Here is a 61790-nt window from a genome sequence, read left to right as displayed (position 1 = left end):
TTGTAATCCTTAACTGCACCAACTCATGATATTTTTGACACTGAAGGTGATAGACACAAAGCGGGTGAAAATACGTTTGTTTTGGTCGGATTAAACGGTGTCAAGAGATTATAAAATCTCTTAGCGGTGACCCCTGAAAAGTGGTGTCGTAAAAAAAAACCCACCGAGGATGGCTCAGAGAGTCTCCAGCTGGGGTTCACCAGAGACTTCACGTCAGTGAATTGAGTATGCTAGATAGACGGACACCACTTGGGTGTGGTTGGTTAGTATGCCCCTCATCCACTTTGTCGATCTGCCTCGAACACCTGGAAAGTTCAGTTAGATTATAGGTAAGATAAAGTTAAAATCCTTGTTAACTCAATGAGGGAGCTAGGGCCACGCCTGCTTGGGTGTGACGATTGATGGTTTTTGCCCTGTCACCGATAGCTAAGGGAAAGTCAGGTTTGACAGGATAATTTTTGCTAAAGGCCGTGTTGAGGTTATACGCAGGGATAACGCTTCTGCAAAAAGTTTGGCTTGACTGAATGACGCAGCGTTACACGTTCTATAAGCTTGCTGCACACGCAGATAGTAAGGAGAAATTGGACGACAGTTAGTAGGATCCAATTTAGCATTCAGTCTTTTTTCATGAATGACAATCCGTGTTGCCTTCGACTATTTTGGTACTGTGCCTGTTTCATATGACAAAAGGTGCGATATTCAACGCTAGTTTTACAATCATATATCTATGATAAATCGAAATCACTTGCTAAGTATGTTTAAATACCCTTTGGAAAGAGACTCTGGGGTTAGAAATGGAGTTTTGGAAGTTACATAAGAGCTGAAATAGTGTGTGGGCGTAACTAAAGAAATCACTTCTTGAAACGCACCATTGTTCAACTTTCGGATCGTCTGGCACCGAGGGTCTTTTTAAAAAAAATTCGCACAGCAGGAGTACAAGTGCATTACCCAAATGAAGGAATCCTGCACTGTTATGACTTTGAAAATGAAATGAAATTTTCAAAAGAGAGCTAAAATTTAAGGAAACTAAACTAGCCCTGCTATAACATCCTCGTTTTTGCACCTACAGCATGATGCATGGGATGGATTCATTGACCGGCGTGTAGACGATAAGCCTATTCATCAAAGGAACCCTTGTTTCACTTGTTTGTGTAGAGGAGAAACATGAAGACCCCTTTCTAATCAGAAAAAAAAAATCCTATTGTTTACGTTAACCCACGAGATGCTTTGTCATTGGCTCGTCTCCTCACACAACTCAGACTTGGGACACCCATGAGGTAGGTCTCTACGTTTACAAGTAAGTAACGCGTGGCAGAAAGTTAGAAAAAGACTCATATTGATGAGTTGAAAAAATGATCCCTCCCTCCGCAGTTCTTTATGCAATACGTGACCAACAATAATCCTCCAAAACAATTATTTGTTACTGAGTGGTGAGTGTTACAAAATCACACTTCTAGTATGTTTCCGATCAACTGCACGGTTTTTTCTGGAACCGCTGATTACCATTACTAAATGCAGTCTACACACGTAAGACAGTGGAACATTGTTAACGGGGTATGTTTTGTAATCGATCCTGAAATGAAATATGCTGGCAAGAGATCATAATTGTTTGGAGAAACATTTTTTTTACGTGCATCAAACAACGTTCTCTTCTCGGTACATTGAGGTGTTGAAGTGCGTCGTTCTGTTGGGTTGTTTGTTATCGATGTCTGAAGTCACCCTTGATGTCCGACCAGTATTCTTGAGCTCGTCATAATGGAAGAAAATTAAGAAACAGGGCGAGAATCGCTTCACACGGCCATATGGTAAGTAAGTTGAATCAAGTTTATTCTCACCAGCTTTTATTTGGATAGAGTTTGTAGAAGGTCACGGAGTCTCGCTTCATAAAAGAGACACTTCCAAAATAATGCATTGCTTGTTCTCATAGTCTATGAAACTAGAATGATTGCTAATACACCCCTTTAGAACATCACCACCTTTTCTCGCACCGGATATGCATCGGCGGACTTCGACGAACGTTCTCGATGTGTGGCTCGACAGAACTAAGCAGAACTCTAATACAAAAAACACGATTTTCAAAAGCAGCATCGTTGTGCTTGCCAGATTTATCAAGCAAGGCAGCTTACAAATCAAAATACCCGAAACTTTTACGTTTGTTGTGCAGAGCGTCACTGATAAGATTGACATTTTTGCCGTTACTTATCAATACTAAGACTATGTTTTCCAGTCTCAATCAGTGTCATAAATGTTTATGAGAAAAAAAGCTACGCAGATCGAAACGTAAATCAAAGATACACTCAAATTGCATTTTCACTGACAAAATACATTGATACTAGCAAAACGGCACAGGACACCTTGTTCAGTATGCGACGGAAAGAAAAGCACGACTAATTTCAGTCATAAATCAGTTTTTGGCGTCAGGAAATCTAAATTGTTCCTTTTTAGCTCCATGATGCTGTTTGTATCACATGGAATAGAGAATTGAGGAGTTTAAATAGAGGCGGAATCGCTGGAATAAAACTTTCATCATTGCACTTTTTCAGCGAATCAGTGTTGTGATACCACCCCTCTTTATGCTGTGAGTTCCATTTTCTTTTACACGTTTCCACGAACAAAGACCTTTCATTATCTTCATCAGATAGGTAAGTATATGTTCAAATATGTTTTTAACCTTAAAGACAAATTATGCTGCATTTAATTGTTTTCTTATCAGAAGATGCCAATGTTTAGACTACTAAGCACTGTAACCCAGACTAGTGGCATGCACCAAAACGTGACCGAATGATTTTTTTCGTTTTACTAAATGTGCGAAGAGATGTTTCGCATCTTCAATAAAGTGATATCAGTCATCGTGAGCAAAAAAAACCACAGCAAACATGTGATGTTGTTTTAATCACCTTTGCTCAGAAAGATCATGCCCCTGGAGCTGAGGGTTACAAAACAGTTACAAAATAAGTACAATCTTCATAAAGGTTTAAAAAATCTCAATAATGCAGAAAAACAACTTAAAATTTATTCGTGTCTGTAAAGTCTTCATAATCTAACTAAGCCCAGATTACCTCAATAGCCATTTTCAATGCAACAACAAAGACAGGGCAGAGTTTGAGACGTTTGGTTTCGCATCCTAGCTGGTTAGTTAATTTTTAACGGATGTATTTTAGTGGACTCGGCAGCTATTCGGCGCGAGAAATCGAAAAACACCCTAAAGATTTTCCCAAATAAGGCGACAGTGCGTGGGAAGCGATTGATTAGGAATGTAGTTGCCTTGGTAACATTGTCTTTTCAAAGTACAATAAGGATTCTATTGATGCTTGGGCTAACAATGATTGCTTTCTTATATGGCATTTCAGTTATGTCAGTGATGTTATTATATACATTAAACGGCCAATCCACGTTTGTTTTGTAGCGGATAATTTCCGTTGTGGGAGGAATGACTTGACACCATTCGTTGTTCTTCTCCTGTTTAAAGTATTATTGACGAGTATGTCGACGGCTACGAACGTGCTTTTCGACAGCGAACCCAACCAACGAACGGGAAAATGAGCAAAGTAGCTCTAACGTAGCTTGACATGTCTGAACTCGGGCACGACAAGTATTGTTTGCTTTCACCTCCGTGCGAAATGTAATTGTACTGCAACGACTTTGAATGAGGTTTTGTCGACCAAAGCGGAACCCAATAACAACTAATACAAGGTACGTCAGGAAAACAGCTGTAAAATTCAAGGTTCTCAAGTCAATTTTGAGGTTCTTTGGTTAATGTAAGCTTCTAACTGAACAACAAATTGTTGAATAATGGATCCTCTGACCGGCGGGTTACAAACACCCATGTATTGTACACAGGTCTTATTTATTCTAGATTTTTCGCTACGGAAGCTTAGGAAATTACAATACAGTGTTTACTTTTTGACCACTCCAGCTTATTCAGGGTTTTAAGAAAAAATTTCTGAAATATCGAAACGTGTACAGCCACAAAAGGTGATGTTTGTCAGACTAATATTGTTCCATTGTTTTTGCTCTTTAAAAAAAATAACCATCAAATCGACTTGTTTCATTTTCCCTTCGTCGAATTCTACAATAACGTTGTGGTTAACATTGATTTTTTAAGACAAAACAACAGGAAAAGATAACGCCAGAAAATTTTCCTCGGGTAGCCTTAAAATCACAAGGTACGATGTTTTGCACTTTGCTATATTGGGAGAATCAGAAATCCACACAGTAGGATTTACACCTCGTGTAACATATATTTTCCGCAATCGAATGTGTTTGTAATAAATGGGTCGTCATTAAAAGATTTCCATTCACATTTTTGTCCACGATAAGATTTATCCACCGAAGTACTTCATTATGTTACACTGACGAAAGAATACGTGAGGATGTCAATGATATAAAGATCTTTCCAGATTTGTAGCAGACGAATCTAGTTTTCCTGTTTGTTGACGAAGTAGGAGACGAGAAAATGAAAATGTGGAAGAATTATTTGCTGGAAAGCGTGAAGTAATACTCAGAATAGAATAAACTCAGAATAGCTTGCATTGATTGCCTCCGCGTTAACCCAATATCAAATCTTTCCATAACAAAAAGAGTACGCCTTTGTATTAGGCGGAGCCATATATACTATTCAAAGGAATTCCACTCTTAAGTTGCAAACAAAGGCTTTCTAGGAAACTATTTGTTTCGAAAAAAAATTGCAAAAAAAGGCACTAATTAATGTCGATTTGCTTAAGGAAAACACCGCACATATAAATCCAACGATAAAATACCTATTTTTTCAGATGTTGGAAAGAATACATTATTTTAAAATATCAAACGCTTAGGTTGAGAGTTATCTGAAGTTTTTCAATCCATCGAAAGCAAAAGAATCCAGAAATTTCGTTCTTCCACGTGATAATCGAAAATAAATTTGCGAACAAGGAGAGGTTCAATTTTACCTGCAATTATAACATCGAGAAATTCGTTAGTAGCGGTATCTTCCGGATGTAAAACCAAATTCTCATTGGCTGCTGTAAATGGAAATAAGAGTCAATCACCAAAAAGAAAGCAAGTTTTTTGGAGATAAAAGCAATTTTTACGTAGGAGGTGTTGTTTCACATAGTGAACTTTGCAGATTATATGCAACCAAGTCTCGTTCGTTTCATTTTTTCGGCAGAATTTTGATGATTCTTGTTGTTTCGAAGCATCTCAAAATTAATCGATCCAAATCAGATTTGCATGGGGTCGAATCAGAGTTTTACTAAGGAAGACTATTAACATCGGATATTTTGCTCGTCTGACTTACGAGGAAAGTTTTGTCCCTGCCGAGGGACTCATCGTGGACTTTTGGCAAATTCATCAAATGACGTTTGTTGATCTCCGATAAAAAAATTCCTCGCAGCTTTAATTTTCTCAAGTGTTTTCCACATACGAGGTTTGACCAAAGTTAAACAACAGCTTCTTACGTGGAAATGGATGGAAAAGAGTCCTTTTTTTGTGTTTACGATTGTGTTACTGAATTGTGCTCTCTCGCGAGTTTTCAAAGCCATATCGTCTGCATCACTTAGTCCTCAAACCTCACGGGCATAAACTGATTAGCAGTCCTCGTTTGATCGAGATGAGAAATGGTTAGCACTCAAAAAAATAGGGGCGGCTTGGCTCGGCCAGAATTAGTCCCTCTGTCGGCTGTTAGAATTGACCCTCCAAGCAGATCAATCAGCCATGTTAAGGGTGTTGAACTGTACTTTGAAAGATCGCGGGTCTTGCCAACTCTTTATCCCATCTCGACATCTCGGTAGCCTTTCATTTCTGTCGCGAAGTCTTACACTCCTTCCCGATAATCAAAGTCAAAGTCTGAAATTTTTCCACATGCTCGAGTGTAAAGGTCAAATGGTAGCATTTGTATTGCACATACTGTTGTTTGAAAATATCCAGAGCGATATAGTGTCTTACATACCACAAAACAAACGCAAAAGATCCAATAGCGATATTTTAATGTGGTTAGTAGAGCGTTCCAAAAATCTAAGTAAAGTCGACGATAAAAATAAGGAGTTGTTTGGTTAAAAATCGATTAGTCATGGTCTCGGATTTTCAAACAAGGTGAATCGACGTCATGTGAGTCTCGCTTTTTCTTTTAACTCCCTACCCCTGTTTCTGAAGTAGAACGCGGCTCTTGAAAATGGCTAGACTAGATTAGGAGAGAGCACTTTGCTGACTACTTTTATCTTATCCTATTATGATCAACTACACACCCCATCTGGACTGCAGTTTCGGCAGTGAGATATTAGATATCCTTTGCTTGTCATTTGACATTGTTTTTCAGCAGTCTTGCTTACCTTGACCTTAAAACAAAGCTATCTGTTAACTCTGAGCAAAATCGTCTCATTACACAATTATGACGGCAATGGATGAACAAAAACAAAGCAAATGAAAAAACGAATTAAGCAACAACCGCAAAATGAGAATTCGCAATCTCCCGAACGGTGGTTCTTAATTTTAATCGAAACCGAACTTAATGCTAGCATCAAACTAGTATCCTTTTATTCGACAACCAAGCTCAACAGTCATTCTTGTTTTAGTCACATACGGTTCTCTCTACATTGTCAGACACGAGCCTTCTAACACCCTGATTTACCGTAGATTTTCCTGGAGCTCAGTGATAGAGCATCTAACTGCGAAATCCGAACGCCTCGATTTCAAATCTTCCCTAGGGGTACTTAAAATTTATTTTCATCCCAAGTTCGTGAAAGATGACAACTGTATTGTACTTAACTGTACAGCACTCTCTCGATTCGATAATCTTTCAACTGAAATTCAGCTTTGTGTTATTTCAGTTAAGAAACTGTTAAAAAATTTACTGCAATTCGTATAGTTAAAAATATATTCTACTCTCTCCGCCATGTAAACGTCTGTAAACATAAACAATGAAAGACTAGAGAGTAAGAAAGATGATAAATTTTGAGCTCACTTTTCAAATGGAGAAAGGTGTCATTCCTTTTTTGCACGAGCTTAGGATCAAGAAAAATCTAACTTCCCAACCTCCGAAGGTTCAATCCTTCGTTTGTGACAAAATGTATAATATTTTCTTTAATCTGAGGCTTTTCTTCGGCATTCTGGGTTTCAGTTCACTGCATTGAAGTTTTCTGTAGTCAATATTTAAGTCATATATATAGTCAATATTTAAAAAAACAAAAAACAAAAAAAAAGGAAAAGGAGGTTCGATGAAAATAATAAGACTGTGTGACCTTATTGCAGTTTGCTCACAACGCGACCTCACGTTGACTGTGAGCCCAATAAAGCAAGACTTTTGCAGCCGATCAGTAACAAAATTGCATAGTGTACATAGAAAAATTTTTTGTGCATGAACCGGGAAAGAAAACCAAACATTGCGTGACTTAGCCCGTTGAAGATCATCTTTCGTAGGACGGATAGCGTGACGCATCCGATCCAAAAGAAGCTTCTAATAAAACAGATTGATTAGATTCGAATGTCGTGTGGGCCGTGTGTGTGTATCTGTCGCAGATCTCATATTTATTTTTATTAGACAGGAAATGACCTTAATTGACGCAGAATTACCTCGGCGTGACCGGACCAACGTTAGATCACTTCGTCACAAAATCACCTGAAATGGCATGACCGTGCCCCCTTCAGGTCTATTATGTCACAGAATCACAGTAAGTGCATTGTGTGACTGAGCACGTGTTCCTAAATATGCGTAAACTAAGAGATATACATTCATTAAGAACTAACCCACGCTGAATCAACATAACCTAAAATGGCTTGATCTAAAGAATGTTTAGCCCAATATTATTTCGTTGCCGGATCGATGTGATTGGCGTGACTTGCTCTTTGTCTAACAGGATCCATTCAGGTTCTGTGACCTTGCAGCACTGAAATTAGCTGAGATGTTTAGGTCCAGGTAGCAAACGTTGACAATATTTCTTGACTGGATCGTCTGAAATAATTCAAAGAGTCCATCAAATTCGGACCAACATGTAATTAAATCGCACACTGACTGCAACGTTGGGTGACTTGACCAAGTTACTTTAACAAAAACGTCCCGTAACAAAACCAAATGCTTCGGCTGAATTGACAAAAAATAGGGCGATGTACGTCCGAATAACGAAATGTTTTTTGAGAAATTTGTTTGTTTCATATCTAGAGAACAATTGCGTCGCTAAAATTAAATCAGACGTGCTTGACTTGTTGATTCGATAGCGTGACTTGTTGATATGATAGCGTGACCTGTTATTACTATAGCGTGACTTGTTGATACGATAGCGTGACCTAGGGATTCACATGCGTGACGTGATTAAAAATAGCGTAACGTCGCCATTTGGGTTGAAAACTCAAGGAAAGATTTATTTTTAAAAACGAAATCAATCGAAAGTGTGACCAAGTAAATAGAATTGAATCCGTGGCCTTAAGATATTCAACATAAATCACCACATCAGGGACTCCATCGCTAAGTCACGGACTTCTTTGGCATCTTACCTCATGATAGAGGTGGTTACTTTAGCGATAAACACACAAATCGATCAATTCAGAGAGACAGTAACAAAACTAAGGCTATGTAATACCCCGTAAAGAAAACAAATTTCCAATGATTTGTTGGAAGAGAACCCTATGGATTGCTGAGGAGGAAAATTTCAATTTGCAGTTGAATTTGAATTTAATAATGTTGAGCTGCACTTCAGTGTCGCTCACCAGCTGGGTATTTTTTACTGTGCCCTTTTGTGCTCCTCTTCAAACTTTCATTAGTATCTATGAGAAATTTCGAACCGTTTACTTTTCCGATGATGAAAATTGTTCTAAGTTGAAATTTGTGGTGCAGAGTATTTAGTCCTTGGCGCTCAGCTAACTCAGCCAAGTGGTAAATTAATAAGTTTGCATACTGTTTGCAAGAAGAGTCACGAGGTTTTAGAACTGGATAAAAGAAATGCATGACAAGTTGTAAAGAGAGATAAACTCAATCACAATTCTCCATATCAGATAGCAAGCAAGGATGATGTGTAAGGTCCCGTCAGTACACTACATACGATCCACGCACAGTTCTGGCCTAGATTTTCATAGATGACTAGTTTCATATCGGTTTCAAGCACAGTCTGTCAAAACAGCTGATTGAAACACAGTTTATAGTATAGTAGAGTTGGGTAGTGCCGTACTTGTATAGTATTTACCCCATAATTGACTTACATTACTCATATGGTTAACTAAGTTGATTGATTTCTAATAACAAAAAGGAGATCGTTGTACTTACTCGTATTTATAGAGTATTGAAGTTCCGTGTAGCTTGTTCCTGTGAATATTGGTCGAGCGTTTTAGCATGTGTCAAAGTGCTTACTCAACAGGTTCTTAAAGAGATCCACTTTCATAGAACAATCTAGCTGCACACTTTGCAAAGAAGTGCTGGATTCTTTGCTAGCTTCTTGTCAAATATTCCGAAAAAAAAATTGAACTGACTTATGAGAATACAAATGAAGATTAAAATACTTTTCTGTCTGCGATCTAAGATAACTCGCATCTCAAAAGCAATATTCTCCTTACCGTCGCACAAAGTATGAATGGTTTGCCACTAAAGGAATTTTTTCATGATTAGACGATAATCGCTTAATTCGCCATCAAGAAAAAAAATTCAGCTCTTCTTATTTTAATAATTCGGTGAGGTACAGTTAAAAATTTCTAAAAGGAATTTCGTATTTTACAACTTACCATGCAGATGTCTCGACAGAGTTACTGAGTGAGAAAATTAGTGACTAAAAATATCTTAATTTCGTGATTCGATGGCGTGTCGTCTGCCACAATTGTGGCCGAACGTGATTAGGCTTAAAACATTTCACGAGATTGATAGCCCTAATTGATCATATGATAGATTACATTTAAAATTTCGAATTCAATTAAGCAGAGGTCTCGCGACCCGCCATCAAGCATCAAACTAATTTTTAATCACATACGAAAACCAACATGTTAAGGGAACAACTAAACTGATTAATTTAAAACTATTTTGATTGCCGAAGATCTATAAAAGATTTGATGGTGAACGCGCCAATCTAAATAGTGTAACAAAACTTCAGATTAATTTCAACATGGTGTTCAATATTGCGCCAATCACTTAAGCATCGATGAAATTTGGAAAGCAGCAGCCTTAATAAATTTGAAATATGTTGGGTCTCATCTGAAGAAAACCTCGTGATTTGCAAGTAATTGTATAAGGCCTGCATGCCGACCAGATTTTTTGATAACGTGAGTACGCAAGGGGTCTTAACAAACTGGCAGATCGTTTAAAACACTCCATTCAAACGCACTCAAGTGCAATATTTCAATGTCGTCTTTTATCTCGATTTTCCAAACGTATCTCATTTAGTTAACGAATGGCAAGATTTTCTATGGAGCTCCCGCAGTTAAGAGATCATAGCAGTCCGCCATTCAAATTGCCAGGTCAACTTACACCCAAGCATAGCTAGACATGGCCCGATCTGCACGAATCGTCCCACGATCTTTGCAGAAAGAATTTAAGACGGAGAAGTAAAGAATTCGACTCCAAAAACAAACTCATCCATGTTTACTCGACTGGTTATGTTTCTGCGTTGATCTGTTATTGTTTAACCTTTTCGCGTAAATCCCTGCTGTCTGAGGGACCAAATGTTTACTGATCTGACCCGCGGTGCAACCGATTTCAGTCCAGTCTCCAACTTCAACAGCGATATATCCGAATAATCCAGTGTCGGCCTTTAGGAGTCACTCAACAAAGCATGTTAGGTAAAGGGACATATTAATATAAGAAACGCCTCTTATTAACCCACATGCCAAAATGAGCTATTTGTCCGTGAAATCAGCTTTAGACAAAATCAGAGACAAAATATTGTTCTATAATCAACCCGCTTTTCGCCTGAGGCGAAATCAAAATTCTTGAATAAGAAAATCGCAATGCGGCGGTCTTTACACTTTACAGACCGCTCGGGTCTCAAATTTTATTTAAAAAATCTCTACAAACATGCCAAAACATCATGTCTCGAACGGATGCTAGAGAGAATTGTCTGAATCTCTCTTGGGGGTCGCACAATAAAATTCGTGACAACACACTGGATTCGTGATTTCGATACTAAAATCTGAGCGGTGATTTAAACAAGCACGATATACCAAGTAAATCGGTTCAACATTCATTTTCGTGACGCAGGATTTTCGAACTGTCGTGTTGACACACTTTTTCGAGTTCGTTCACAGGCCTCGAAATCTGTTACTTTGGTAATATAAGTCAAACTTAGACAGGACTAGACACATATGATCACCCACTACTTTATCGCAATGTGTTCAGAGTGGCTGTATAATGTTAAGGCATATCGGCTTGCGTGTCGCTTACGTCCCTCTAGTGTGTTTTCTGTTCTTAATTACCGGCTCTAGCAGATTCATATCTTCAAAAAATAGCTTTGATGTTAACTCTGGCAGGTATGTTTTTTTTTGTTGAGATTCGGTGTCAACTTCACGACTCGCAACGATAATTTTTTATGTCAAACACCGGTCATCGAAGCTTCCGGTTCGCTGCCCTTTTGATAAAAAAAAGAGAGAAAATTTCAAACCGCTTCACAATGGTGATGAGTTGCAGTCATTTGAAAAAAAACCTGACACCAATTTTTAACTCGACTCGTTAAAAGCAGTATGTTTGTTATTATTCCTTGTTGCGCTCTAATAATTTGCAAATAAAACGAGCGGCTATCTCTTTTGGAAAGTCACTCACAAGATTGACGATTAGACACTGTGTGATATCCGGTTGTGACGCCCATAACCTTTCGCCTCCATATCCGCTTTACGATATTTATTTTATATCAGCGTGGAATTAAAATGGTGAAATGCACTGCTCAAACCTTTGATTTAAAACGTTATTAGGGCATTGTTCTCCATTGAAAAACTTGTCACGGAGAATGCGCATTGAATGTTATGTGAATGCAAATTGGGGCACGTACATGATCAATGTTATGTGACAAATGCGGTTTTCTGCAGATCCATCTGGTTGCCAACTTATACTATTTCGTGGGTATTTCCGATCGATTTGAAGCTCGAAGTTTTAGCTTCATTCCCCCTAACTGCCGGTTAATGTTTGTTTGATCCTTGGGCGAAGTGAAACTGCTTTACAAATTCTTAAACACACATTTGCTTTGTAGGTTCATTGGCGAAGTGGAACGCATCCAAGTGTGACTGCTAAGTCGAAAGGGAAACCACAATAAAACAGATGCAGCACACCAACAAACCAAAGTTTCACCTTCAAAAAACTACTTTATTCTGCCAATAATAGATCTAACAAAAACGCGAGTTCTGCCTAAGGCAGACTTTAATGAACATAGATAATTCTACGGTTATTGCTTCAAGACGTTTACAAAAGCTATCATCCCTGTCGATCTAGTATTTACATGTGGATTGAATAGCAAATCAAGTTTCCTTTGGCAACCACTCGAGTGTAAGGGAATACGACAAATTAAAATCTAGGAAGCTTTGCTATAGCGGAGAACACTTGCGTCTGGCATTCTTTTTTCCTCGCTTGTCAGCTAATGTCTCGAATAAAACAGTAAAGCAATAAAAAATTTTTTAGCTTTCAGACGCAAAAACGATAACACTGTACAAAAGTTTATAAAGAGGAAAGCGAATTCGTTGAAATAAGATAAAATAAAATAAAATTGCCTTTAAGCGCACGAATTGCTTGGTTATTTTCAAAAGAAATATGTTCATTTTTCTAAAACCGTGTAATACCCGCGCGCGGTAGGGTGTAGAAAAAACCTTGATGCTTCTAAAATCAGAAGACATGCAATGAAATTCATTTTAAATTAAAATGCTCGCTCCACAGGAGCTATAAATTCGTAATGTTCGTGATCCTTCAAAACCTTCATTTCCAAACAAGCGTGTGCATACGGGAAGGAGATGACTGCGGGTTCTGCGCTGCAGAGGTTGTCGAAGCAGGAATAACAATTGAAGGGACATCGGAAATTGTGAACGGTCGAGAACTGTTTCCACTTACTTCGGTGTCGCCGAACGAGAATTGGAACGCGCCATTGTCAGGTTGGTTCCTCTGCTGCAGAGCCGAGGGAGCGACTTGATTCGGCGGGTACGAGGAAGGAAGCTTCTGCAATTGCTCCATAAATTCTGTGTAGCTGGACGAGACAGAATTGTTATTTGTCACGAACTTGGACGCTCCGTGCGTTTGAGTGAAGCCGTGAGAAGTGAAGGTTACCGATGAAGCTGAGGAAGGAGGGTTTGAGAGCAGTGGCTGAGTGTATGAGTGCAGGTATTGATCGAATTCTGTAGTGTCCACCATTAGATCTGTGGTTAGGTCACCCATTTCAACGTGAAAATCAAGCGCGTTATTGCTGTTGCTGTCACTGCTTCCGTTCGGCTCTGTTTTCTTCGGGCACGCGGCAAAGCTGGAAGAAGGACCGTGGATTTCATGGTCCGCCACGCTTGCCTCAGAGAATTTCAATCCACCTTCCAACTTGACAGTGGCAGTCGGCGTGGTTGGCGGTGAAGTGGCTGAACTACTGGAACCTGGACTACTGGCTTCTTCACCGCTTAAACTACTTTCTGGACTCGCGCAGTTGCCGTCTTGGCTGCATCCTGATTTGGGCATCAGTTGGGTATCACCTTTTAAGACTTTCAACAGATCATCAGCTGAGATTGTTGCCTCCGGTTGATCAGGACCTCCGTTGCCTTTTTGCTTCTTTCTTCGCGGCTGATATTTATAATCGGGATGCTCTCTCTTATGTTTCAGCCTGAGTCTCTCGGCCTCTTCGATAAACGGTTTCTTCTCAGCATCGTTGAGCAGTTTCCAAAGTTTCCCTAGCGTTTTGCTCAGTTCAGCGTTGTGTAGATGGGGATACTGATCAGCTAATTTTCTTCTAGCTGCTTGCGCCCAGACCATAAAAGCGTTCATGGGTCTCTTCACGTGCGGTTTATGTTTATGTCCACCGTTTACTCTCACAGGTAGTGGAATTAAAGACCAGTCGTAACCATCTAGGACATGATTTACCGCAGTGGCTATTGCGCTGCTCAAGTCCATATTCTTCGGCTGAACAAGATCTGAGTCGCTCTTTTTGGTTTCGCCGTTCGTCTGTTCTGTCATGTTTATCGGCTAGAGTACTACAACAAGGCAACTTTCTTATTTTTGAACTCTCACAATAACGAGACTGAATTTCTCCAGACGAAAAATCGAACTTCGTGCCAATTCGAATATTGGCGTATAGTTATTCAAAACACAGATATAATAATATCACGACCAATGAACCGAGACGGTGTATTATGTTACCGCGCAGTCTGATTGGACACTGGGCAAACCGCAGCCAATCAAATGACTTGTTTTGAGGACCTTAACACCCGCTGGACTTAGGTGGGTTGAAACCACTTACGAAAGCGTTGTAATTGGTCAGCTGTCACGAGCCACGTGGGCGGAGAACGTGTTACTCTAATAGCCACGGCAACCTAGTTTTATTTTGGGCTTTGTTGTAGTGTGAGAGAATTTCGAGTAAAACTTTCTTTTGTCCTACGCGCAGGATGCGTGGGCTTTTCATACTGTTTATACTCGTCTGCGATAATTAATAGCCTTATTGCCGTCCGTGTGTCTTCCATGTATCGATGACAGAACTGTTGCGAAAATTTTCATTCTTGAATCAAACTGGAGATCGGCTGACGCGACGCAGCGGTGGGGTGACTTCAATATGACATCTCTTACAGTATCGAATTAAGCCAGAGTTAGAGTGGGCCTTTTTACAATTACAGTTGCAGCACAGTGCTCAAGCCTTGAGCGCGAAAAACTCAACAACGGAAAAAAATTAAAGAAAAATCTTAACGGCGCAAAAATTCTGCGTAGGTAAAGGATCTGCGTGCGGGAAGCGGTGATATATACTGCAGGAAAATAACAGGAAAGGGCGACAGAAAGCTAGGTGGAACAAATGTCGTAAGCGCCCGCGTGAATTAACCTTATTGAAATACCTATTCACGAGCAAATAAGTGAGCACTCGCGTTTGATATTAAGCTTACGTTACGTACGCCTGTTGTATGTACAAATCAGTGCAGTTTCGGCGGATTGTGAGATTTACAGAGGCGAGAGGGCAAATAAATTTGACAAGTCGCAACTTGACACTCTTCTTTCAACGCTATTAACGTCTGCATGTGTTTTTGAAAATAAACCAGTTCGGGTCACGGAGAAGTTGAGGCCTGAGAAAGTGCTCAAACACAAGGTGACGTGTTAAATCGCAAACTTTTACAATCCTGATGTCAGGACGGTTATTTATGCTACATGTAAAGTTCTTTAATACCACGTTTCGCCACCATTGGGCAATATTTCCCACTCGGAATAAACGCAGATGGTTTTGGAGGTCAGACCTCGACTAGACGGGAAACTGTTTCTACCCGAAATAACCCAGAGCCCATCAAACGACTGCTTGACTGCTGTATCTCTATGTCACAGCGGCGCAATCAAGATATGTGAAGAGCGCACTATACGACTTCAATCACGATAAAAAGAAGGCGATAGGATTACATGCTGATTGCATGGAAGATACGTCGTTTTAAATCACGAAAAAAAAAGCAAGTCGATATCGTGGAGGCAGCGAAAACGGCTAGTTACTCAAAAATATTGGTGCAGTTCTGGCCTCGCGATTTTTTTTTTATTTTTGTAAATAAGCTGCAGGCGGATTTGTTGCCGCTAATGACAACACTTCCGATATTCAATACCATATACTTGTGGTCTGGTACGCATTTAAGCGTCATACCATGCGCTGGGGCTAAATTGCGGTCTCTGGCAAAAACATTTCTGCTTTCAACTGTAATCTTGTCGCTTCTGAAGGCGGATAAACATCATGCTCAGCTAAATAAATATTTGACCACTGAAGGTGCTCTAGTTCAGCCCGCATCTCATGTAACTATGATTTTTGAAAATGAAACAAGTCAGCGTGACCAAGTATCGAAATATCTGTATTTAAGTTTAACCGCGGTCGAGGTTAATCCGGAGACTTGTATTTGTTTTAAACGCATCCTACAGGCAGCCGAAAGAGAGAGTGCTTATAACCACAATGCTTGGATAAGAAAGAAAAAACACGTCTTATTATGACACCGAAAGAAGACTTGATCAACGTGATTGGTAAGACGAGCCCTGAAGAAAGAAAATGACCGTTGCTGCCAGTGGGAAACTACTTGTTTTGATAAAAAATGAAAGAAAGCTGTGTACCGATTATTTTGGGACAAGGAAATTGAAGGTCGTATGTTTTAGAGATCATTTTCTAACCGAGATGAAGAGAAACGTGCCTAAAATTAGAGAGTTTGACGTATTTCCGTTACGGGGGGAAAAAAAGGTACGGGGGTGTATTTCCGATGGTTTGTTTACTCTGTTCTAATCACACCACAATTTAAACCAAAAAGGTATCGATGTTTCCTTTGAAAACGGGGAAACATTGAGGGATGACCTTCTATGCTTTGGTATTTTAATTATCAGACTTAGCATTGACCAATAAATATTTTCGAAGATACTCAAGAGGAAACAAATTCTGTTATAACAGAGGGGCGAATGTCGCCTAGCTTTAAACTTACCCTAGTGTTCTAAATACAATATTTCACCAGGTCTGTAGGCACAGCTTGCTGAATAAATAGCTTTTTTGGGATGTACACCCTGCAGTTAGAGATGGAAGGAAAATGATACAGAAGGACACACCTCTCAATTTATAGCTATCAATTTGTTAATTTTAGATCGTATTGTTAAGGGAGGTAGACATGAAATGTTCATTCTGAGGTAGTGTTATAATGTTTTTTCCCCATACTTAATTTTTCCGATAAAAGTTTTCCACGATTAAGTTCAGTACCCGCAAGTGATCACTAAAGTATCTGTCGAGATTACGAAAACCACACACAGCTTAAACGAGATAAAATATTTTCAGTTAGTAGTTCCAAACATTCTTGACGTAACAGACTGGGTTGGGGTTAGAATGCCGGTAGGGAATCGAAAAACTGCTGTTTGCTCCCCTTGGGGTGTTAATGTTCTATCTTGTCTAGTTATGTTCTAGAATGTTCGTGCTTGTTATATTTGACTGTAATAGAGCATAACCCAGCGGGGAACCTCTTCAAATTGCCAAAAGAAACCGTTGCTTTCCAAGCAAGCACATACCGCAAAAAAAAAGTGTGCTAGAAGCCCTAGGCTACGCGTTTAGTAATTACAGTCACAGTAAACTGACGGCAAAACCACAGTTCGGTAAAAAAATACTTTGAAATGGGTGCAAAGCACAGATGTAAGTTGCCTGTTTCCAGCTTATCTTCTTTCCAAAAACTAACAGATAAAATCTTTGAAAAATGTTTTCTTTAGGAGTGATCGTGTTAGCGTCACTTCAAATGTTAGCTAACGTGAACAGCCACTGAGGATTTAGAGAATTATTTTCGAAATTAGCGTGAGCGATAGTTTGCTGTTTGATTTGAAAGAAAACAAAAAGACAAAGAGAAAATAAAGAAGAAAGGGAATGAAAAATAGTGGATTTTGTTTAAGTAAGAGCAGTTTTCTTACAAATTATTTTGTGAAAAACTTTGTTAGAGCGCCAAGAAAATGGACTAGTTTTTACCGAATTCGGTGTAATCAGAAGATTTCCTGCAAGACTAATCCGTGTCCTAAAAGTTTATTTCCCGTAAATCTTCTTTGAGTAAGATTTAATGATAACGCTGTTATACAAAGAAGGTTGCTCTTTTAGTTTAAAAATGTAAGACACGAAAAGTGTTTCTTGAGACCCACATACACTTTTCAGCAGTTTAAACTCACGTGTTTTTACATTCAATTAAAGGATTAATACCCAAATAATTCCCTTGATTTTAGCATTTTTCTCCCTATGCTTAAATCTGATGTGGCGTGTTCCTAAAATTTTGCACAAAATTCTTTGAAATTTTATTGATCAGTTTTCTTTGACCCCTCTGGCATGATCACGTGATGTACATACAAAAAAAAGCTTGAATAAAAGCTGTGGGTAAAATTTAGGATGAAAACTTGAGTAAATAAGTATTCAAGTTTGAAAAGATTATAAAACTACGGCAGAAAGCACAGATTTACTCCCCTTTTTTTAGCATTTAATGAGCCCTTAATGTCACATTGTCGGCTTAGCCACAAGTATTTTCGAGTGCTGATAGGTAATCATGAAATGAAACAGGTAACATGTTCTGAAAGAAACACGATTTTTTTGACGAAAACCAGATGTTATCCCAAAGCGCACAAAAAGTTCGGCCCATCTTAACGGATCGCCAAAACAGCTTAAATCAGTTTCTTGCCATAGGAATTGACCTCAAAATCCAACAGCACTTCCAGACTAAAAATAGTAAAGTATTACGAAAGGTCAACATGTTTCATAGCACCCCTTCGTTAAAAACTTGATTTTCTTAATCCCTCAATGTACCGTTCGTTTATAATCTTATTTGACCAAACGGGTAAATCTAAATATAAAGGCAACTGAAGACAGTTAGGAAAGAAACTGCCAAGCCCGGGCTTTTGTCAACGCACTTTTCATCGCCGTGCTCTCCTTTACCTCGTACTTCGACGCAGATAATTAGGATAGGGGGAGTGGAGGGGGGTTGGGTGACGAACTATTTTATACACCCCACAATAATTTTCATCATATCTGAGGGAATTGTTGAGTGAAGCCAAACAAGTTTGTACTTGTAAACCAACATGATTTGTATTTCTAGAAATATTTTGGGCCAGAAAAATAAGGAAAAACAGAGAACATGCATAGTTGCACGAGATTTGGAAAGAATATCAATGCCTATTACTGTCACAATTTAAAACGAAGCTACTATTTGTCCCAAATGAAGAAGGAAGTCGGAAACTGTCGACAAGAGGTCGATAATCAAGATTCTTTTGCGAGAAAAATAAACATCGTGATCCCATGAATAAAAGTTTTCTATGTAAATATAGAACGTTTACATAGAGAGTACTTAAAGGGTTCGGCGTATTGTTACATATGTGTTCAAGTTAAAAAAGCGTCTTTGCTGTGTTGTGAATGTCATCATGTTGCGGTTAAAATAGGTGAAGAACGAACATAGCCTGTACCATTTATTTTGTAAGATGGTCGCAGTCACTGATCAAAAGCGTAGCACACCAGAAAATAACATAGAGACGTCCACAACATTCATTAGGCTTAGGCTGACGATTATTTATTTATTTACGTAACAATTTTTTCAACCACTGCTGAAGCTTTGCTAAAATCCTGTTGGCCTTTATTGTCTTTTCTTTCTTCATTTAATACCGATTATCTACTTGGTTTTTTGTTTCTGAACATGCTATACTGGACATTCGACTTCCTTTAAACTGTTTATTATTGCAACCAAAAGCACAAATTATATTCCCGCAAAGATTGCAGCGCAGCGGAAAAGTGACCACAGAGAATTAAGAACCCAAACGCTGCAATTAGCCAAGTGTCTGTCGATATGCCCTTCGCCCCGAGGTGATTTGTTTGCTCTTGGAGCCAGAACCCACCTCTCAGTTTTGAGTTAAATATCGTACACGATGAATAGATGAAATTAAAATCTAAATTGTTTAAACGTCTCCTAAAATAATCCCAGTTTCCTGTTATTAGTGGAAAAACAATGGACGAACCCTTCTTTGAGTTCTTGCGGTCTTCCGGTAGAATGGTCACACCTTATCTTAAAGGAGTGCGACCTTTATTGTGGCGCGCATCAATCTCAAGTTTATTAAATGCTTGGCACGTATTGTGGCTATTTTGGTGGAAAACGTGTTTTGCTTAAGTACTAAACTTTTCCCTTCCTAAGTATGAGAATTTTGGAAATGGTGTTTGATAGTTCTTTCGGTAAAGTTGTAGAATGTCTACAAACTAAAACGAAATGCTCCACTGATTATAAGCATAGACACAATTCCCACTGCTTTGTCAAATTTCTCTTCTTTGAAAATCGGAATAAAAGCGGTGCCTAGCGCCTGGTAACAAGATGATTATCGAAACCCGAAAACCAAACGGAGAAGTGTGGAGAAGAATAGATCGGAAGCAATACGGTGTCAAAACCGCTATCGCAATATATAACAACCTTGGCCAAAAAGTACCGAATTCTTGTTAAAATCTATTACATACATTACTCGCGAAAACAAGATAAATTCAGAATCATTGTTTCCGTGCAAAATGCCTGCATACGGTACTTTAGAAGCAAGCTTCTCTGAAATACACTGTCACGGTCTCTTTATCACGGTATTCCGGTGTAATAGACAATATCCTGCATGCTGTAACACTGAAAAAAAAAACACTCAGCTCTCGGAACTGCTAAAATAAGCAAGGCTCTGAGACTGCTGGAGAACTTGGCATATTAATAATCACTTGTGACACCGCCAAGAGCCTACATGCCAAGGTTATAGTCCGTTATTAATAAACCACTCTGAATTACATAATACTTACAATCATTATGTGTAAAAACGCGAGCCAATATTTGTAAGTATCAAGTAAAAACGCCGTTTGCAATTACAAAGTCTAGTCGTTATTCTTAGCGAAATGACGGTGAACGAGTCGAGGTTAATTCAGGTGAATGGATACCGGCCGGCTTCATCGTAATAACTCATTTCATCCCATCAAAAGTGATTTATTGACTCTAAAATAGCGCACATGACAATGAAAGTACTTGAGGCGAACTATTTGTAAGGAGTAATCTGTACATAAATTATTGAATTTATAATAGAATTATTTCCGCTAATGACTCCGTTTAAAATGCTGTTGAAGGGAGAAAAAAAAATCTAGAAGTTTCACTTGGTACAGGAGGGTCTAGCTTTTAGTAGCCCGCACTGCCAATAAAAACGAAAAGACTAGGATATAACGGAGATTTCGAGTTCACAGATGTTGGGAAAGGAAACCTTTTTGGTGACTTAATTAGTTCGAGTAGGCAAAAAGTCGGTCAAGCGAGGAACTGCGGTAACTGCAAAAGAGATTTTTTTTTTCCTACTAATAAAGTGGATAAAGGACCCAAGAACAAAACGTGTTTCTAATTGTTTGATAATTTGGTTTTATCAACTGAGTTGATAATGCCCTAAATTAGCCAACCTAAAGTTTCCAAAACTGACATCTCGAGAATCCACCCTTTGTCAGAGCGACGATTTTGCTAATTTTGTCGCTTTTGTTTTGCTTCACATCACTCGAATATAATGTTGAACATCAGGCATTTGTCTATAAGAAGCGATGCGAAGTGGGTTCACGTTAATCGAAACAGAATAAAACTGATTTAAAAATAACTTACCATAGCCAAGAGTGAGCGGTAAAGATATAGATAACTAAACACTTTTAACAAAGGCTACAGAGTCAGATGGCCATCAGGATCCAGACGAATATTTTGGCAAGTTTCTTATTGCTACCATGTAGTTCTTGTACTGAGTGAATGTATTTCCGTGATGCTGATCTTGAACTAGTCTACCACGTCGAAGGTTTCTCCTAAATCTGACTCTTGTCATATTTATATGAACTTTTGACGAGAGACTAACTTGAATGGGAAACCCTAAATGTCTCCGTTTCCCGTCCCTTCCAGAAGTTATGAGAAAGGGTGGCCGAGATAACTTCAAATTAACTCTTTTAAAATAGAAGCTGAAAGGAAAGTCAAACCGCAGAGGAAATTCAAAACAGAACCCAAATAACTATCATATATTTCGGTCACAAATGTTTCCTTTTGCTATGGTTCGGTTCACTCGATAGACTACGAACACTCTCGCAGCGTGATCTGCCGCGCGAGCCATCAGCAATGGGCAAACAAAAATTTATCCTGGAGTCGCGTAAACTCTGGGGGGAAATGCGAGGGTGAAGGAGGGACTATTGAAAAAGAAAAAGTTTAAACTCTGCGCAAGAAACTTTTGGTTGAAATTTGAAAAATTTATAAGCATTAATACGGCTGAGCTGAAAGAATATGCTATACCTCCAGTCAAACACTGCTGTGAGTAAAATCTGATCTCAGTCTGTAAGTTCTCCGATTACCGAAGTTGTATTGACGTAAGGTTTTCTATAATAAGAACTTGTTACGTACTTTATCGCAATTACGAGTATTTTTGTCTCTGGTAAAATTGAAATTTCGGTCGCCATCTGGGCGTGAAGTCTTAAGCTTTCATAGCTTTCCAACAGCTTGCAGGAGTTTCTTTCCAAAATAATTCAATTTTATATGATTGTATTATTGTCTTTGAAGGGAAAGAGCAGATCTGCGTATTCACTTCAAGACTCTCCATTTTAAATCCCCGTTTCCTCGCTGGTGTCTATTGTAACATACTTCCCTTCCCTCCCCTCCCCCCTTATGAAATTCATGGCCATATTTCTAAATATAATCCCACGTTTTTCCATCCCTAGGTTGTTACAACTGTCATTGCTCTCAAGTAAGAGTCTTAACTTAAACTTGAGATTAACCATTGAAAGAAAAAAAAAATTATTTTCAAGTTGCGTGCAGCGACAAATTTCAAAAAATTGCGTCGTATTTCAGAGAATCTACCATTCAACACAACGCCACGAGCGTCTGAAAGGTGTCCGGTAACCAACCTTTCTGACAATGAAAAATTTTCTCATTTTTCAAGTCATCATTCTGACCTATGCCGGCAGTTAACACGCGATCCTTGCTAATTTTGTCAGGGTTATTTCACCAGAAGTCATGCAATGTTATTATGGCTAATTAATGAAAGGAAGGAAACGTATGCTTCTAAATGAGAAACGATTTTCAACATGATGACTAAAAGTAAGCAAGAAAGTATTAACTTGTAGATCTAAATGAATGTGGGTTGTACAGGTGAAGAAATGAAACAGAGCGAAAAGATTTTTCGTGGAATTCCCCTTGGATAGCTTTCAGAGAAAGAAATTAAGATAAGGTCTTAAACTTAAATACTGTACTTATTTTAAACCAATTTAGATCAATTATAGACTCTCAGACGATACTCAAGGACGAAAAAGCTGCAGATAGATGGTTTACCATCGACTGATCGCCCTGGCTTTCCTATCACTAACACAAGGAAAATAACTGCGTGGGTTGCGCAATTCGGCTTAGACAAAGAAGATAACTTTAGATATCTGCAGTTGATCGGAGAAATCCAAAGTAACTCGCGTGAAATCGCTTGAAGCGATAAATACCGCCAGGAAATACCCAAATTACCGCGCTTTTCACCTGTGACCCATGCCCACGGTTATGTGATATGATAGTAAGGTGAATAATCCAGACTTGAGGTTGGTATCGTCTTACGTTGCACGGCGAATTTCACGACACACCCTCATTAATATCCTATACCCGTTTGCTCTCTCAATAACGCACGAATCTTAAATAAGTGTCACAATATCGAAATCTAGACGGTACTACATTGGAGTCTCGTAAGTTTGAATCGATTTCCATGGAAGTTGATGGAGAACTGCTTGTTAAACCGAGCACAGCGAATCACATAACACTCTGTCGTTAACATGGTAATCTTAAGCACTTATCAACGGTGCACGAATCTTATCCGCATGAGCATCAAAACCTGACAACACTTGATGCGCAATTTTTTTTATTTTTAATTCAAATGGCAGGTATGAAAAAATAGTGAACTCTAACTTAACTGAAAAATAGTTTTAATCTGACATTTGCGCGATTACCTGCATTTTAAACATAAAAAATGTCATCTCCCGATGCCAGAATCGACTAACGAATTTATCACTGTCTAGGCATATATGTCCGTCTTCGTATTACATTGAAGCCAAAGGGCAAGTAAAATAGGAATTCCCATAACCTCTTGCTGTCTAACTGGACCACCTTGAAATGTTCCATGATTATTCTAGAACATATCACTCACAAACGCGTGCTGTCAATTACTTGGCACATTTCCTCTGCCTACATCACATTTATTTCCACGCTAATTAAGGTTTGGCAATTCCCCACGCTTTCGCAACTACGATGTTTAATCGTTATCGGTAACCTTGGCAGGTAAATTTCGCAATGCTTGCTTCAAAAAAGTCCATAAAAATGGCGTTGACACCTGTGATAAATACGAGCTTCGGCCCTATGCGTGGGCTGAATCCCATGAGACACGTATGAGCGTGATAGTTTTTTACAAGGGCTAGGAAAAAATTGTTGCATAACAGTTATCTTGCTTTTGTTGCTGTTTTATTTTTTTCGCGGCTTATTTGGTAGAGGATCCAAACGCAAAATCGGAGCTGGGTGGGGTTTGAAACCTCAATTAAAGAGGATTCAGTATAAGGCTTCCAAGAAAATCACCTATAAGGCCACTTGTGGAATAAATATACTTTCAGTCGGTTTCAATTGACCAAAAGGAAACTTAAAAGTTGAAAAAGAGGAAATAAGTCGGCAGGTTTGGAAAGATTGAAACATTCCATTTGACAAACTTGAAAATATCAGCCTTCTGCTACTATAGAAATGTCCCCTTTTGTAATTCTATCATCTGTTATATGGGCCGATGACGATTGTGCTGACGCAAGCCCACCAATTTGAAACTTTTTAACTCAAACATGAATATCACCGGCCGATTGTCAACTAAAAAAAGACCCTCCGAACGCAAACTTAATTACGAGCTCAAATTGAATTAAAGACGAACTGAAACACATCTTGAATGGAAAATTTGGAACACTTATGAAAAGGGGCGAGTAACTGATTTTGCGAGCCAAGAATTTTAAAAGACTTAAACTGCCCGGCGACCACAAGCATGGAGACTTTTCAGACATAATTAAATAACGGTGAACTGTCTGAGCAGCATAATTGGAAATCCTGGAAGGGAAACTGTTGCGGTTTTCCGGCTCTGACCAAAAAATACATGTAAAAAAAGAGAAAAAAAGTCGCTCTCCGAGAGGAAGTACAGCTGGCAGAACAGTGTTTCACAATCGGCTTAATCGATGGGGTACATGCCAGTAACATGAGAAGGGTACGCGATAATCAACTTTTTAACCCTTCTGAAGCAGTAATCAGTCTAAACACGTGCTGGAAGGGAAATCTTAAGATATTATCGCATCGTGTGTTTGCGATGGTGAGATTTGCGGCAAGGGAAATCATTCCCAAAAATAATAAAAAGAAACGATATGCTTGGATATGATACGCACTTAAAAAAAAAAAAAATGGAATTTGATTATTCATGTGGTGTAGGAAAAAAGCACGATATCTCAACCTCGCAACATGTAAAAAAAGACATTTTTAAAAAAAATTTTCATTAGGATGTACCATTTGAATAACAATTCAGGTTTAGCAATGCAGTTTCTTTCATTCCTCTTTTCACTTTGGTCAGTCGTGTACGAAAAGATTTAAGTAAGCCTTATTCACCAGAAAGTTAGAAGTAAAATCTGATTTATGATGGGGAATAAAAGGTCTTCACGTGGTGCCTTGCACAACAATTAATGTACTGCATGATAGTTAGCGATCTTTCCCATGCGAGAACCATCCGCGAGTAACACGTGAACAAGATATCAAACACACTTTGCGCGCGTGACTTCTCGCTTGTACAAGCCGTTCTCGTGCCCGATGCAATCAAGAGCCTGTGACACAAGGTACTGTAGTTCTGTGATAAAATGAGATGGAGCTCGTAAAAGTAAGAGGAAAAAAAGGGTTCAGTTTAACAACTTTTCATCGAAAAAAAGCAACAACAACAACAACGACAAGAAAAGCCTGGCCAGAATATGACCAGAATTTAAAGTCATCATCTATTATCCGGCTAGACATGCGCAGCAGTCGGTCAGGTGGAGGGCGTGGATAGATTGAAGCACAGAACGGTGAACCTAAGGGGAAACTCACGCTTCCACGACCTTTCATGAGTGCTTATGCAACTGATGCTGTTACAAGTTCAGGCTCAGTGTCAGCTTCTACACGAAATAAACTCAAAGAGCAGCGGCGATCTGTAGCAATGGATTGAAATTCGATTGTAATTGAGAAACTCAAATAAACTTCGCTTGGAAACAGGCTGTTACACATCACTCTTCTCAATTAACTGAAAGTCTTCCCGTTGTTTGCTAGGAAATTTTCTCAGAAAATATTTAATCCGGAACTTTCAGTCGCAGTTTAGCTTCCGCCTCAGCTGTAAACTTTCAACAGTTTACTTAATCCTAATTCAAAGCCACTAAGAATGATTCCCCGTCAGCACTTGCCTTCGAGAGCCGACAGACGCGTGCGGTTGCACGATCGTTTCACTTAAAATCTAATGTTATTAATTGTTCTTTCTGCAATTTTTTTTTAAGACGGAAACAAAAACTACTGCACGAAATACGAATATGAAGGAAAATTAAGCCCCGTTTTTGAAGAACTTTCTAATCTTTGATTCCCTTTCCCTACGTTATGTTTCATACTGGCGATTGAAGGGCCCTGATAAATTTAACCAAAGATAAGGGCTACTCAGCTTGGGGCCCTACTTCATGAGCGATACAAAATAGGGCAAATATTCGTAGTATTCTAAAGAGTTTCCGGTCATAATTAACAAGTTTAATACAATCCGTGGACTTAACGAACATTCGCGAAAAAAGTCGTAATTCTGTGGTGGGGGTTGAATGAGCAGCTCTTAAGACACTACGTCTGAGATCAAATCATCTCTGAAATTTTGATCTTATAGGCAGATTCAATTAAAATTACGTAAGACTTGAATAGGATAGCCGTGTACTGAAATTAAAAGGTAATTTGATTATAATTTGTATCATTTCCGTGCAGTCCTAAGCCAAACCTTATGGGGCAAGGTACTTAGCATTTATAGCGTGCGGAAACCAAGTATGAAAACACACTTGTGAAGTCGCTCGTAAGAAAATTTTTGAGGACATAAGGTCGAACCCTGAAAACTCGAACTACCACGAAAAAGAGAAAAAATTGCGAGCTATCAGGAGTTCAAAATGGCTGATGGTAGACGAATACGCAAAAAATGCCCCTCAGAGAAAATGACTGTAGTTTCGATTTAGCAAAAAGTTTGTCGAGCGAAGTTCTTCTGTGACTTGAGAGGGGACATTAATTCCGCATCTAATAGAGTGAATAATAAAAGACTGGTACTGACAGTAACACTCTCTGGCCGCTGGCTTTTGATTATTTTCTTGCTCTTTACTTTTAGTCCCAAAACACGTGATTCCAATGACTCGGTGTTGGGTCAGAACGGTCCAAACCCGCTACTTCCTGGCTTTACTTTAATAATTGATTTATATGGTTACATATGGTTTCCTTTCTCATTTCTCGAACCCCTTATCATCTCGCACCGTGGGAAAATCTGCTAGACTGTCATATTTGTGACACGCCATTCCTTGCAACATATCCTAATACAGGCAACCAACAAATAATGCTATATTTGGTTATCTTGCAAAGTTTCCTTAGCTAGATATTGTTTCAGCTGAGGGGATGAATGCTATATTTGGTTATCTTGCAAAGTTTCCTTAGCTAGAGATTGTTTCAGCTGAGGGGATGAACCTTAAATTCAAAAGATGAGATTCTATCATAATTCCGAGATTAAGTAATTAACCCTAATCAAGCTAACGTCTGCAAAAATTGAAAATTATCCCATTAGGATACGACAGATGGTAAATTTTGAAACAAGCAATGAAATAAAGATGGACGTCTATTCTTCTTGTCACCGGAGCCCGGTACGAAGCAAAAATTCCGAGTTCGCTCGAGGCATCGAAGGTTAGGCCATCGGAGTCCGCGCTCCGTTGCTCTACCACTTAACTACGGTCTATCGTTAGCTTGACCTTCACTAGGTTTGCATGTGACACGCGTCTAGCAAATTGTCTTTAGCTTCGCGTGAGTTTAGAGAGGACGAAAGATTGTACATCTTGGTCTGGTAGCACGCATCATTTGGACCATGTCTAGGAGGATTAATTTACCCTTTCTTAAATAGGTTACTTCGGTTAGCATTCTTGACGATAGGTCTAAATCTCTCTGAAATTATTTCAACGGGAAACAAGAAGTGATGCCTAAACATATCTAGCTTATATCAATTTCCCTCCACTGAAAATTATGAACTGTTAAAGCTGCTGAATGCATAAATATTAAAAGAAACTGGCACACCCGCCACTAAATTGTGAAACAAAACTGAAGAAAAACCCTGTCAATATCCTGTCATGCGCAACCCTTAATTTTTTAATGACCCTCCACAAAAGAACCAAAGAAAATACTATTTTCAACCAAACTGCTGTCGTTCTTCGGTGATTTTAAACAACACCACAACAAGCGAAAGAATTGCGTGCAAACTGCCCACAAATCTTTCAACTTAGAATATCACTGAAACTTTGTACGTTAGGTCAGACCCACGCCAATACAGTTGACATGCAATTTATCGTAGCATTGACAGCGTTGTTTTGAAATAGGTCATGCAGGGTTATAGTTGATTGATGCATCAAAGCAACGTTTGCTTCTCAGAGGAAATATGTTTTTAACGCAAAAAAAGAGTCGGCTAGAAATTTAGACGTGGAATTGAGTTGATATATGGCGAACAAGGCCGAGCAAGAGAGGCCAGTGATCTACGAACGAATTCTCCCTGGATGGCTCAGAACGCAAGTGAACGGAAATTCAGAGGAGGGCTGAACTTTGACACTGAACTCTAATTAATCTGTCTCAGACGGTTCACAAGAGCGACCAGGTTGCAGCTGGAATCCTGGAGGCCTTTGCCACCAAATGAACCTTCCCTCATTCTTAGCAAGTTAGATTGCACGATTTAAAAAAGACAACGAAGATAATTTAACATATCAGCTGTTGATCTGGCAAAACTAGCACGAAAACGCCCAAAGCGATCAACACCGCAAAGGGACACACAATTCATCGTGTCATTCAACTTTGACAGGTGTCCGCGTACATCCGATATGGAGATTTTAAAATCTGAAATAATCTAGACGTAAATGTTTTAACTCGTCTAATACCAAGGAGATTAAATTGAGCTGAAATATTGCAGACACGGGGAATCGCCGCGCGACACGCCCTAATGACACCCTAACTTTCTGTGCTTTTAATAGTGCCCGAACAGAAATTTGTCGTCGCATGAAATTTGGGGGCAAACATTTCTGGTTAACTCAACTTCAAATGGTCATCTGTGGAGTGCAGCTTGCAAAGACTTCGATACTAACCAAGTAAAGAGCATGGAAGAATTCTCAAAGCAAAAATGGTCTTTTGTTGTCTGGTCGAACTGTAACAGTTGGAATCGTTGTTCCATAGTTAGTCTAAGACACATCACTCACTCACTCAGTCTGTGGCAGACTCCTCCCTTCATCACATGCTCATTTCAATTCTGGTCTGGTATTTTCCCATCAAGGTTACAGGTGCCACGGGTGAACCTGCTAATCATATTACTTAGACAATGCCACTAAGTTAATGGGACCTTTTTGAGACAGCGGTGACGCTTCAGTCACAAACACCAAATTAATGATGCCCATGTTTAAGTATATTTTTGCTAAAGAAAAAGGCACGTGTGAGAGAAAGTTAGTTCACAATTTCACGTGAAGGTGATAATCTTAACCGAAACCGACAGCTCATGAAAAGGCGTCTTCAACATACCGTATTTCCTCGAAGAGGCACCCGGACGCTTATTTGAAATTTCAGCTCAAAGGAGGGGCGCTTATTGCAAGGAAGGCCCTTAATCGAGGGGAGCGCTTATCATTCTCTTGCACTGATTCCTCTTTGGTTGAGGCTTAAAAAAATGGCAATAGAAACAGGTTTTCCTCATATCCTTTCTATCTGAGAAAGTAAGCGAGGAGATGTGGGCGTTTATTCGAGAGGGGCTCTTGCCTGACACTCTGACACTATGGCTTAGGGGGAGGGCGCTTATTGGAGCGTGGGCGCTTATTCGAGGAAATGAGGTAATTAGATATCAGTAAAATATTTGTAAGCTAGCTCGGCAAACTAGAAAAGAAACTGTTGCGGTTTTCCTGTAATGTCCGAAAAGAAAGGAACACCCCGCAAAACAAATAAAGGCTGGTAAAATCTCTATTAATTGGCTCAACGAGAACTTGCCCTCAACAGATTTTAATCTCTTGTCGCCCGTGATATGATTATATTCTAAACTTAATGAAACGATATCTAATATGTATATTTAATATGCGTTGGGAAGGAAATACTTGGATATTATCGCTATTTGTGGTGCCGATGGCGAGATTTGTGGTAAAGAAAATAAATAAATGAAACAAAAACTAATTAAGACAACAAAGATCAGTCCATGGGGTACCTTAGAAAAATTCACGATACCTGATGCAACTTTAATTTTAGAGTAGATCATTGAAAGAAAGATTGTTCCTTTTTCAAACGAAGAAGGTCGCGACAAAAACCAAACTTGGAACTGAAAATATACATTTTTGGTTTTCAGTGACAGAGTTCTTTTCAGGTTATATTTCATTTTAGCAACAACTTTGAAAGACGACTCTACAGATTCACCGAAAAAAATTTCCCATAAAATCTCAAAGATTTTGTGCTATCGGTTGTTCTGAAGAAACGGATCACGAGTCTCAGAACTGAACCTTGTAAACCTTAAAAATTGAACCTTGCGAACCTTAAGAACTCAACACTACGAATATTTTTTTTTCATTTTTTAATTAGAACCTAGCTTGAAACCGAATACTGCTTATCTCATCAAAGGGCGTGTTTATTGACACACGCATAGCTTTCATATACTAGAGTTGAGTTTAAGCCTTCGAAAGTAGTTGTTGTCCGCGAGAACGGATAGTTTCTTTTTGACGAGTTAGAACCTCGGAATCTTGTAAATCTAAATCTCGGAGGATATAGCCAATAAAAACCTTAACAGTTGTTGACAAAAGACAAAAACCAACAAAGGCAAAGGATTCAGGAAAAATCATTATCAACATGATGTAACTTTATGATAATCTTTCGTTTACCTGCAAGCTAGGCGTAACACATAGGGAAAAGAGCGGCGAAGAGGAATGAGGCGCATTGCAATTTTGTCCCTTTTAGTAAAAACGGTTCGCCCCCAAATCTTTCAACTCGTTTCCTATCATGGCCAAGTTCGATCACGACGCAATTTTTTAATTAAAACTGACGCACGACTCCAGCACCAGAAAACAACCCTTACATTATTCCGGTCTTTATCCCACAAGTTGGACACAGTTTTATGCTCATGTTCGCAAAAAATTCCAATAACAAGACACACTCCTTTAGGAACCAGAAAAATATTCTGAGACAATGACCAACGAAGGTATTTGTTAAATTAGTGTTAACAACTGAGTTGAAAACGTAAATTAGCCACCGTAAAGAGTTTAAAGGCTGACGTTTTGAGCGTTAGCCCTTCGTCAGAGCGATTGGAGGAATTGTGGGTTGTGTGTGGGTTTACAGGCAGAAAATAGAGCTACGCCATTGGTGGGAATATGGTAAAGAGGAAACAAGAATTAATTAGTTAGATGAAAAGTGCTCGTTAATACCATGGGAATTTTTTTTCGTTTAGCACTCTGTCTTCTAAATCGACTGGCAGGTAACCGCTCGTTTACCGAAAGATATCTAAAGTTGCTCTTCTGGGACTGAAGGGTAGGCGCAATTGGACATTACACTATTTTTAAATCAAAGCCAACACTTGTCTTCCTTTCTACAGATGAGACACTTAAAAATTAATGCAATGTGCAGAAAAATGGCTAACAGTAACATCCCATTTTTAATGGCCAGATAGAGCTTGACCCCGTTCCCTTTAGGTCTACCACTAAACTATGTATTGCTCAAATGGAACTTAAAATTAATATTGATCATATGAATATAGTTTCTGGTTCGGGGGAGCCCTAGTTTACGACCAGACCTAATCTAAACAAATGTTTGTCGCGTTCTACGGAGTTTCCGGATCGTCATTGACAAGGTCTGATACAATCCCGAATACCTCCAAAAGTGGCGCGTGCTCGATTGTTTGATATCGCTGACAGGTCACCGATGCGTGCGTCACTGAGAGACAAGATCGAGTCGCTACTCCACAATTTCATGAGCACTATAATTAGGATCTTCTTTTCGATCCCTTGCATGGCAACTCGAATAGTTTAGTCAACAAATAATAATTGTAATATTAAGAGATCGCATGATTTTACAACTTAGAGTTGAGCCAGTCACCACAACTGAGGTGATCTGATTGTAGTTTTGTTTGTCTACTGGAATGCACTATTAAGTTGAACCGCATTGGGGCAAACATAAATTTAATTGACTGATTCGGGAACCACAAAAGAAATGGATCTAAGTGCCCCAATTTATAGTAAACCGTCTCCATTAGGTGAAGTATTTCATTTGATATTTGCTGAACTGCACAATAAAACAATTGGTAAAAAAAAAAAAAAACCCAAAAAATTGAAACTATACATTAAAAAAAAAAAAATAAAAACACTCCCACTTCAGCACATAAATATGCACAGAGGTACTTTAACTATGCCAGCCTTTTGAAGAGTGCAGAGGAGAAAAAAAGCAACCCTACAATATTTTACTTGCTCTTTCTTTGTGCATGTCTTCGCCCTAAATAGGGACCTGATTTTGATTGACTTTATACAGCTGGCAATACAAGCTCCTCTCGAAAAATCAACCATTTTACATCTAAATACAGTTAAACCATTTTATTTTCTTTCTACATAATAACATGTAAAACAGCATTAAGCTTGCTCTCTTGTCCTTTGGTGAAAAGTTTCATCCTACAAATGTAAGTTCAAGTATTCCAGGTTAGAATCATTCATTCATACCAGTGGTAAAATAAATCTGCCATGCAGAGGGTGAAAAGTTTAATGAATTAATTTTACACAGGAAATGGACTACTCAAAAACTAAACTGTAGACTTTGATTGCTTTTGCTGCAGTGTGCAACCTTTGACCTTCTGGCATGCTAGACTCCTAAGTTACACAGTTTCATTAGAGTACTCTGTGTGGGGGTATGTAGTTATGGAACTAGAAACTGGACATCACCTCTTTACCCAGGAGTGAAACTAAACAACAGCAAACTAACCCTCTCTCCCCCTAATGAGGAAAGCCATCTACTTCAAGGCACATCCACAGTGTTCTCCTTTTTAGGCAGTAACCAGTAACATTTACTGTCTGCAGCACCTTTTATTACTGCATAAAAACACTTAGAATTCTCAAGAATTCAATGGAAAGAAGGATAGCTCTACAAGTTTGAAACTTTCTTTTACCTGTTATACTTGAAATAAGGGAAAACACTGCCCATGTCAGGCAAGTTTTTATTTTCACAGTTTTAAATGACAAGAAAAAGCCAATCAAACATTGCAAACAACAAATTTTTGAAGAAATTGAAACAGAAAAATGTAAGTGCATAGATGTCAGGGTGAGCACTCACAAGTATGCTGCACTAAATGGTTACAGTGTGGTCAGGCAGTTCTGGCTTGCCACAAAGTGACAGCAAGTTTATCATCATTGTCGATAGGATGGGGAAAAAAGTTTTTACATCATTCCACACTTTTTAAAAAATTCAGCAAAAAAAAAAAATTCCTCTATCAACATCAATCCTAACTCACCAACTTTTGTATTCTGCCTTGTAATAAGCCCTCTTTGAGCCTATAAAACAAGGTATCAGCAAATTTAAAAATTAACTTGTAGTGGCAGGAAAATCCCAATAGCATAATTTTCAATCATCTAAACCAGTCAGACATCCAAGGAATTAAAACCATCAGTAAGATGCAATGATCTTTCTGGTGGAAACTGCGAACAAGGCTGACTATCATCATCCTGGCTTTGACTAGTGTTCCACTGTTCTTCAAGGTTCACTTACATAACCCTGGAGTCATTTCCCAAACAATCTAGTAGTAACTGGCCCCAAACAGCTCTTTGTTTGCCATGTTTACATTCAAAGCTATTGTATAATATTTTTTTTTAGATTCAAACAGCCAAAATATCCCCAAAATAGACCCACACTACTCCTACAATATAAAATAGGCCTTTGTCACCCCCACTAGAAGGACTTTCAAGAAATGGGCCCTAAACAGCCTTAAAATATAACTGTGTGCATAAGGGGAAAAACACTGTGTTCCAATGAAATGGCAAACAAAGTCTTTACACAATCAGAATTCCCAGCAGGTGAGGGAAAGGAAGGATGAATCAGTAAATTCAGAGCTGGCTACTTAAGTTAAAAACACAACTAGTCCACCCAAATGGAACACAATTTGTAGAAAAAAGTTATCTATGTACACAACTTAAAAAACAAATTCCCTCAAAAGCATTGGCCCCAACAAATGCTACCTTACAAAATGAACTCACCTGTTCTTTTCAGCTACCTGTATGGAGAACATCTATCTTCCATTGAGATCTAAAAGGGTAAAATAAGCAAATACCAGGTCAAATATATGATAAAAAGATTTGTAACTTGACTTAAGTCATGAAAATGTGCAACTGGTCAGACATCCAAGGATAATAAGCCAACATTAAGACATAGAATCTCTCTGGTGGAAACTGCGAACATGGCTAGAAATCATCATGCCAGTTGTTTATTAGTAGGTTACTCCAGTCAAAACATCACACCTACACAACTATGATGACTAAAACATCAATAAATCACACTAGTCCACAGAAAACAAAAAGAAATGCATCAAAATGAGTGTTCACCTCAGTTCCTGTTTTTTGACACTGTTGATCTTCATTGACAACCAAGGTTTGCCTAAAATCATATCACGAGTCTGTCAAACTTTGTTCAAATGAAGGTAGAAGCACAACTCAAAAAAATTAAAAAAAAAGTAAATCTTGTCAACCAGTCAGACATCCAAGGATATTAAACCAACATTAAGATATAGAAATCTTTCTGGTGGAAACTGCGAAAATGGCAAAACATCATCATTCTGGTTGAAAAATTCAATTTGGGAAAAAAAAAAAGAAAAGAAAACACAAACACAGATGAATCACCTTTCAAAAAGAGGTTTCTCATGCAAAGCATGACACTGTGGCCAAATGGCAACAAGTGAACTGCAATAAAAAAAAATCAAAACGACTGTTGTAAATCAATTGCACATGTAACAGACTTTTCATTGTAGAGTTCGAGTGACTTTCTTAGGAAACATTCTTTTCTTGAAGCTCAAAGAAATTTTTAGACAGTAGACAGTGTATATTTCCAAAAAAAACAAGAATATGATGCAGTCAGAGAGGTTTGGCTTGGTCACAAAGTGACAAAAGAGTTCTCTTCATTGTCGATAAGATGGGGAAAAAAGTTTTGCTCATCACTCTGCAACAGTTCTTGTTTTGCTCACTATTACCTTGAAACAACCATTAGCACAATAAAAGGGATTTGTACACACCCTACCAGCTGCTTGATCTGCCTGGCCACTTCTATCCCCTTAGCATCTGAAAGAGACATTTCAGCTTGTCACACAGTGTAGAATGAAGAAACAAGTTCAAAGATGGTCCAGGGAGAGAATCAGACTGACGTGACTTATCAGCATCATTGATATGACAGGGATAACTGAAAGTTTCTCATCATAACTCTCCAAAAACATCAACATTACTTGTAAAAGAGTGTGCTCTAATTGCAGTACAATCTACTGATACCAGCATTTACCCTTAAATTTTGTATGCTAACCTGGCTTAAACAGAGGCATTTAAACACATTTTATGGAGTATCTACATTCCTATACTCTTTTCTCTCAGATGCTCATACCAAATAAACAATGGGCAGGTAATGTGCTTTCTCACACAAACAAAGAATTCAAAAGTTGAAAAATTTGTTAGTAATGACTGATCATAAATTTTAACCCTTTAACTCCCAAGATCTAATTGTTAATCTTCCCCTCTAGCTGCTTCACATTTCCTTGTAAAAAAATCACAAGAATTTGGTGTTAGATCAAGACTCCTGACTTCTACCTGATAACTTTGAGTATTCTCATAACGTGTAGGCTGGATAATGTGTGGATGTTATGGGGAGAAATTATATGTTAACCCTTTCACCCCCACAAGTGACCAAGACAGAATTTCTCCTTACAATATCAATACAATATCAAGCAGGCAGGTGATGAGAATAGAGAAGAAAATCAGTCATGGGATTATTAGTTGATCCAATACCAAATTCTCTGAACTAACATCATAGGAATTGTATGGCAGATAGTAAGGAGAATTACTAATTAGATCTTGGGAGTGAAAGGGTTAATCCCTTATGGGAGTTTAAGAGTTAAAAAGCCAATAAAAAATCTTGCTCCAAAAACAGCATGATTAAAAACAACCCTTGCAGCAACCAAAATGCAAGGTTTTGGTCATCTTTTCTCCAGCAAAATTTCCACCTGTTCTTGACTCAAAGAGCCAAACACTTTTGGTTATATACATAGACCTAACTACTAACCTTAAACCAGGGATACAAAAGATCCTCATCAAAATGCCACTGAAACAAATAAATGCACAAATTAATTTTAATTATCATTCACTAAAATGGTGTGTAACCTAGAGGTGGCAAGTCATTTCAGAATAAAATTGCGTTCAATGTGCAACATGGGCACTCATACAAGAGGTGTCAGAAAGGGGTTTTCATCAGATATAACTTGCTTGTACCCAAAGGGTTTCTTCTGGAAGTTTGCCAAAGAGGGCCTCATTTATATGTTTTAGGCAGCCCTCTCAGCAGCAACCTGCTTAGTGTGTGCTGCTTCCAATACAAGTTTTTTCACTCATTTCATCTCTATTCTACCCTTGCAACAACTTCAAATGAGTTTGAACTTGTTAAACACATTTCCATACAAAACTTGTTATATGGATAAATTCTTTCACAAAAATTATCCATGCACACCAAGCAAATTTTCACTGTGTGTTCCTGCATCTAATTACCATGCTACAAGAAAAGAAGTCCAAAATACCTGGAAGCTGTTGTAAGATATAAATGCATTAACTTGTGGAGACCTGAAACCAACACCATTTATGGCCATGTCAATTGTAAGTTATAGAGGTACTACCATCAGAAAGAAATATTAATGTCATTAAACAGTGATAGTCAGAGTGTTCAAAGAATTCTTCAAGACTGTGTCATTCAGAGACTCTAGTCTAAAGCATCATCATTCTATCACATGCTTTGCGAAATACACCAGCCAATTTTTCCTAAGTCAAATGCATCTCATTGTTTTATCAATGATACCTGCATTTCTGAGAATGATATCATGTCTAAGATAACAAACATATTCTGATAACTTTTGACCACTGCCAACAATCTGATCAACACCTGATTATATATAACTTATCAGCTTAACTTTTCAACGAGAATGATCACTCTACATACAGTAACCACCATGCTCAAAAAATTCCCGAGTAGCACTTCAGGAATTTCATATGCTTTGGAAAGAAAAAGCTATGGTCATTAACCCTTTAACTCTCATAAGTGATCAAGACAGAATTTCTCCTAACTACATCTATAAAAAAACCATGCAGACAAGTGATGAGAACAAAGAAAAAATATCAAATATTGGAATTACTAATTGATCCGATACCAAATTCTCCAAATTAAATGATGAGAATCGTTTGGCAGACAGTAAGGAGAATCATTGATGAGATCTTGGTTTTTTAAGGGTTAATTAAGCATTTTTTAAACATAACAAACCAAGCAAAGAACATTAACAATTTAATTGTGAGCAACAATGATTACTTTTCATTACTGACTCACATACTGCTCACCATTGAGGAAAAATGTCCCTTATTGCTGGTTACATTTTTTATAGCCAAAGACCACCTCTAGTGGAATTGTCCAACACCTTAACAGAAAAAAAAATAGAGAAAGGAAAAAAAAAATTTGAGATACGTACAATCTCACAATTTCACCAAACTAAACGATTTGCAAATCCAGGACACAAATACCCTTAAAGTTGTTGAAAGGACGTGAGCTCTGGTGAAAAATTATTACCAGGAATTGTTCAGCGTCTCTTTACCAGCCTCAGACAAATGCCTCGATTCGACATCACTGTTCCAGAGAAGCTACACAAAACGTGATACTTCAAAGATATGTCAGGCTCGTCATCTTTTTGTCATCACTAGCTGGGACACTGACAAACAACTCCCCTCTGGCTGCTACGCATTTCCTTGTAAATCAGTTACCAGCCCCCATTCGGGTTAGTCTTGGATTTTAGCATCCGCGACCACAGCAAGAACGTCGCCAACTACACACATCAACACACGCTCTCCATACGTAAGTGCGGGAAACAAAGGAAAATGTCACCCAAAAGCGTTGTTGCAATGTGGGAAAGTCACCTCATACATAAACCGGATAAAATAATCGAACTAATATAATATCGCTTTAAGTTTGTATTTAATCGTTCCACCGATTTGAAACACGCGGTTGTGATGTGCGAAAGCTTGTTAGGAAAATTCTGTTTCTGTATCCCTTGCGCTCCGTTCTTGAAGTGGTAAAACTGAACATTTCGATAGTTCTGAACGCTTACACTTCTTTTTAGTACTTCTTGTCGTTTTGTGGAACTGTTTTGAAACAATTTTGACGTGAAATTGCTACCGCCATGGACCACGTGGTTAGCTAGAAAGATTCGTTGAAAGTGAAATAAAAAAGGTAACTATTGTCCTAAGAACACGCCGGTAAAGTAATAATATAATATTGCAACTTAAGTGTAGGTGTGGATATCTGCACAAGAGGGCTAGAGTTTCAATCACATTTAATTACACATTTCAACTTACTTTCATGGTTTCCTTCTCCACTTTCGCCATCTTCGATAATCATGTGCACTGATCTTAATCAAGATTGCTACTGACCTTTATACCACGCTCATGTGACCAAAAACCAATCCAACGATTGGTTGCTACAGCTGAGCGGAAAATGGACTGGAAAGGAGATACCAACCGGAAATCGAGTGCCTGAGCATCAGGGAGGCGGGGTTACAAATGGCGATTTTAGGGTATCCCACTACAACTACAAGTGCAGCGCCAGCTCGACATTTGCAACACACTACTCCAAATCAAGACAAAACAAGAAAAAACAACAACAACAACAAAATACAATCGTTTTGCCTCTCTTGCAAAATTTAACAAACAACCGAAATCGGCCGATGCTATTCGAAATCGTTGATCAGTATACGGAATCAGGAGCCCATTATTGACACAAGATATAATTACAACTACGCATGCAAAATTAAGAATCTAAAGTTATCGTTACGAACTTTGGGTTTGTAATCGTAACTTTGGGTCCGTAGTTAAAGCTCTTTAAACAATATTCATCTATCGTCTAAATGGTGGACAATAGTGTTCTTTAAGGAAGTTAGTGTCCTAAAACAGACGCTAGTTTCTTTTTTAGTGTCTAATAAAGAACACCAGTGTCTACAAACGAAAGTTAATGTCCAAAAACGGAAGCTGGTGTCAAAAAACGGACGCGCATATCCAAAAACGGACCATAATGTCCGAATTCTGACTGTGGCAAGGCTATAAAGGTAAAAGAAACGTTGATTTCAGACTTAAACTCATTTTCGTGGTTTTTAATCCAAGGTGGCGAATACCAACAAATTACAACTCGTTTAAAATACTAAACACGCGCACGTATGACAATTTCTTTTTTTTAAGCTAACAATAAATAAATAGCAGTTTCCTGAAGCTGGAACACTTAAGAACTTCGTTCAATACTTTGAAAATTTCTTGTAAAACTCTTTAAGAAAAATGGAGATGTCATTGTAATCATCTGAATATGGGAAAAATTCTGTGTTCAGTCAACCTGTCAAAAGGGTAAAATTCATCTATTTCTAATTATAGTCAAATGGCTGAAACCAAACAAGGCCGCTCCAACCGGCCGCGAAACGCGATCAAATCGCGTTGGTAACAAAGTCGTTGCTCGTTTCGCAGACCTGCAAACTGTTTTGGCTTTTTATTCTTAGTATTTTCGTTTATTATTTTAGGAATAACAATTAATTACTAAGCACAAAGTATACCAAAACAAAACAAACAAAGTCTTTACAAATCTGCAAAAAGGATTGGAAAAACAGATTGCACCGACAATACCTGTAAAACTGTTTTAGCGCAAATAAAAAGAATGGACAGTTTCACTTTCAATTCGAATAATAATAGTGCCTTCTGGAAATTTGAACTCTTTAATAAATAAAACCTAACAATAATTTCGTACTTTTAAATAATACTTCAATGGAATAAAAATAAATTAACTTACTCGAATCATTACATTAAAATAAATTCTTAGAGAAACGATCAATGGATAAATCCTACGTCAAAGACCGTAGGCTAAACTTTTGGAACTGGGTGCGGTTGACTTTGCCAAACTTGTCGACGTTGGGCGCAGGTTATTACGAGATAAAACTTTTTTTGCAAGCTAACTTGATTAACACACCAACATAACGAGGCAAATCTAAACCGTATCAACTTGGTTGCACAAAAAGCATGCAACCCAAGGCTTAATCATGTGAAAAAAGTAAAACTAAAACGATTTAAGCAGTCGGCCTTACGAAGAAATCAATGGGTACTCTTCTCCCACTTCAGCATTTTCTTGATTTATACAATGAACATTTACGTATCCTCCGTAACTGATCACAAACAATTAAAAATCTTATGACAAATTTTGTTCCAGCAGTAAAAATATGTCTAAAATGACAAATAAACTTTAGAAACTCTTTGCTAAAATGAACGAAGCCGTAGAAATACCAAAATACCAAAAACACTTAAGATTCTACCGCATATCAACACATGCTTCACAGATTTGCCACTGTATAAAGATTTCTCTAAAACGGTGCACTGTAAACCAAGGTAGACATGAAAAAAGAGTAAGGGCACCAGATTCCGACATAAAAACTGCACCAAATACAACCGACAGACTACACAGAGACGTGTAAAAACGATGGACAATCTGTCCTTCAACTGTATCACTGAGCTTACCAAGAAATGTTTTAAGCAATAGCGAGAAATAATAACTCTATGGTTATCTTTTCCTCCGTTTTTCAGACGGTTCACTGTTGTCCCTTTCTTTTTCAAGAGTTCTCAGTTTTTTAAGTTCTCTTTCAAGATCGTTTATACGAGGTGTTAAACTCTTTTTGGCATTATTCAGCTGCTCTTCTTTAGCGCGGACATCTGTCATTTCCCGTTCGTATTTTACCACCGTTGCATTAAGCCTTTCGAGCGCCTCACATCTCTCCTTCAGATCCCTGTAATGCTTCGTCTCCCTAGCAGGTAACGCCCCGAACGCAAATTTCAAATCTTCTAACCTCTGCGGACAGCATCTCTTCGGATCCATCAAGCCGTCGGAGGCGATCATGTTCCCATCACGTGTCAAAATCGTGGGGCATGATTGCCTCATTCTGGTGACATGTTCTCGGTACGCCTGGCCAGATTTAAGGTCTTTGACAACTATTGTCTTCGACAGAAGGTTCCAGAACAGGGTCGAGCGAAGGTAACCATTGTCGCTGGTAAACTCAAGGAGATTTACTGCGAATTCAATGGGGCTACGATAGTTAGAAGGCGGGGATGGAAGCTCAAGAGGAAGACGTTTGCCATCACTTCCGTCAAAGTCTCTCTTTGTGAAAGGCAATAATGTGGCTTCGCAATAAGCCGGACACCCTGCGTCGTAGACTTTCCGTTGCTGTTCTGTGGTGCAAGTGAGTGTGACTGACATTTTAGACTGAAGGTACCACGAGAGGATGCGAGCAAGTAACGGGTCAGAGACAAACGCAAGCTCAGCGACAACACCTAATAGAATGAATTGATAAATTAATTTATCAACAAACCAAGCAAAAACATCGGCGAAGTAATTTTGACACCAATGGCTCGTCTTAATCTATATATCGTAATCGTCTCCGAACAATGTTCAACTTCCAAGATTCCCTTGTCGCTCCAACGTGACGTTACAAAATAAGAAAAACAGTAACTAAAGCGATAAATGATCGATCGATCAACGCCCCAATTTTCCGCAAAAAGCTGCTAAAAGACTGCAACCTCCTTCACTGCTCTGAATTTCACCACCCTTTTTTAAGCAGCGCAAAACTTCCTTTAACTTAGTTGAGTCCTCCAAAGTAAGGTAATAATTAAGTAAGATTGAAAATCTCATAAGGGAAGAAATCAAATTCATTCATTAAATTTTAACATCAGAGTGCACATTCTCTATAATGTTCTCTATACATGCCCTAGAGAGCTGAAAAGGAGAATTAGAGTAACAATCAAGAGCTTTAGTTGGTGATCATTTCTTATATTCTCGTCACTTTAACGTTTTATTCAGCAGTGATAATGTTAGGAGAAATTAGCTGCCAGTCACTTCTAGGGTCAAAGAACTTGACCATAATTATCCAGGATAAGAGGGATGCTAGTCTGTCCTGAACTCTGAACTCCTCAACCTTGAACTCTCCCGTCCAGTCCAACGCGCAGAGATTTAGGTTACGCCCCCTCCCCAACCCTATCTCCTCATCCGAAATATGGACAAACCTTTAATGTATTGACGAATCCTCGCCGGAGGATGCCCATGCTGCATGATGGCTTGTCTTGTATTAGCCTGATTCGCTTCAAACTGATTTAGTTCATGTCTGCTGGTCTGAAGCAGAGTTTCCACGTCTCTTCTCCTCGGTTCTCCTCGGAACGCACTTTGAACAGGGGTGAGTGCCGTCGCCACTTCCGAGTGGCACCGAGTCAACCTTCGTTTAGCTTCTGTAACCTTATGTTCGTTATCTGTGATCTGCCGTTTCAGTGGCTGCAACTCGTTCTGTATGCGCTGAATGTGTTCATCTGTAATAGAAAGCTCATCGTTGAGTTAACATAACTGTGAAATTGAAAAAAAAAAACCCAGACAGGTTTGATAAGCTTTAGTTTAGCTTAAGTTTTCACATCACAAAACCCTTTGAGATGGTACCTCCATTATTAGAATCAAAACCAATATTACCACCATTAAAATTACTATTAACATTATTCTCGTTATCATTGCAATCATAATTAACAAGACTGTTATCATTATCATCATCGTTATCGTTACCATCATCACAACCATTACTATTACTAAGAAATAACGTCAAGGATTTGGCAGCAAGTTCAAAATAACATGGCGTTCATTGCGCGTTGCCTCAGCGCGGTCGGACAAAAGAAAATGTTGCATATGCTTCCACAAACTGATTGGCGTTTCTCAAATTGAACTCCTTCCACCTAAACAAGACAAAAAAGAACCTACCTGTACTAAACGCAAACTTTACAGACTGTGATTGAACACCAGGGGCGGAGAACACCAACAGATAATCCCCAATATGATTACCAACACGACTGCAGAGAGTAAGCCTCGGTAACCTAGCCATACCGTGGCTGAGAGCGATTCGGACCGGCTTGTTCTCCAAAGCAGGAAGGACCACGTCCTTCGGCACAGGCCCTGACGGTTGAATTGTAACGCTTACTTCGGTCGAGATATCAGCGATGTTGCTGTATAGGTCCTCCGCTACGATGTCTACAACCTCTACTCCGCTACAGGAGAAAAGAACGACATCAGGGACATCAGATACGGATCCATATTTCACACTTAAAAAGGCTAGTTTCAGATGCCGAGCCTCAAAAGAGCAGAATCGAATTCAGGGAACTATATTCATACCAAAGCCGGGATTACACTAATTTGAAACGGCTGAATAAATTCAGAGTGGCTGCCATGTTTTTGACTTCTGGTTTAGCCGGTATTAACGGCACCGAAGTGGCTTCGATTTATACAGCACGCTTAACCACGATTTAAACACAGTATTATTGTGGTTTCAAGGTTCACTGAAGCCACAGGAAATGAATTAAGTTTGGCCGGAATTAAGATCGTCGAGAGCATCTAATTTTCCCGTCTAAGTTGATTTTTGAATTTCATTCAGCCTATGCGAAGTACGACGCATGACTTCACTTAAGTACCTTCTCCCTTAAATAAAAACGGCCATAAACAGAGTTTTCCATTCCTAGCCAGACTTACTTCAGCACCACTAACCTTCTTGCAGGTCGAGGAAGAATGGTACGGCCCTTGACGTCTGCAGTGCATGATGCTGTAATCACCCCAGGTGAACCGGATGCAAACCGCAACACAAGATTCTGAGCAGGGCCTAGAAACAGATACAGAAAAAGTCACTATTGATTTTATTCAACCAGCTTTGTTAAGGCCAAAAATGTCGACAAAAAAATGCAACATATATCATAAATCTGAAATAAAATCGGTGATGCTCGTACCTGGCTGTACCACAAAATAAACTGGGTTACTCCTAATCACGTGGTCAGCCGGCGACAGCACGGATTTAAGCCTATCTCTGTGCTCGGTAAACTGACAGATGATTGACCACCGCCCCGCCTCCTCCAAATAACGGTTTGCGATTGATTGAAAGGTGATCGTGCCTGTCCTGTCCTGTGTGGGCTTCCGGTAGACAGAAGATACATTGCTGCCGTTTGGACGAGTAATTTCGAGGTTGAGATGGTTGACCGCATCTACTCGAACTCCATCATCTGTTTGGCAATCGACCTTCATAGAAAACAAGGAATCGACATCAATTAATAAGAACTCAAACTATAAACAGGTACACTGCCAAAAGAGCGGGAAAAACGCGGGTGGCCAAGTCGCGACTAGTTGCAGCTTTGCATTTCTTTGGTCAAGAGGATCGCTCGAGTTTGCCCGACCAATCATACGGAACAATAAAGCTAAACAAACACAAAATATGAAGTGCATACCTTTAACACTGGATAACACCCCGTGGCCTGCAGTTCTTGATCAGCGATTACCTGGACCACAACAGCTTTCACTCGATTACTTTTTTCCAAAGTCGCTGTAACAGTTGCAACCTGCAAAATTAAACAATGAATACTTCAAAACATGAAAAGGAGGAATAGGTCGATGAAAGAAAGGAAGAGGGAACGAGCGAAAAATTAAATGAACAAATTCAAAAATACTTACATACATCGAAATTAGGGAAGATTTTGTTGAAGAGAAAGAAGGATTATAATAATTTCTTGGCTTAAATTGCACAATTATCGATGAAAAAATTTTCAATTACGCATTATAATCAGTTACACCTAGATATTAACGCTAAAAATTAAAAAAATTGCTAGCTAAGAAATATAGAAACATAAAATATGCATGCAAATGATTTAAAACTTTGGCAAAGAAAAAAGCCTTAATAGCTTTCTTAACTCTGTTTAAGGATTCAATATTTCCGATAGGGCAAGTATTAACGATTAGTACTCAAAGAGACGGGCTACCATTAATGTTAGTGTCAGAAATCAATATACTTTAGTTCACGCTGAAACTCTTACCCCTAAGTTCTTGTGATCTGGACTGGACACTTTCAGTTTAACCTGTTGGTCACCAGTTCGGCTGCCACATTTCAGTGTATTCGCTTCAAACACCGCCTCACCCCTCTGAGTTTTCTTCTGCAAAAGAACTCCACAAGAGGCTGGAACCCAGGACAAGTTCAGTGTCGTACGGATGGTTGTCTTGTTCCCTGACCTGTCGCAAACGAAGGCGTGGATAGGAGCGTTGAAGAAGCAGTTTGAGAAAAGCTTGGCTGTGTGCTCGTGTTTCTGCGAGGGATCATCAAACGCTTGGCTTTTCAACTCAATGTGATGTGCAGCACCTGAAAAAGCATGACGACAAATAAGGGATATGCAGCTAAAACCATTTTTAACACAACAGCCAAAACCAGGCTAATCAGTGGAAAAACTGAAATACTTCGCCGAATAGTCACTGCAGTTACATAGGCATCATTTTTTAAAATTCTTCTTAAAAAGCCACATCCGAAATCCATAAATCATAACGAGTTCATTGAACCCCCAAAGTTTTTAAAAGGAAATATCTTTGGTGGAATATCTTAGGTGGAATATCTTGGCTAGGGAGGGAAGTTGCGGTTATAGCCATACTTAATCCTAAGAAAGACAAGTTTGAATCACATATTTTCAAGAGTTTGATTCTGATTCTCATGAAAATTTGAAGATTTACTTTTATGAATTCATCATTAAGAGAAGAACTTGGCTGTTATTTTGGTGTATAAAAATTCAAGCCGAATTCACCAATGGCACGTCTCACTTCTGCTTTCTTTCTTGCACCTCTTAGTCAAGGAACTCTTAGTTCGTATTCCTTCGAACCCCTTTTTGTCACTTTTCTGTAACTCACATCTCCTCTCACCTGGTTTGAGATTGATTCTCTGAGTATCCCTAGTGAACCTCCCATTCTTGTCACTCACACACATCGTTACAACACCGTGCTGGCCTGAAATTGTCGCGTCGTTGTTGAACACAAATTCCGTTCCCTTCAAGATCAGGTTTCCAATGAAAATAGCGGTGCCTCCACTAAATTAAAAGAAGGAAAACAAAACGACCAATAGTTAAAAAAAGGTTGTGGGTAATTAATCGAAGTGAAATACTACGATCACACTTAAGTGTAATTGTTTGCCTCCAGGTTAAGTCGCTTCCGATGAAGATAGCGACGTTTCTTCTGAATGCAAATGGGCTTTTTCGGCCAAAGAGGTCGACTATTCACTCGTCAACTGGCGAAGCATTATGCTCCGCTGTGATTGGCTGGTTTTGAGCTGTTGTAATTGGCTCATCACGATTTTGTGTTCCTTCATTGGTGTAGCTCTCCCATTCAGGTGTTTCTAGGTCATGGAGATCCATGCTTCCGGGATATTTATTCCACTGTTTCTGTTGTTGGGGTAACATCTCATTTTACCCGTGCAACATGTCACGCATTGCTGCAGTCGAATCCTCGCGATCCACATCGAAAGTGACTAAATCGTGAGACAAACGACAGCACTAGAATCTTATGGAATCTTAGCAGTTCCACCAAGCAGGGAGAGAAGACGTTACTGCGACGACGTTAGAGTCCAGTCATAATGTATCACCTGGTGGGAGGATGGTTTCCAGGAGGGAATCAGTCGCCGCTAACAGGCTATAGAGGGGGTTTACAGGAATGGACTGTCAATGAGGGGGTTTCATCAGAACACTTAAGAGTCTGTGGGGGGAAATCAGGTAAATTTTAAAGTGACGCACCCCAAATCCTTCATCCCTACCCCTCCCCTTATGACTGATCACTTATTAAAGTAAAGCAGACTCGGGCGAGATTACAAGCAAATACGATGGTTCACCTTCTGGTTGGCGAATGTTCAACAGACACCAACGGTTCCACATCCGGGGGACATTCAGCAGAGTTGCCCAGATTATCCTTAAGCTGTATTTTCAACTTCTGGGTCAGCTGTTTCTTGCTGTCGCACTCAATCTCCAACGAATTTGTTTCACAACAGAACAACCATTTCTGTGGCTCGCCTAATTCAAGATACATAATAAACTACATTAAGTGAGCTAACACAAACGAAACAAGACTAGAAAACGGAGAGTAATCAACTGAAGAATCATCTCTCTTGTGCCCGATTTATGAGGGAAGTTCTGGCGAGCGTCGGGCATAGGAAAATTCAAAGGAGAAGTCGAACCCGACATTTTCGATCTCGGACTCCCGTCACATCCCAAACACGACCGGGATGTGAAGGCAGCTAGGGATGGCAGGGGTAGGGGTGGGGTAGCTCAATACATCCGGAGTATGTCTTGGGAAAGCTTAGTAATTAAATGGACACTGGGTGAGGGAATTTAACGGCAAGTTCAAAATAACGGGGCGTTTACAAATTACTTTTTGTTATGGTAATTATCATAATCATGACTAGTAGTATCATCAACATCATCGGCGATTTGTTTTTAAATTGAATGTTGAACTGGCGAACAAAGGCTGAAAATGGCAAAACCAACAAAAACCATTAAACACCCTCCCTCACGCACCACCGCCTCTAGCTACATCACGTAGGGCTACACAATTTGAGGTAACGGAACCCAACTGTTTGCCTTTCCTACACATTATAGGTCAACTTACCCGCTAGAGCCTTGATCCTGATCTGCGTTCGACATCTAACTTCGCTACACACGCACTCGACGTTATGCACATAGGCATTGTTGGCGCTATTGGATGCAGGACAGTCAGGCAAGTACGGAAGATTCTTGTTCGGTACCTTGGAAGTACACAACAAATAACTTGGATTAAGGTAACAAGGGTTCTCTGGCTAGTTGAAACTTTTCGTTAAATCCAACAGAAAACTTTACCAAAAACATTTTACTAGTGTATGTAGGAAACATAGGAACGATTTATGCGGGGATTCGATGAGCAAATTTCGCCGCGTTAGTCCGGCTTTAGGAGTCTGGGGAGAGCATGAGAACTTATGTGGGGCTGACGGCTTATTTCTGTTTCTTGGAATCGAGGAATCATTGGCTTATGGTAAAATAACTTTATCTTCTAAGTTCACGTTTATGCGGCACAGTATGTCCACGAGTTCATCTCGCTTCGAATTTGGGGAAAATTCCATAATATCATTGATTCCCGAAAAAAATACCTTTCCTCAAGCAAAAAGTCGAAACAAATAATTTTCCCAAAACATACAAAAAATTGCCAATCCGAAAAATTTTCATGTCACACGGTAGGCCATTAGGAAAGACAAATATTAAAAATAGGAAAATTAAGGGAAAATAATGATTCAGACGATTTACATGGATAGCAAATAAACAACCTTTGCAGTAGTTTTCAATTGAGATTAAAAAGTAATCCTAGACTGAGTTGGCTTTGCTTCACTTTGCTCTGTGAATGGTCCAAAAAAGACTCCCATCACCTTCTCAATCAAACAGATGCAAAACTGAAACCTATCGCAATTTGTTTATTCGTGTTTTTTCCGCGCTTCAAGCAGTTTGCCTTTCGTAGTTTAACTTCTCATTGGCTCATAATGATGTTGAATTCTGCTTTGGTTGGCCGTTGTGATTACTTGGATACTCCACTGAAACCTGCTCTTCACAACTGTGTGTAAGTAACGTTTTTCAAATAGCGCTCCTATCTTACCTCGCCGCTCCACGTTGTGGTTACTCTGAGATCCAAATATTTCAAGCCCTCAGAATCCAGCAGTTTCCCACTTTCATCGAACACTTTCAAGAACAGTCCCTTGATGATGGACCCCGCAGGAACCGTTAACTCTAAACAGTCTCGCCTCTCCCTAGGTTCCACTCCATTGGTAACTGTTAATCCATTTTGGTTTCCTTCGCAGACTAACACTCTATGAGGCAAAGTGCTCGGAAGAACTTTTATGTTAAACTGTTTTAATTCCTTCAAAACTTCGCTCACAGTGAGTTTACGCCTGTTGCTTTCCACAGTGACAAGTGATATTTTAACTTTAACAGTACATGGTGCTTTGCCAGGGGGGAGTTTGACTTTAACAGCAGAGAATCTACCCTGACCGTGCTCTATGTTTGCGAGATGTGGGCCCCCAACGAATGCCTCGCAATCTGCATGGAGTTTCATTCTCTTGTCGCTCACGGAGCAAGGTTGATTCCACTGATCCAGTACTTGAAGAACAAACTCGGGAAATTCGTCGTAGTTTGCAACTTCTGTCGTTTCGAACTGAGGAAGTTTAACACTTTGTGGTTGACCTGATATTGGAAAATAGAAATAAAAAATCACTAAAAGGTAACGGGTGAATGTCAGTATCTGAGAAACTGCGCGCCTACCCCTCCACAAATCCAACAACAGCCAGATAATAACAAGCCAGGGTTAAAGTTTGGTTAGGGGAGGGGTAGGTGCGCTGTTGCTCAGATACTATCGAAGTTACAATCCTGCGACTAAACGCGATTAACTTGAAAAGTGCGACTTATCGTTGTTGATTGAAAACGGAGTTCTGTTAAAACTCCAATACACTCTGTCACACTTAAGTAATGTAATGAGTTTGTTTGGAGTTAAAACAGGATTTTTTTTAGGTACTTTCTCAATAGCGCAGTCTGCTTCAAAGAACAACTTCAAGTTAATGTGGATATCCACAAGAAGACAAGTTTCCAAGACTTCCCCCTACATTATTGAAATATCAAACCACTGGCTACTTTGTGTGAAAGACCTAAAATCTGTTCACAAGCACCGGTAATGGTTCTCTATGACCAAAAAAACGTCATTTAAGAATGTCTGGAAACAAGAATGTGGAATCTTCATGGTTTTTTAAACGAAATTTTACAACGATTAACTCTGTTACTACTTCTGTGTGTCTAGCGCTTAAGCAAAATAAGAACCATAAAAAAACAACAATTTTTCCACCACTAACCCGCCTTTATTCGAACTGGAAACGTAACGAAGTCTATTCCTGTGACATCTACTTTGATAAGTTGATCGCGTCCATAATGAACTTTTCCCAAGCCACTGGGAGTGAGCGTGAGACCGCTGACCTCGAGCACTCCGTCGTTGTTCGGCTTGTATTTGTCTTTGACACCTTGCACTTCCATATTTGGGCACGACACCACTAATTTGACATACTCTCCTGAACTGAACCTAGTAGCGGCGTTATTCTTGCTGTCGACAAACGAGAGTTTGAACTTAAGCTCTGGCTCTCCCAGGGTGAGCTGTGGAGTTTCATTGCTTGACGGTTCCGTCACCTTGAAGTAGGATGCGATATTAGCTGCAAAGAGGCAAAAATAACGAAGTACGTTTCATCCTTCGGCCTTGACTCACCTTGAGTGGGATACAGCAAGAACAAAGAAATGCTATAAAGGTTGAATGAGAGAAGAGGCTGAGTGCTGCTGGAAAATATCTCACTTATCACAACAGGAAGCCAACAGAAATATTACTTCTTCTCCTGGACGAGATGCTAATTCATCAATGATTCTATTTCCCCTCTCCCTCCATACTTAACTCGTTAAATTTTCCTGTGAGTAATAATCAACTGAGTGTCGAAATTAATCCGGAGTTGCATTGGTTTCAATCAACCTCGCTCTGTAATTACTCCATTAAACGCGCGCCACTTTCTCTAACACTCAGATTGAAAATTGAAAACCAATTGTGGTTTGATTCCGAGCTTTCCCAGCTTTCCCGAGCTCTCCCGAGCTTTCCCGAGCTTTAGGCAAACTGCTTATTTTTACTTTTACATTAGCTCTTTCGGGTATTTTTTTTCTTCTCTAATTAGCTACTGCGATAACTTTGGTTTAACCTCTAACATAACTTACATTTACAGTTTTAAGAAGCAGTCTCTTACCTTTCACGTTGATTTCAAACTGCATGGAAGTCATTTCTCTGTCTCCTAGCATGGCAATGTACTTGAGAGAGTACCTTCCAGCCACAGACAACCAAAACGGTTTGAAGCCAAACTTTTCTCCGTCGTGCGGTTGATCGTTCTGAACAGGTGCCATGTTCTCAGGTCCCTCGATTACCTGACGAATGCACAGTTTCTTGTTGTGTAAGCTGACGAGAGGTTTCTGAGGTCGTTCGCCATTAAAGATTTTTACCCAGAAACCATTGAAACCCTCTTCAGTTTCACCAGCTAACCACTCTAATGTTGTTCTTGGTGAAATTTCGTTGATCAGGTTGTCTTCGTATACTTTTACTAGGAATCGAAGATAATTTTACACGTAAGTTAGTGTCCAGATTAAACTAAACAACATTAGAATTTAACAGTGGTCCTTCCTAAGGTGACCATCTGTCTAATTTTTGCGGATCTAATTGAAATATAACCAGGGAGAAAAGTTGGGAACTACGAGATAAACACTTGTAGAGAGCTGCAGGGTTTGAAAATCGAACCCAACCCACAACGGTAGGAGGCGGGCGCTCTTACCACTGCGTCCGACAAAGAGTGACGAGACGTTGCGTGAAGCTGTTTTAGGTCACATGTTACGTGTTTTACTCAAAGAGATAAACAAAGGCGTGACGTGACACAAAAACACGTGTTCACACACAATGTATATTACCTGTCTTAGGAAGTGCTTGCTTTTCTTGGCTAAAAACCTTCCTCAGCGTATTTTGATCGGGAATTTCTATAATTCTAGAAATTGGTTTCTCTTCCAGTTGATGCTGATAAACCTAAAGAAAAATATTTTGGGTTAATTGTAACATAAACAAGTGAGTTTACATCTAGGATTAAGACATTTTCTGCATGTAATACTACGTTATACAAATATCATGTACTTATCTCACAGCTCGTGTTTCAAAAGGATACAAACTCAAGTTAACTCTATGAGAAATTTCCGCCAAAGACCTCTTTCCCTGTAACAAACATTCCCCTAGTACAGGTAACGCACTCCAATGCATTACCAAGATGCCACGTAAGAAGTCACGTAATACTTGAAAAGCTAAACGAGACTGAAGAAATGTAAAATGGTTTCCATGTTTACATAGCCTGATGTAAACACGCGGGAGGTTGGGAGAACACGAGATAAGCGTAGGAAACCACGAAGCGAAGCGAAAATGAAAATACGAATTTAATTCTTTGGCATCTACTAACCTCCTCCGGTTGTCTCTCCACGACAACTTTGTCAACTTCATTTGTCTTCGCGACTTTAACGAAGTGCAACACTTTGCCATAAATGATGGGTTTAGTGTCCAGTTTGACAATGTCATTCACTTTGTAGACTTGAACTCCCGAGCTAGTGGTTACGCGCAACACGCTATGTGCCACATCACCATTCTTCAGCTGCTGAGAGGCTGGAAGCGGAGTATCAAAGCTGACCTAAGAAAGACATGATCATGTAACTTCTCCCTATAATATATCAAAACATAATCCTGCAAACAGGTAATGAGAATACTCAAACTTATCAAGCGGAAACTATTGTCTTGATCTAACATTCTTGTGACTAATTTACAAGGAAATATGTAGCGGCTAGATTAGAGGATGGACAGTCAAATCTTGTGAGTTAAAGGGTTAATGAATACTGCGCTGCATCCAAACGTCATGAGCTATACCACTTGATAGCGTCTACGTTTGAGAACGCGATACTGTGACGAAAAATGTCCAGCTCTGCTTGAAAATCGTTGCCTTACTTTTGCAGTTTCTGCCTCACCTCTTTGTCCAGTTCTCGATGGCATTTTTCGAGCCAAGATCTAAACTCCTGAGGAAGTCTTCTCTCCGTTGAAGCGTCTTCTAGTGCGCTGGACAAATCCTTCCTCTCGTCCAACAGGATTTTTAACTTGTTGTTTGACACAGGCGTATGCCTGTTAAAGAACAAGATTCCCTTGAGCCTGCGATAACAGCTGTCCGGCACCACGTCTTTCTGCCTTTTGGATCGCTGCGCTGGTGACGTGCAAAATTCCATTCTGTGAAAGGAAAAAAGTTAAAACAAAAACTAACTTCTGAATCGCACCCATCGTTTAGCTTCGTAACACTGTTAGTAGTTGCGCCCCACAATTATTCAAGAGTATAAATCAAGCTGCCGATGCCTTAACCTTTTTCCCTATGTTCTACTTCTGCAATTACCTCAGTTAATACTAGCTCTAGTCAACCATATTTTTCTGGCAAGGATTGTTCCGTCTCTGACAAAGATAAAATTTTAGAAACTGTTCGCCTAGATGATTTTTAAAAACTACAATCCGTTGGGGCCTTCTTCAATTTATCCAGTCGTGCCTTTTTGCTGATTATACTAGTTTTTTTGTCATTTTATTCAATTTGTGGCCAGTTTCTGAATCAACATATATAACGTTGAACAGCCCTTTTCGCACTTTCTGCACAGCACAGGAGTCGGTGAGCGGGAAGGTTTGAAAATCTGAAACGCGGAGAGAGCGTGTTTGTCCTTCTCCACACGCGAGACTTCGCGCTCGTGCGAGTAGGTCAGAGGGGAATCATCATTAATATCAAAATTATTTTTTAGATTAGAATGACATATTTCCAGCTTACTTGTGAACATAAGATAAAGGAGCCAGTCTGCCTTGCCAGAAACACTCAAAAATCGGCTCTTGTGCATCATCTTCAATATCATCTGGCCGGGGGAGAGTCTCGTGTCCGCCTTCATGGGGAAAGTACATCAGCACTCCCTGAAAAAGTAAAAGACACAGCGTGACTAAAATAGGCGACACTTTTCTCGGAATAGGAGTCAACTGTCATTTGCGGGTCATGTGTTTTGCTCTTTCGAACAAGGTCAAACCTCGGCGTTTAAAAGCTAGTGTTTCCTCGAATTACACTTTTTCTTAGGTTCAAAGGAGAGTTTGTGATCGCGTCACGCTATTGCCACCGTCCCCTAAGGTTACGGGAAGATTCCAAGTGAGGACACTGAGATCTAGAATCGTTGTTTGAAATTTAAGATACGACGATTCGATTCGGCTTAAAAAACTTCTCTACCGAAGGCTACACTAAGTTTCCCTGCTCGGTTATGGTTCTATTTTAACTCCTTGGTGTAAGAAGGCAATGTCAGAGGACAGTGTCACGCACAAGAGAGGATAACCAGGTGAAGGCCGGAAAACACAGTCTACCCGCACAAACCCATAATCCAAGTACGACGTCTCCCAAAGTTTCTCTTTTTAATTGAGGACCGCATTGCCTACCTGAACAGTTTGATGTGGTATCCAGACCGGGAACCTTCATGGTCAGCGAAAACGGAAACCATTCCTTTGCTCTTGTCTGGTACAAACTTTCTAGATCATCCTCAATTTCTCGAAGATTAAAAAATACCTTTTGGTTGGCGTTTTTACCGTCATCAATCACCAGACTAATGTCTACCTTTAGAAAAGAACTCATTCCAAACTCCACCTGGAAAGCAAAAGAGACAAAAAATTATTACCAAAAAAAAAAAAAAAAAAAAATTAGCAACTTCCCCTAAACACGACAAAATACAATATTTGATACGGGTTGCCTTTAAATTCCCCGATAAGCCTGTGATACATTAAGCTTAGAGAAACTAAAACTTCCCTCGGTAACGTGCTCAGTATAATTGCCAACTTCACTGACTTCTTCAAATGACGTTTGGTCTTCTTAAAACTAAACGATTTGTAATTTTTTTGGTTCTTGTAGATAAGTGTAAAACGTAAAAGGTGGTATCTAAACTCGAAACCAAGAACAAACTTGGCCGAAAATTATCCCGGTTACAAGAACCCGAAGTGACATTGAGCGTTGCCAGTACCCAGTCCATCGCAAGTTATCCTGCACACCCAGACCATTTGGAAAAAAAATTAATCTTGCACAAAAAATCTTGGTCATGTTTTCCTTTTCACATTCCAACGGAAAACTTTTCAAGTCCCACAGGAAAGCGTGGGTCCAAGGCACAATGTAGAGGCACAGTCTTAGCGTAATCAAAGTCGCAGACGTACAGGGATCCTCGAGTTAGCAAGGGACGGAAGTCTCCATGTTTCTCCGATCGGCTCTTTCGCCAAACAAATAGAAGTGATAGACGTGGCGCAAGATTCCTACGCCAAACTACTCCCATCATCTTGCCTGATAGAATTGATGTTGAATGTCCCGAAGGCCAGTGATGATGATCATGGTTTTACAACTGGGAATATGCAGCCTCTCTCTCAATCTGCGAAGAAAAGAAAACGCATTACATCAGTTTGATGTCAGTGTTACTCACGAGTGTTGGTGTTTTCAGGAATTCTTATCAATCACCACCATCACGTTTCTCCGTCCCTGGGAAAAGATTTGGGGCGAGCTGAGGGGTTCTGGCACTAATAATAATAAAGTACTAGTCCCCTTCCAAACCTCTCGCCGCCTCTCGAGCGCCTCATACTTTCCCGCGAGGACGAAAATACGCTAGTTACGCCTCGCCTCGAACGGCCCTTATGAATGAGGGCTACTCCCAAGCTAGGGATACCATCAAGTGTACCAAAGTCGTTTTGTCAAGATCTAAAGTAAATTCTTGAAAAAACCCCGACCACGATTCCGCCATCTTCACCCAAACGCTAGCTTTATCACACATAGTTTGTGTTAATGTTCCAGTAAATCAAGTTTTTCTCACAATATTCTTAAGACATTCTTTCCTCCTCCCCAGGCTCCAAAGTGGAGGTGTTCAGCTCGGATTTCTGAAATCCATCGGTAGTCCTCCAAACACAGGCTTTGCTTCTTTCGCTGCTGTTGGAGCTTTTCCTAATCAGATGCGAGGAAATTATACCTCGGTGATACTTGCTTGACACTCAGTGAAAAAGTTATCTGAATATTTCGACGTCTTCCATCTTGCGCTTTTGACCTAGAGCTTTCATTGTCCGAGAACCCCAGAAAATTGTTTTATTAATTACCTTAGATATAGAGATTTCGTACCACATATGGACATTCCCCCTACCTCTTGCGTGATAACCGCTTCTGATGCGATCGCCCCAAGGCTAGAAACACCTACCAAGCAAATGCATTCCAAATAACCACAATTGTTACACCCCAAACAAAAAGAGAAACTCTTGAAAAAAATCAAGCAGGCAAGGGACCCAAAATTGGAAATGTCACCGCACCGTTGGCCCTTCCTCTGGTAGGTAGAAAATTTACTTCTTATGACACCACACCACCATCAACTAAGCTCACTAAAAACAAAGTGTAAACAATTCACTACTTACTGCTTGTGTTGCACCGACACCCCAAACTGGGAAAATACAGCCATCCACACAGGCAGGAATAAGGTCCTCCACTTCCTCATTTTCAAGGCCACGATCCGCTTGGTGGGCCAGGAAATAGGTCGCAAATGCTTTCAGACCCTCATATGTCACTACCATCTCCATTGTCAAATTATGGCGAATCGTTTCTAGATCAGAGGCAAAAACTTGCAATAAGTGTTCCAAGTTGAAGGAACATCCACAAGATTTTTCACACATTTAACCCTTACACCTTAAAATCAGTATACAGATTATTCATACTGTTCTCTATAAATTTCCTAGGGGGTGATGCGGAGAATTTGTGTTACAATAAAGAGCTTCTTTTTCTTGGCCCGGTTATTTCCTTCATTCTCATGACCTTCATGGTTGATTTAGGGTGAGAAATTGTAAGGAGAAATTAAGTGTTAGTCATTTTTAGGGTTCAAAGGATTATAAATTTACGATATAATCTTACTCCCATCTTTAAGGAAGAGTGAATATCTACTGTTCTTTCCATGTCCTTGCAGGTGTTAGTACTTGTTGCCTGGATGCTGTTGTCAATAAAATTCACAAAAGGCGTGGTAGCTGGCTGTAGAAAGGAAAAACAAAACCTCTTAAACCTTTTTTTAATAAGTGGTGTGCTAATATGAATCTATTTTCAGTGACCAACAGCTTAAAGCATACGCTGTTACAGCTTTAAATTGCCAACTTTTGGCAGTGCAAGTTGCCATTTTGGCTGTGTCCCCAAGTAAAACTTTTTAAAGCAGCTTTTAAAAGTTGAGCATTGCAAAAACTGCCCATGTTTGGCTATTTTCCTCCATTCAACTCTGCCCCTTTCTTCTAAATTATCAGTTAGAGTGTTATGCTGGTTGTCAATAAATTCACAAAAGGCTTGGTAGCTGGCTGTAGAAAGGAAAACAAAACCTTAAATAATGGTGTGCTACATTTATTTTCAGTGACCATTTCATGATGTTAAATTGCCAACTGGCTGCTTGAAGTAACAAAGTTGAGCTTGAATTCCCATGCAGAGAACTTAGTTTGCTGGGCAGAGGTGCCTGCTCAGTAAACTATGATTGGACCAATCTTTCAAAATACTCTTCAGTTGCCATACATGCATTTCTTAAATGTTCTTACCACTGAAATGGTAATTCCCACTCTGAGTGAGAGCATTGGGATGCACATCATATCGCATCAGTTCAGAGTGTGGTTTGTCCAGTATGAATGCTTCATCTTTGGAGCTACGCACCTGACAAATGAAATATGATGCAACTTAAAAACAGTAAACATTTCCCAACTCTGATACTAGGTAGAGAGCAGGTGATTGTTTATATTTAAGAGCTGAAAAAATACAACTTAATTATCAAATTATGAAATAACTCTCTTAGTGGAAAGTTTAATATTAACTGGCCACACTCTCCAAAACCTACAAGAAAAATGTGAGGGAAAGTTTTAAAACTATCTGTTGTTGCCATCTCAGAAAACTGTTCATTAACTGCCTGCCTGAATACTTTTATTTAACTCTTCATCAGAAGAACATATCTATCCTTACCAGACACCATGTTTCCAGCCTACTGTTTTTAACATTATGAAAATTTCCAGAGTCTAGCTCATTGAAGTCTCCATCACTGATTGTAAAGTGCTGCAAAAAGAAAATCACATTACAGAGGTGTACAGGAAACAAAATGCCGTAGGCAAAATTTTAAGCATATCTGCTTCTACCTTTCATCAACCCTTAAACTCTTAGAAGTGATTATCATGTAACTTCTCTCTTTATTATCCATACATTATCAGGTAATGAGAATACTGAAATTTATCACTAGAGGTAGGGGTTGTTATCTTGATTTAATACCAAATTCTCATGGCCAATTCACATGGAAATGTGTATCAGCTAGAAGGGAGAAATAACAATCAGATATTGGAAGTTAAGGGTTAAAATAAATCTAATTCACCCTTACCTTAACGTGATTTAAATTCATTTCTAATTCATCTACTCTGAGGTTGGATGCTTTGAAATTGTCTTCCAGTTGATGAATAAACATTAGTTAAAATTCAGTTTATTCACATTGGTTGGATATAATTTAATCTGGCCATTAATTTGACCTATAGCATGAATATGGTGTTAAAACAGTTGAAGGCAACAGTGCCTCTGTTGTGTTTTATGTGCACATGAAACTGCACCCTCCATCCACTAAAATTTTTCAAAATGTCCTCAAGCTAGTTCCTTTTCAAACTTGTAATTGTCAGAATTGTATATTTCAGTTTCAATTGTGACAATCCAATTAACTACAGTGTAAGTAAAGGTTCAAGGAAAAGTCCCACTGCTGTAATGTCAAATCAATTTATAAGGTTAATAATAAAAAAAAAAAAATGATTGTAAAAGATCCCAAGACTTAAAAGTTTGCCAATGAAACCAATTCCATGCTGTGCTAGTGATATTTTCAGCCAAATACCTGTAGAGAGTGTGTCCCCAGATTTTCTTAGACAAGGGGCAGAGCTCTCCCTACTTTCTGGCCTTATCATTCTGATGCTTGTGAAATGGTTTAAGGTCAAGTTACCCTCTACTGACCTCTGGCAAATGTGGAAACAAAGACTTCACTCGTGCTCTAAATTCATCAAAGGTACTTTCCCTGTCAAGCTTCAATGCCTTGTCATCATTTCCACAGGAAAGCAAGACATTAACACAAGCCATTGAGCCACTGGCCAGGCAGCTAATGTACCACTTCCTAAACTGAAAGAAAAATGACCAAGTGTGCAAATTAATTGATTTCAGCTAGAGACTTGTAGTGCAAGTGACTTGTAATGAATAAAGGGGTTAGTTTCTAAAGAAACTTTGGTGCTGCATTGGTGGGAGAGTATAGCAGGTAATTTAGTGTTAACAACTGAGTTGAAAACGTAAATTAACCACTGTAAAGGATGAAAAAGCTGACGTTTCGAGCATTAGCCCTTTGTCAGAGCGATGGGTGATGTATTATGGTGATGTACAAGTATAAAAGGTAAAAGAGTGAAACAACTGCTCTTACTACCTCACTAACTAAACTCTTGAGGGATCTGAACTAAATAGATGGTTATTTTCTACCTTACCTAACAGATAAATATCTTTAGTTATTAGATGTTTTGGTGTGTAGTTTTGCTAAGTATTTTTTACAAGTTGTGCCGTATTTTAACAAGCCCTTCAGGGGCAAATCAAATTACAAACAAAAAGTAAAAATACTCAGCAATTCTATGCACCAAAATGTCTGACAAGTTATTTACCATGCAACTGCTTTATTTTGCATGCATTTCTTATAAGGCAAGAAAAGCGAAGCAGATAAAGAAGCAAAGCATGCATGGCTGACCAGTAAAACAGGTTTTTTTACATAACAAAATGACCATCTGTCCAAACATTGCGAGATATTTGCACTTGATTGCATGTTATTTACAACAGTAGGCATAAAAGATACAAGTTAGTAATAACAGCCATACCTTAGCATTATCAGGAGTTCTTAATATTTAAGTCCTATTCACTGCTTGTGTTAGACAAAACAAGTTCAGTTTTTGTTACTTAAACCTTTCCATTCTCTGACTAAATCTTATTGAAATCTAGTTGATGAAAGAGTGAACAATACACACCTACAGGCTCCTTTGAAGAAATTTTAGCTACACTGATGACTGCACATATTGGTTACAATTATTGAACCCAGCAGAAGGCAGAAAGTCATTACTTTGTTGAAAGAAAATACATTATAAAGCAGTTAAATCATTCTTTTAGATCATAAAATTTGCATAAAAACTAGACAATACTCCCAATTTCTTCATTTGAAAATAATTACTAAAGAAAAAATTTCAAGTACGCTCTTTTTTTTTCTCATTTTGAGTTAAACTGTCGTTCAGAGGAATTTTAAACAAGTCTGACAATGCACTTGGATTTTTTTGGTTCAAAAAGCAAAAGTAAAGCAGAGGTGTTCTTCAGACAGCTCATGTCTACAAAAAGACCTAGTGACAATCAGCTGCTTTGAATCTACAGATGCATATTATCTTTGTTGAATTTTCCTCAAGTTTAAGCAAGTTGTACATTTAAGCTGCAATCAAAACTGGTAGGTGGAAAACAATTTCCAGTGCTCACTGTACCTTACATCATGCAAAGACCATACAAAAGGGTGATAAAGTATTCAATTGAACACATTCTGAGGCACTGGAATTTACACCTTTTGAGCATGAAAAACATATGCAAACGAATGTAACCCAAACTCATTTTTAAAATACCCTTTTTAATAACTGCTAAGAAATTATTTACTTGCACAAATGAGATCTGAAAAGTACAGATCGAGTGATGCTTAGAGAAAAACTGAATCAACCTCTAACTGTGTCATGAAGAATAACACATTTAAATCCATCGTTAATGCCATGCCCTACTGTCAGCCTCTATATCAAAATTTTTCCTTCAAAGGTTGGATCACAGCCAATTTGACAATAAAAAGTTATATAACAGTAGATTATTTTAATTCAATTTTTTCCTTAAAAAATACTAGGTTCTATATATTTTTGTTTAGTATCATTACCTGTACTATAAAATTTAAAGTTAAATTTTTAATTAAACCCATGTCATTTAAACCATAATGATGTTTCATGCATAATTCATAATCTGGCGGTGAGTCCGCCTTGAAATTATAAATTATTTTCGGAAGCATTTAATAGGGTTTAGACCGCTCAACCCTAATTTAAATATTACACCACCTCCAAACTCGTATAGACTGCTTTGGACAATCAAGCTAAAAACGGCTTATAACTGTATTGTTGCAAGACATAAATGGGTGCTTTTAAGTCCATTTTAGAAGGCCACATCTGGGTTCTAATGCAATCGTTAGCAACGTTCCCCTTTTGACAGCTGATCCATTTTGACCACAACGCGATCGGAAATGGGCATTTCCTGGAACTGTGATCGCGGATAACGCACTTATGTAATACTCAATCCCCTTCACAAGGAAGAATCAACATCATGTAAAACGAAAGCAAATTTAACAGCTTGTAGCCCTGAGAGGTCCAGCAGTCAAGAAAGGAAAATGGCGGATTTGAGGAACGATTGTCATTCGACCAGCCGAACGCACTCTCTGCGCAGAGTGGAACGTATCTTTCCGTTAGTTTGCGTCGCTACTGCAAATGTATTAGAATAATTCTGTTACATTGAAAATTCTGAATGAGATTGAGAGGAATCTTGCAGAAACTGTGCATTCATTTGCGTAGACAAGATCAGCTGTTAGCAACCATATCACTAGTATTTATCGTCCGATCGGACGCAACGCATTAATTTATGCAGCGTTTTTACCCGTAAGATTAAGGCTAAGCGCAAGGGGTATGCAATATCTTGCAGCTTCATCCTTTACAGCAGAAAATACTCTTACCTACTCGTCTGGGATGAGTGAGTCCGGTGTGGGAAAGTGAAAGAATACCAGCAACAAAGTGAACGTGTATGTGTTAACCTGTGATAGGCGAAGGTCCGCTGTCAAAAATTAGCTTTGTAACCTCGCTCTTCATTGATAGGTGAAAATTAACAACCGCATAAAATTATTATTGTAGCAAAATAATACAATAGTCTTTCTGCTAAATGAAACATCTGTGGCAAAAAAATGAAACTATCCTCTCGACTATGTTTCATACCATTCAAATTTTGCGATCTTCAGGTTTTTCCTCACCGTTTCAGGTGGAAAAGAGTTGGCCGCTTTTTGATGATATATCAAAAT

The 61790-nt window shown here is 39.1% G+C and overlaps 2 protein-coding genes, 1 long non-coding RNA gene and 2 other non-coding genes across 6 annotated transcripts; all 5 read right to left on the bottom strand.

Annotated features, from left to right (window-relative positions):
* Positions 1 to 12220: 12220 nt before the first annotated feature.
* On the bottom strand, positions 12221 to 14199 carry LOC131769783 (transcription factor SOX-9-like). The gene has a single exon (XM_059085504.2). The coding sequence runs from the start codon at positions 14072 to 14074 to the stop codon at positions 12845 to 12847; it is 1230 nt and encodes a 409-aa protein (XP_058941487.1). The 5' UTR covers positions 14075 to 14199; the 3' UTR covers positions 12221 to 12844.
* Positions 14200 to 32426: 18227 nt separating this feature from the next.
* On the bottom strand, positions 32427 to 38535 carry LOC131769791 (uncharacterized). Of its 2 annotated transcripts, none has more exons than XR_010718560.1 (10): positions 38472 to 38535; positions 37464 to 37540; positions 36656 to 36698; positions 36151 to 36189; positions 35117 to 35162; positions 34728 to 34787; positions 34434 to 34485; positions 34089 to 34137; positions 33350 to 33389; positions 32427 to 32516 (listed from the first exon to the last, which is right to left on the bottom strand). It is a non-coding gene; the product is annotated as an uncharacterized lncRNA (long non-coding RNA). The 2 variants fall into 2 exon arrangements; XR_010718561.1 differs by lacking the exon at positions 38472 to 38535 and adding an exon at positions 37690 to 37982.
* Positions 33194 to 33294, bottom strand: LOC131769871 (small nucleolar SNORD12/SNORD106). The gene has a single exon (XR_009339087.1). It is a non-coding gene; the product is annotated as a small nucleolar SNORD12/SNORD106 (small nucleolar RNA).
* LOC131769870 (small nucleolar RNA SNORD52) lies at positions 36787 to 36858 on the bottom strand. Its single transcript, XR_009339086.1, has one exon. It is a non-coding gene; the product is annotated as a small nucleolar RNA SNORD52 (small nucleolar RNA).
* A 712-nt stretch (positions 38536 to 39247) lies between the features above and the next one.
* Positions 39248 to 61568, bottom strand: LOC131769798 (structural maintenance of chromosomes flexible hinge domain-containing protein 1). The gene is given in 36 exon segments (XM_066170982.1): positions 39248 to 41468; positions 42198 to 42494; positions 42931 to 43214; positions 43708 to 43819; positions 43944 to 44229; positions 44436 to 44546; positions 45018 to 45337; positions 45886 to 46049; positions 46844 to 47021; positions 47617 to 47752; positions 48628 to 49211; positions 49871 to 50221; positions 50795 to 51142; positions 51504 to 51615; positions 52037 to 52261; positions 52593 to 52845; positions 53423 to 53559; positions 54067 to 54084; positions 54086 to 54271; positions 54829 to 54861; positions 54863 to 54919; positions 54922 to 54969; positions 54971 to 55006; positions 55008 to 55037; positions 55473 to 55487; positions 55489 to 55539; positions 55541 to 55600; positions 55750 to 55767; positions 55769 to 55833; positions 56052 to 56214; positions 56549 to 56624; positions 56940 to 56976; positions 57208 to 57319; positions 57623 to 57712; positions 58640 to 58801; positions 61452 to 61568. Coding segments are annotated over 35 exon segments (5880 nt in total). The 5' UTR covers positions 58763 to 58801; positions 61452 to 61568; the 3' UTR covers positions 39248 to 40704.
* Between the last annotated feature and the right edge of the window lie 222 nt (positions 61569 to 61790).

This window comes from Pocillopora verrucosa, chromosome 8, assembly GCF_036669915.1.
Source record: "Pocillopora verrucosa isolate sample1 chromosome 8, ASM3666991v2, whole genome shotgun sequence".
In the NCBI taxonomy this organism is placed as follows: domain Eukaryota; kingdom Metazoa; phylum Cnidaria; class Anthozoa; order Scleractinia; family Pocilloporidae; genus Pocillopora; species Pocillopora verrucosa.
Note: the sequence above shows the minus strand (reverse complement) of the source record. Positions and strands in the feature narration are given on the sequence as shown.

What these genes read in the sequence shown, in the direction of transcription:
- LOC131769783 (XM_059085504.2), bottom strand. Translation starts at nt 14,074, where the DNA reads ATGACAGAACAGACGAACGGCGAAACCAAAAAGAGCGACTCAGATCTT.